Source organism: Cupressus sempervirens, chromosome 9 (genome assembly GCF_028749045.1).
Source record: "Cupressus sempervirens isolate cs-2001-9-10 chromosome 9, ASM2874904v1, whole genome shotgun sequence".
NCBI lineage: Eukaryota > Viridiplantae > Streptophyta > Pinopsida > Cupressales > Cupressaceae > Cupressus > Cupressus sempervirens.
Window position 1 is genome coordinate 58122702 of NC_143126.1, and position 72089 is coordinate 58194790.

Here is a 72089-nt window from a genome sequence, read left to right on the forward strand (position 1 = left end):
AATTATTACTTCTTTTCTAATGGATTTATGTATAAAGTGGTGATTGACACACTAATTGAAAAAACAACTATAACTTTCAAATAGTACAACATTTTTTAAATTCAAAAGATGTATTGCATTCTATGCTTCTTTTGCTATAAGGAAAAAAAATAAAAAATTGTAGAGTTCTGAATTACTTAAGGTGGTAGAAAATGAGATGTTTTTATTCCAAAAAATACTATACTATAAAATTCACAATTAATTATTTATTTAGAATAAAAATACCCAAAAATATGTGTGACATCTAGGCATAAGTGTACTTCCATAGGTAAAATTTTATTAGAATTTATTATCATTTGATTTTGATTAAGGTGGTCCGACATATGTCTACTTCTTATTTTTGTCCTCAATGTTTTGTACTATTGCATTAAAATTAAAAAATTTAACCAATTAATTTTTAATTTTTTATAGATAAGGTGTAAAAGTTTAGAACTAAGTTTAGTTTTGTAGAGATTCTTTTCACTCAACTTTTTGATAGAAATTTTGTAACAATTAGAAAATTGCATGTCAAGTTGACATAACCCTGGTTTTCTGATTTTTCATTACCACTTAAGGGTATAGTTTGGTTGACAATGATCCTACACATACTCCAATGCAGGGCACTAATCTTGCTTCTTATGTAACATTGGATAGGGGTATAACTCCTAGTTTAACTATAAGATATTTATTGGCATCCTTAGGTAAAGATTTCATGAATATATCAACTATCTATTCTTTTGTATTCATATATTCCATTCTCAATTCTTTGTCTTGAACCAACTTTCTCAAGTAATGATACTTGATTGCAATGTGATTTATCCTTTTTTACATCAACGTGTCCTTTAATATGTTTATAGAAATTTTATTTTCACAATCAAGTATGATAGGTTGAGTAATATTTTCCTTCATTCCTTTAAGTAGTTGTTTGATCCATACCACTTTTTTACAATTCACTATAGTAGCCACATATTCAACTTCAGCATTAGATTGATCTATACACAATTTTATTTCTTACTAGTCTAGGTGGCTGATCACTTTCCTAAGAAAAATGCTCCACCACTTGTACTCTTTCTATCATCAATATTTCCAACTCAATCAACATCTATATAGGCTCTTAATTCAAAGTTATCATTCTTCTTGTAGTATAGACCATAGTCTTCTATTCCTTTGAAGTATCTAATGAGTCTTTTAACAACCTTAAATGATTCTCCTTAGGATTTGTAGAAAACCTGACAAAAATCGCAACAACTAATGCAATTTCAGGTCTGCTATGTATTGCATATTGAAATTTTCCAATCATAGACTTGTACAATATTTGATCACTTCAACAGAATAATCAATTTTGGATAGTTTGTTCCCTACCACCATAGGAGTACTTACAGATTTTGAATTTTCGATACCATTTTTTTTTCAATATTTCCTTTACATACTTTGTAATGTCCCCAACTAGGACATTATATTTTTAATTCTTACTATGTTTATAATTCCCATTTTCCCCCCTGATATCCTTTTCAATGCTTTGATTACACACACACACACACGCACACACACACACAAGTGTATTCATAGAGTCATGTTCTTTCATAAATATTAATTATATTAATAAGGTAATTAAATATGTATTATATTAATTATAAATGATTATATATAATATTAATTATATGAATCATTTTAATTTGTTTATAACAGTATTATTAATATATAACAAGGATGTAATTGTAATATAGTATAGTACTTACAATAGTTGATATATATTAAATATTTATAGTATGGTATTTAAATATCTAATTATATAGATATATAATAATATATATGTGTAGTTATATAATATTATTATTATGATATAGTATAGTTATAATATTTTATAAACATTATCAATTATTTTAATATTAAACTTTATGTGTAATACTTATTTATTATTAAATATGTTAAAATGGGGATATCACATACTTAGAAAGAGCAATGTAAATACCATATTTCCTTGTGAACCATAAAAGAACTTTATCTCTCCAAACATAGACATCTCAAATTCTTTCTTCAATTCATTTGAAAATGACTTACACATTGCATTTTGTCCTTCAAATATGATATCATCAAAAAAAATTTATCTAGTAAAATCCCTTTACCTCCTTCTATCTTCAAGTACAGGTTGTTGTTATCATCAGTCTTCTGAAACCTATTATTCACAAGATAGTTTTGAAGTCTTTCATAGTGTGCTCTTGGGGCTTTCTTTAAACCATATCAAAAAATTCTTCTGGTTGTTTAATGTAAACTTTCTCTTCAAGTATACCATTCAGAAATGATGACTTTTCACATCCATTTGATAAACTTTGAAACCTTTGTAAGCAAAGTAAGAACACAGAGTTCTTACTCCTTCCAGTCTTGCAACTAGGGAAAATTTTTCTCCATAGTCAATTCCATCTTCTTGTGCATATCCCTTGAAACTAATCTTTCCTTATTCCTTGTGACTTCACCATTCTCATTGAGTTTGTTTTTGTGCACTGAGTTTCAATCACATTCTTGTTCTTTGGTCTAGGTACTATAGTCCATGTTTTGTTCTTTTTGATCCTATCAATCTCTTCTTTCATGGTATTACTCCAATCTTCATTGTCTAATGCATCCTTCATTGAATTAGACTCATGCATTCTTAGTTCAAAAATTTATCATTCCTCCACCTATTTCTTGTCATTAGTCTAGCTTCTTTATCTCCAATAATTTGTTCAATAGGCTGATGTCTCCGAACATATTTTGAAAATCTTGGTTCTTCTCTTCTTTCTTCAATGGGTCTATCAAATTCAGAGTCACTTTGTACTTCTCTATCTAGTAAATTGACATTCCTTTCATGTACACTGATCTTACTATTAGAATTTATGTCAGCTTTTGTTAGCAACTTGACTACTAAATGCAACTCAATATCCATTGTATGTGACTTGGCAGTCACTAATACTTGTTGCTATTGATTTACATCTTGGTTCATAGCTTCATCAACATTCATGTCTTTGTACTAGTATATGAAATTTTTGTACTCTTTGGGTTCATCTTTGTGTAGCTCTATATATTCATCAAACTTCACATTTTCAATTTTCACAACTTTGTTAGTGTTAGTATTTAAACACTTATAATATTTACTTCTTGTGGAATAGCCTAGAAATATACCTTCTTCACTTTTAGCATCATCTTAACTATTCCTATTGTCCTTAAGAATGTAACACTTGCTTCCAAATACCTTAAAATATTTTACATTGGGTGAGTATTCATACCATAGTTCAAAAGGTCCATAATTTGTACCTTTCTTTTCTTGTACTCAATTCAAGGTATAGACAATTGTACTTATAGGTTTTATCTAATATTTCAAAGAAACATTCTTCTCCATCACCAATTTTCTATCACAATCCATTATAGATTTGTTCTTCCTTTCAAAAATCCCATTTTGTGCAGGGGTCCTAGGTGTAAATTCTATCTCTTGATTCCTCTATCATTACAAAATATCTCAAACTCATTTGATGTAAATTCTCCACCTCTGTTAGATCTTAGATATTTGAATCTTTTTCTAGTCTCTTTTCCAACTCTTGCCAAATACCACTTAAACATTTGAAAAGCATCAAATTTTTGTTTTGAAACCATAATTATCATCATCCTAGAATAATCATCTACAAATAGCAAAATGTGCTAGTTACCTTTGTATCTTTGCACATCAATTGGTCCACAAAAATTAGTATTAACTAATTCTAGAATTCCTTTTGAGGAGTGAGTCTTACTTTTAAAACTAGATTTTGTCATCGTTCTTGAGTGACATCATTTACAAATCACATTAGTGGGTTTATTCAATTTTTGAAAAGCTCTGACTCTTTTCATGTTACTTATACTGACTAAGTTATCAAAGCTAACACGGCATAACCTCTTGTGCCATAGACACACATCATCAAATTCTAGAACAAGACAAGTAGCATCATTCATATCAAGATAAAATAGATTACCTCTAGTCTGATCTCCATTTCCAACATGTTTTGCATCAATGTCATAGATCTTTTCCTTCTTGTTAGCAAATTCAATTTTACAACCTAAGGAATACAATTGTGACACACTCAACAAGTTATAGTTAATTCCTTCTACATAGTAAGCATGTCACACATAACATTTTATGTCAGTTTGATTGATCCTTTACCTTTTATTAAACAATGTGCATAATTACCAAATCTAACATTATTTTTATTGTAATACTCAAGGGTAACATAATTACTTTTATCTCTAGTCATGTGATGTGAACATCAATGATCCATCTATAACTTTTTTTCATATAAGATATCAATGTAGTTGGCTCATCTTCATCAGAATCATCTTTCATAGCAACATACACAAATTCATCATCGTGGTCATCAGATCCATCTTTAGTTTCCTCTGAATCAATGTAGCAAGACTTCTTTCCTTTGTCTTTATAGTATTTTTTTCTCATCTATTTCACCTAGGAGCAATATGACTAGCCTCATTGCAATTGAGACACATGATATGTAGCTTACCTTTGTATTTCCCTTTGCCTCTGTGAAATCTCCTTGTCAGCTATGCTTCAAGCTCTTCTACATTATCTTCATCTATATCACTATCAATAGAAACATGCTTGACCTTTTTCTTCTTCTCTTTAAGTTCTTTCAATGTTAATTTAGCTTTCAAAGTAGATTCAACAATTTTAATTTTGAAATTATCAAAATTAGAAAGTTCAAAAGGAAGAATTCTACCCATTAGTCCTTTGAGGGTTAGATTACTACTAGAAACACATCTTAATTCTTGTATGAAAGAGACTATAATAGTATAAATAAGAAACAAGGTTCTCAATACTTTGTTCATCATAGTCTCATCTTCAATAACACTATATTCTCCTCTGAAAACATTCACAACATCTTTTATTCTTGTGAAATACTGGACTATAGTCTCACCTTCTTGCATTCTTATGTCATCAAACTTTCCTCTTAGATTTTTTAGGCTTGGCTCTTAGAAAATTCTTATCCCCTCCATATATCATCTCTATAGAATCTCACATCTTCTTATCAAAATTACATCCTTTGATGTCATAAAACTCTGAGTAGCTTAGGGCAGAGGCAAGCTCTGACATTACTTAATTGTGTTCTTTCTTCTTTTTTAGATCATTTGCAATAAGGGCTCCATTAGGATCAACATGCTTGGTGTTAATTCTCTATACATCTTGATTTTTAGCCTTTAATTCCCTCAAACTATTTACTTACAAGCACCAATTCTCTAATACCAATTGTTGGAATTCTTTAGAATAATGAAGAGGGGGGTGAATCAATTATCCAAGGTCCAAATGTACAAAGACAAATTTTCAGTGGTGAATAGATTCATATCCATAAAACCATATCATGCATGCATCCATTAGATCATCCAATACCTTAACTTAGTAGGTTACTATCCTAGGTCAAAATAACTTTGAAAAAGTGCAAACATGAAATACTAAAAACTTATTTACACAATTTGACACAATGATTTTACTTCAAAACCCAATTTGGAAAAAACAACCAGTAACATGCTATTCAATTTTACTCTTTTGAAGTTATGCCCTGTTAAAGGCCAACCCTATTAAAGGTTGCAATAAACACAATTAAATGTGACTTGGTTAATGGATTTCAATCACCCTATAAGGACTGAGCCTTGTTAGAGGAATTTAGAACATTTAAGTAGAATGTCACTTGGTTAAAGGATTTACAAATAATTGTTAGGTAAAGCTTAATCCAAAGGATTTAACCAGACTGGTACACTTGTTAGAAAGTAACACCAGGACTCAATCTAATAATACAATATGACTCACTTGTAGATTATAGATACCTAGTTTAGTTATCCATTCTTCTTGGTATTCATTCTCTTAATCTCTAGCAGCATTTACCCCTTCAAGCATTCAACCTCTTAAGCCTTCTTTCTTTATATGTCAATTGTAGTCTCTTGTATTCTACTACCATATGAAACAATACCTTGGACTTCTTGTCTTCCTTGGGTTCTTGCACATGAAAACCTTTTCTCCTAGCCTTCCATGTCTATATATAAATAATTTAGATATTTTACCATTTGACTAGAAGCTTCCATTTTAGGGTTATTTAAGATTCAATGAATCTACCCACTTTTCAAATTTAGTCCCTCTAGAAACTTCTACAATCTTCCTTGAATTCATCTCACAATAGTTTATCTTGAATTATACGCCACCAACTCATCATACTTATCTACAAAATTCTTCACATAATTCACAAAATCAAATTAGCCAACTCAGATTCATCAAATCTTTGATTTATTTGTCACTTCCCAATAATAGTTTTCTGATGCTTGTCCAACATTGGGTTTCTTGGCATCAACTAAATCTCCTCATCTTTTTTACAATTATTATTTCCTTGATGGTTGGCACTTACTAAATTTTACAGATGCTCAACAAAAACTAACTGTTCTACTTGACCTGAACTAGGTTTGCTTGGCTTATACTGTATGCTTGGCCAAGCATTGCAGACACTTTTATGAAAACACTTCTTCTTTGCTTACCTAAAGAAACCATTTACTTTATCCTTAAGTAGATCAACAGTACATAGTATCATCAATTTCTTAATTGGTCTTAGTGCTCCTGTTATAGACTAAATAAGTCAACCTTTCTCTAGGATCTCTTTTTATCTTCTCTTTTCAAATCCTCCTCATCAATCAAATGAATGATTGTTAATCTTAGATTGGTTTTGACATATGAGTTTGAAAAAACTTAAGTTATTTTCTTTGTTCATATTGAAAAATTAGTGTATGTCGAGTGTAAGTTGTCATATATACAATATGTGTCAAGTTACTCAAGTGCTAAGCATATAGTACATGCCAAATTATTTAGATTTTGAGTGGTCAATGGATGTTGAGTCATTTCGAGGCTGAGTTATAGCATTGAAGATACGGTGGATCTCGAGCATCGGACATTTCAAGTTTCAAGTAAGTAGTTTTGGACATAGTTATTTGTAATGGCACAAACTTCTATGTAAACTATTTCTAAGATGACTCAAGGATTGTTTTGTGATTCTAAGATGATAAGGATGAATCTATAATGGATATCCCTATGTACTACATGCAACAAATTAGTTGAAGGGATGTTTTGAGTGGAAAAATGGGTGAATCACAATCATTGATTTGTACCTAACCCTAAGTGACCTAGGTCTTCTTAAGAAGGACAAACCCTAAACATTGTGTAAGTGTGGAAGTAGAGGGAGAAGTTGCATGCACAAAAAGAGCATTCATGGTGCCTAAGGAGTTTTGAATTGTGATACATGGTAGAATATTAGTTAGAGGAGAACAAAGGAAAGGAGTTAGAGGACACAAGTGATACATCTAATTAGAGAGGATCAAGTACACATCAAGAAAGACATGATCTGTTATCTAGCAATAAAGTGCTAATTGAAGGATCATTGTTCATACATTCTAGCAAGTGAATTAGTTAAATCTCATAACAAAGTAGTCTTTATAGGCTATTGTGAATCCTTTAATAGGGTACTGACTATTGACAATTGGGTAATAGTGATATGTAACTATTGCCATTTATGGAAACACATGATGTGCAATCTTATAGGAGACCTCAAAAATAAGGCTACTTAGCTTTTGGTAATTAGAAAATTGTCTAAGTATAGAATTTGGTATACAATAGTGTATTGTTTTGTTTATAACTTGTTGCTGACATCATATTATAACTAGTGAAGTTAGATGGAAAGAGTATACATGTTGCTGATGATGTGTATAACCTTTAAGTTAGTACAAACTATACAGAATATAGATATTCATGTTTTAGTGAAACAAGACAATGAAATTGAAGGAAATAATTGTTTTGTTCACAAAGTAATTACTTGTCCAATTAGGGCTGACATCCTAGATGTTTACTCTAAGTTGGTAAAGTGGATTATGGTCTTAGCTGACCCAAAATAAATTTTTGTAAATGCTTGGTATTTATGCAAAGGAAATTTGGTAATATGAAGGGTGATTACAAGTGCTATGTTGTATTTGTGATTGTATATGAACTTTTGTGAAAGTGATATATGTGAAATTATATATGAGCTATTTGGTGATCTGAGATTGAGCTGAGGATCAATGATTAGTCAATGAAGAAGATACAATACTTATATTCCAAAAGTTTGATTGCTTGTTTGGGTAGTGAGGTTTTCTTGTAATTGAAAGTGCATGTTTGGGTAGTGAGCTCATCTTGCATTTACTTTACTACAACTCCTTACAGGGTTGGGATTTCCTAATAGGGATTCCAAGTCTCCTAACAAGGACTCCTTATACTGAATATTCTCATTTACTCCTAACAAGATCCATCCTCTAAAAAGAAATTTATATATATCAGTATATTATCTAGTAGCCCCCATTGGGGTTTTCCCTTGGCTAGGGTTTCCCTAGTTAACAAAATATGGTGTTATGAGTTATCTTTTCTTATTGTTACTGTTACTATTCATAATTACTTTATTACTTTGTTATGCATGGTTTAAAGTAATAAATAATATCTAGTTGGTGACTAAAGTTTGGAGATTACTGCTTTACCTCCGCCCCCCCACCACCCTCAGTAATCCATATTTCTAACAATTGGTATTAGAGTGTAGTTGCTTTGAAGAGGCTTAATATCTTGAGTAAGATCCCTATGAATATGGAATAGTTGATGAAGAAGCTCTTGAATAAATTGATCTCCTTACTAAAGAAAGAGATAAGCTAAAGGACATATATGAAGACTCCAAAGTATACATTGGTCAATTGAAAGAAAATATTGAACATTTTAAATCCAAGCCTGAATGTACTAAATCTAGAACTAGTGATCATGATTATTCAAAATTGAATATAGAGTACAAAATCTTGAAGCAAGAATTAAAGATTACAAATCTAAAATTGACTTTGAGAAATGATCCTACCAAAATTGAGTTTGATTTGAAAACCAAATATACAAATCTGAGAGAGAGTTTGGCAAGGGAAACATATGAGTTTGAGACATTGAGAGAGGATCATGAAGAACTTCATAAGTATAATACCATTGTGAAAGGTGAATTAACTCAGTGCAAGCAACATCTTGAGAAGCTTTATTCTAGCAAAGAAAAGCTTGATGTTTCAATGTCAATATAGAGAGCTATTTATGATAAGACAACTCTTGGTTATATAATCGACATGTTTGGAAAGAAACTTGAGATTAGATCAAATCTAAAAGAAAAGGATAAATATAATGATAAGATTGCATCTAGTGAATCTTCTAATAAATATAAAGAATTTGAGAAAAATAAGGAGGTTGAAATTTTGGATGAACCAAAGTGGAATGTCCTATGGAAACTAGATATGCATTTAGAGGTAAATGCATTTTATGTGATGAAATAGGACATATGAAAAGAGATTGTTTTAATAATCCATTTAATCTTTTTAAGGACATGTATGGTCATAATTGTCATTGTATGGGTCATAATGTAATTTTTTTGTAAGAAACCTAAGTATGATAATGATAGAAGGAATAGTAGAATATTTAGAAATACTAACCCAATAGATAAAAGAAGATCTAATGAAAGGACATTGAGAGAAGGAAGATCTTATGAAGATAGAAGATAGATCATGTGTTATAAGTATAAAAGCTTAGGGTACATTGCTCAGAATTCTCATGCACCTGATGATTAGTAGAATCCTAGAAGAAGAGCAATAGTATGTCAATTATGCAAGAATTTTGAGCAGACAACAAAGTACTATAGAATGGATAGAAACTTTGGAGATAAAATGAACCATGAAAGGAACTCCATAACTAATAGAAACAATAAGGAACATAGAAAAATTATTAGTGAACTTCAAGAAGAACTTAATGAGACATTTGTAAAAGAAGTAGATATCTCAAAGGAAAAGCTAGATAATGATGAGCCAGGAAAATCAAAGTCAGCTATTTAGTTTGATTACATCAAAATTTAAGATCTTCATTTTGAGATCAAATTAGAGGTAGAAAATTTGGGAAAAGGTGTATCAAGTTATGTTTAAACGGTACCTAAGCTTTCTTCTAATTCGGATATTATCTAAACAATTTATGAAGGAATTTAGAGTTACTAGTATTACAAAAAAGGGTTAATTCTGTAGCAAAAGATGAAAAGTGAGTTTTTGCAGAGAATTTCATGAAGTGAAGTCTTATAGAGTTTTTTCATGATGGAGAATAGCTATGGAAAACCTTAGGTGGCATCTAAAGATCAAACAAATGATCTTGAGTAGTTGTTTGATTATAGAATGTAATTGACAACTTTTTCATGTTTGCAAAGTACACAATTAATGCAAGTTCAAGTTGATGGAATAAATGGAGTACAAAATTGATTTTCACATCATTGAAAATATATCCAAAGTGAAGAACACCTAGAAGTGATTTTTTAAGGTGATTTTGAAGCAAACCCTATTTTTGAAAAGAGTCACAAACTAATGAGTAGTGATAGATGTACAATGGAGAAGATCACAAAAGTATGCAAAAGGCATCCTACAGATAAGATATTGAATAGTGGAAACCTAATAATGAGAAAATTTTAGAATGAAATGAAACTAAGATTCATAATTGCACCTACAATTGTTGATATATTTAAGGAAGACATTTGCATTATGGTTGATACAAATTTTACCTATATTCAAGCAGTGAAACCTCAGGAAAATTTTCTTGATCCCTTGGGTTAGGAATTGAATGATGATATAGAAATCCATTATATTGATTTATTATTTAAATCAAAGAAAGACAAAGAAGAATAAAAATTTGGAACTTATGATGAGATTACCCAATTAGCTCATCAGGCAACCTTGGAGAAGGCATCACACAAAAAGATAGAATCTATTATGAAGAAAGCACTATCAGAGGTTGGAATGACTGAGAGTGAGTCACAAGCTATAAGAAAAACTATGAAGAAAGGAATACTAAATGTAAAACCTTTGCCATTATTTGTTGTAGAGACATCATCAGAATAGAGCATTCTATATGCAGCAGTGTTAGATGTTTAGCCCAGTGAATCGAAAAGAAAATATGAAAGATTAGTAGAAGTAGTGACCACTAAGACAAATAGGGTAGAAAAAAAAGTCACTAGACCAGGCAAAAGATAGAAAACATTGTTGATAATTATTGATTCTAGTGATGAAGAGGAAGAACAAGAGATCAAGCAAGAAGAGAAAGTGACATTATCAAAGCAATCAATAGGAAAAGCTTAGCAACCTTGGAAGCTAAAGATAGAGAAGATCAACACAACTATTATAGATGAAGGTAACTTTGTTAAGATGAGATTTTTTTATGATGTGTATAATATTGTTGAGAAGGATTAGATTGATATCTTTACTATGAGATACATGGGTGAACCCACAATACTGGGTACCACATTTTGGGGACAAAGGAAACTACAAAATAATGAAAATTTTGCATGTAGAATTTTGCATATGTTCGCCCGAACATGCTAATTATGTTCACGCAAACATATTAACAAGGTATGTTCATGCAAACATGTTAAGTTTAAATAAGTTATGTTCACGTGAAAATACCTTATTAATATGTTTGCATGAACATATTAGTAATGGTGATTTTGCAATTGAAATTCCACTTTTCCATTGGGGATCTCAATAAATTTGCCCTTTTTGCATGTTCGTGCGAACATAAAATATTATAAATGTTTGCGCAAACATGTTAAATAAAAATTTTGGCTGTCAGATTATTTTTCTCATACGTTCGTACGAACATGAGTTCGCGCAAACATGCCCAATATGTTCGTGCGAACACCATGTTTGCGCGAATGCATAAAATTAGGAAAATTTTAACCCTTTTTCCTTTTTTTTTTTTGCTCTTTTGACTCCCATAATTGCAAAAGAATGATCTCCTAATATAAAATAAAATTTTTTAAAATGTGCTACTTGGAGCAAGCTTTCCAATGACTATAATTGTAATACATATTTTAGTCATTAAGACTTTCAAATATGAGTTTAACTCATTATAGGTTCGTTACCAGTTCATTACCGATTGAACATCAACCAACTTCAACACCTCAAAAAAATTAGTAAATTAGGTCACTTTTTTTTTGAAAAATATGTAGGAACTAGCTTATTGAGATACCTTTTTGTTCAAAAAAAGAAGATTAGGTTTATGATAAATTGACGTCAAATTATCTATGTCAAACAAAATGTATACCCAAATTACAATTCGTGTCACTTCAAAACTTCATAAATTATACAATATTCAACCAAAATAAATCAAACCAAATGCATCCTCAAGATATTTATGTTAAAAATCTAACACCAAAAGAATTACTTCATTATCATTTCTAAAAAAAAATTTATGTGTGTCAAACGGACCGTCACTCTTTAAAAATATTGAATTTTATTATGTACCACTTTTCGGAGGAGATAAAAATAATAATATAAACAATTTATTTATTTTTATTAAAAAATATGATTACAAAGTAGGAACAAAGTACTCGAAATCACTAGTTTATGTCATCTCGAAATTATTTATAGTTTTGAAGATATAGTCACTTTAATGTGACGTTTGTTGAAAAAATATTGATTTCAGTGTCAAAATTGGTCAAAAAGTGGAACCCATTATTGTGGCATCACCCACATCATAGAAAATAATCTAAAATTGAATGATCTTGAGATCGTACTTAAGTAGAAAGTCTATAAAGACTCATTTAAAAGAAGGCAACTGCAAGAGAATAAGATCTAGAACTTCAGAAGTCTATGCTTAGAACTATTTGCAAGAATGATGATGAAGAAGAGATTAAAGGATTAATAAATAATCTTGTACCCTATTTGAGAAATAAAGTGATACCATTTCTATTTATGGTTGGTGAAAAAGATAAATTGAGAAATGAGACTATAGAAGCAATCAGTCAAATGTTGATAGAGTCAAAGGCAACATCTCCTACGATGCGTAGAAGCATAGAAGGGTTAGTGAGCGGTGATACTATACAAATCGATCAGACCAATGTTACGATTAACATTGATGATACTAATCCATTGGAAGGTTCTAAAGTGAATGAACCTAACACCAAGGATATTGATAATAAACTGAGGCAAATTAAAGAGGAGAAGATGTTACTTGAAGAAGACAAAAGGAAAATAGAAGAGACCAAGTAGAAATAGCTTAACGATGAGAAGAAAAGAAAGGAAAAGTAGGAAAAGAAGAGAATAGTAGAAGAAGAAATGAGAAAGAAAATAGAGAAAGATGAGAAGAAGAGATTGGATGAGAAGAGATAAAAGGTAAGAGAAGAAAGAGAAAAGAAAGAAGAAGAAGAATAGAGAAGAATGAAGGGAGGATTATACTAAATCGTCTAGTTCATCCACCACACTCTCTCTTGCCAGCTTAGCAACTAATCATGATGATCAGACTAATTTTATATCATCCCTATCTAAGATTATACAAAAGAATATGACAGTGAAGAGCCTATATAAAACCTTGATGGAGGTTACTAATAGACTAAATAGTAGCTTTATAGTGTAGCACATAGAATCAAATCATGAATAGAGGGCACAATCAATGCTGAAATCATTTGATGAAGAATTTAATAACTTGTTGAATGTTGCAGAAGCAAAGGAATAGATCTCACATGATGTTAGCTTGTTTAGAACCATCTATTAGAACATTAAGAATAATTTGGTTAATCATGATACTTGTATCAAGGAACTTCAAAAATACTAATAGGATGGGAAAACATTGTATATTAAGTATACTTAATCATACAAACTGACCAAGGGCATCAATAGTTAGATAGAAGAAAAGATGAGTGAGCTAGATGCTTTATCTAGCCAGATCTAGCATCCATCTTGAAATGTTGATGATTTTGAAGGAGAAGTGGCTAGTATTCATAGTGATATTAAGAAATTGGAACTTTGAAAAGAACAAATTTTGAAGAGCATATTGGATTTTAGAAAGTCTATTGCTCTAAAATTGTCTTTTGTTGAGAAATAATTGGAAGAATGTGTCAAGGCCAAGGACACCTATTCTAACTTTTTGTATTTAGATCTTAATGTAGTTGAGATTGCATCATGTGCTTTATGTGCAATTCTCACCTGAGCTAAATCATCCAAGGAGACATGGAGTAAAGTTATGGATAATCTTAAGGCAATTTTTGACAATTGCATGAAGATTCTAGCAGCTTAAGGCAAAAGGATAATATTTTTAATAGTAGATGGATAGTTTTTGGATAGATTTTGACATTTTTACCTTTGTCATTGATGTCAAAGTGGGAGCGATACAATGCTAAAATTGTAAATCAGTGTTGGTAAATAGATTTTTCTTTTAATTTAACTCTTTAAATGCCCAAATTTGTGAACAACATCTGGTTACAATAGTTGGAAAGTTGTTTTGAAATGACTAACTTCCCTCTAAATTCCTAGGTACAACTCCCTATTTCAATATGATTTGCAATGAATTATGTTTATTTCTAAAATTGAAAGTGGGGTGCATTCTTAACATGAGAACATAAAAAGAAAACTAGGCTAGGCCTATATAGGAACTTAGGGAAGAATTGGTATTTTAAGATTGATTAAATCTATAAGTTCAAACATCTTATGAACCCACAAGGGTTAAAAATTTAGTAATGCATGCTAACTATAACTAAGCTAATATCATTAGGAAACTAACTACAGAGAAGAAAGACTATCTTGAAAGAAAACACAAAACAGATATCTCTTGAACCTATGATAATAATGCTATCATCTTTAGTTCGCTCACTTAAAAACTAGGGAGTAAAGATCTATTCATTCCTTGATTTAATTCAAATTAAAGAGAAAATAAATAAATTTAACACAAATAGAATGGAATAGACAATAATTGACATAAAATACCATTTAATTGTCACCGCAACATTAAGTATTTCACACCAAAAATTAGGTGACTTTTTATTAATCTTTCAATCTAGTACATATATGATTCCAAGATGATTGTTACAAAGGAATATAAATCGGTTTGTCTCTTCAGAAATGAAAAATGGAAAGGAGCCAATTTATCCATTACAATCATTATATCAAAATATGAAAGGAGTGGAATATGAATCAGTTCACCTTCTTTCCCTTTTCTAATTTTACCTTATAGGCCTTGGCAACAACAATGATTGGAATCAATTCCTCATGCCTATGTACATGTACACTAGTATATCTTAAGAACCATTTAAATACTCTTTGGCCAAATATTTGATAGCATTTAAATGATCTTGCATTTCTTCCATGGTCACATGTACACACCCATCAAGTTTTTGGAGCTTAAAAACTCTGTTCTGGTGACTAGAAGATATCACCATCAAACTATCTATGTAATTGGAGAAGTTTTTTTGCATGATGAATACTCCAAACCCTTAGCCACTAGTCTATGAGTCCTTATGTAGACCTCTTAGGTATTCATAGTCTCCATCCTAACCCTTTTTCACTTTAGCTTCTATTTCCTTAAGACCTTCCTCTGCTACCATGATCATCTCATACTTGAATTGCATGCTCTGTAGCCACTCAAATAAAGGCTCATCTCCTTTAGGAAAGATCTTTTCTTTGACATCTTCCTTAGTCTTCATATGAGTAATAATCTTCAGTAAAGAGACACAATCTTCAATCTTAGCTTTCTCTACTACCAAGGTGGCTCTGTTTTCTAAAATTTTATCCTTCTCTACTCTGAGCCTCAATATTGCATTGTTGATCTGATCTATGATGGCGAGCCCTTCTAACTTGAGTTTCTTGCTCCATTCTCTACCTATTTTACTAAAGGTTTTATCTTCTTGGAGCTGAGAGATGAGTGCCTTGACATTGGTATTGGTAGGATCACTAGTGACTGACATCCCAAAGATACTTGCCTATGGGGTAACCAATGGGTTGATGAAGATGTTGAATTCATGGATTTACACCTTCATTCTAACTTTTGATAATTTAAGTCTTTCAAGCTATCCTTCTATGACCTCATTTTTTGACTTCCATAATCTAACCTTGTTATCATGTTTGACCTCCCTGAGATCCACAAAGTGTAGGAAAAAATCATCTACAAACATGTCTTTGATTCTTTCTTCTTTAGTGGGCTTTGTAATCTCCATTGCTAGATGCCCTATTTTAGGATCTTGATTAAGAATAGACAAGGTCTTCTGCTTTATGACTTTACTTAGTGGTAATCTAAATTAGATAGCCAAAGATAAAGTCTCTTTGTTAGGATCTCCTTCATCTCTCATATTTCTTTTTCTGTCTAAGGTGTCCTCAAGCCATGAATCTATGCCGATCAACTTATAAGTAGTCCTAAGAGATTCTATGATAAACATCTTTCTCTTGACTAGGGTGATTTTGATAAGTAGGAGATTTATTTTTGTGGCTGAAGAGAAATGATTCTTAGGGGCTTTTGAAATGAGCTTTGAAGAATATGGGCCCTTTTCTACCTCTGATATCTTCTTTGTTGCCTCATTAGATTTAGTTGACTCACTCTAACTACTTCCATCATCTCTAAGGTCTACTACCTGCACTTGGGGAATACTTGAAAGGTTTAGTACAACACTTATAGATGAGATTAGACTACTATGATCGAAGAGGGAAAGAGTGAATGCACCATCTTTTAATTCCTATGCCTTCTTCTTCTTAGCTTTTGATGGAGTTCTAATCATTGGGAGGGAGTCATACTTACAAGTATTAGCTAAAGGAATAATTTTTTGGGAGTTTGATTACCTCCACCTAATGTTTGAGCTAGGCCTTGGGTGATGGCCAAGGTTGTAGCTGATGTACGACCTTGAGAGGAGGAAGCTTCTGCAACTATTAGAGAAGCTTGAGTGGATGTACTTTTTTCTTGAATCCTTTTTGTTGTGGTCCATTCAACCCATTTTTAGTTCTTTTGATAATTTGAGCTATCATTATGTCTAGCTCTTCCTGTGAATCCTCATAATGTTCCAAGCTTATCAGAGTACCTCTTAGCTTGGTTACGTAAGTGTTACTATAATTGTTCTAACTATCATCATTAATATTGACTTTATACATTTTCACCTAATTGACTATCAGTCTCATGAAACCATGATCATGGATCTCAAACTCATCCTTGTAATTGGCCCAATAGTCCTCAATGGTGGTAATGTGCTTGATTAACTTCCAATCTACAAAACCTCCCTTGCATACCCATTTGGATCAAACATGGGCCTCAAGACTTCATACATTTCCAATTTATACTTCATTTCAAACACCTTCTTGGCATCAGAACAGGTGTCATAGCTGAAGGATCCCACCTTCATGGGAAACTCGTACCCTTTCTTCTTCAAACCCCCACTCAACATGTTCACTTAAATAGGTTGTCACACAATCTTGATCAGCACGATCATATCACTAGGATATCTCAACAACTTCAAGGGGAAACCATCAAAATCTACAAGAAAAAAATTAGAATAGGATGAGAATTGGGTGAAATAACTCCCAAATTGATTGCTAGCTACCATGGCTTTAGGACTAAATCTCTTTTCTAGACATCCCTGTAGCTCCCTGTAAATTCTCATAGTGAATGCATCATTAACTTTCATATACTTTGCACAGTTGTTGTCTAAGTATAATCATGGATATAACTCATTAGATTTCACATCATTAGGAAAATTTTCCACTCTTGGTTGGCCTAGCCATAGTTGTAATGAGGCCAACATATAGATGGGTAAAGAAGAAATATAGAATGTTTTGTGAAAATTTGTGGCACAGAGAGCATTAGATAGAATTTTTCTTTCCTCATGAGCCCAATCAATATATTGGGTGTCAAAGAAAATGACTTGCAATAAAGAGAAATATTGCTCAACAAAATTCAAAGCTTCTGCATCACCTTTTAGTCTATGTAGAAGGACCAAGATATCAATGATCTTTGGTTTTAGATTAGGCCCAAACAAGGTCTTAGGAATCTTAGTCTTGGTGTGTCATGGTTTCTGCAACCGTGTCTGCATGATTTCCTTCCTTCAAATCATCTTCTTTGTGGAGAAATTAGAAACAACTCCTCAAAATGTCAAGTTTGAGAATTCCTCACATTATAGTACTCAAAGGAAATTCACCAAAAATTTTCCTGTCGATTGAAATCAGCACCATGTCATCTGGTAGCACAATTTTTCTTTTGTCAGGGTTGTAATGATTTCTACACTCATATATTAACTTTGGGGCCTGGACTACAATCAAAAAACTAGTTTCCTCAAGTAAGATACATCCATGTAGTTTCTTAGTGATGGGATGAATCCACTCTAACTTCACTCTCTATTGGAAATCCTCCATGTGATAAAAACAAAGGGAGGTATATGTGAAATTCTGCAATTTAGATTTGATTTTGTTCCAACTGTCAAACCCCACAAACTTGGTGGCCATGGTTTTGATAATGAGTTTTGAATTGAGAAAGTGAGAAGAATAGCTAAATTAATAGATACTAGCTTTTTGAAAAAGGTTATGCACATTAATAGAATAATAGTTCAAAGAAAGAGTTGTAGTTTGTTCAACTATTCTTGTTTCTATATATATGGGAGCCTCAATTCATCTGTTGATCTTCAAAATTTGTGCCACATGAATAAATTGAAGAAGAGATCTATTGAGATAGTAAATGTAAGAGCTTAATGGGTATCTAGGGGCCTTTTCACAATTCCATTGGTACAATGGTAACTTTCTATCTCCACATAACTTACCTTTCCATTTTCTGTTAAGTTCTATGAATTTACTAATAGAGTACTCTATGGGAGAATGTCCACTGAGATGAATTATAATCATTAAGTCTCTTTTTTAATACTTAGATTCCTTCTATTATCATTCTAAGACATTTTATTCATAAATTGTGGGTCCAATCTGATCACTAGCTTGATTTTCTATAAAATTAAGGAAATTGTCTTCATGGGTTGAAAACCCACCAAGGAGAACACAATTTGTGTTTTTCCACCAATTCTTCCTTTTTAATTGACCTTTAGATCATTATCCTTTTTGTATTTGAAAAATGTCTAAGTGAGGTGCAAAAATTCTATGTGGGCCCACTTATCATTTCTTTTCACTCTAAACTACCTTTTGCGGAAAACCAACTTCATGGGTTGAAGACCCATTGAGAAGTTTTTTCTGAGTTTTCTATTGGTAATTATTATGGGAGTTCTGACAATCACTAAACATTTTCTAAGGTAATAATCATAAAGGGAACATGGACTCGCCATAGGGTACCTTGCTATTTTCTTTCTTTTGATCCATATGTATCATTTGGTGCACTTTGTGGGAAATTGTCTTTATGGGTTAGAAACCCTCTGAGGAGAAGATGAATTGAACATTTTTACAAGCTTCTATTTCTATTGAGAAATTGATGGACCAAAAGTGGATATAACTTATAAATGATCATTGTATGAGCATCATGAATCTCTATCAGACCAAGCACTAACATACCTGTAAGACCACTTTGACAAAATGGAGAACCACCTAACAATGAAATGTGCAAAAGGGGAAAGGAGAAATCCAATGGACATTTGTTCCACTTAAGAGGGCTGAGACCTAGACTCAAACACAACTAGGAGCTAAATTTAACATAAGTATTCACCTTTTACTAATTGGTTAAAGGTTGAAAATTGGGGCAACAATCAGTAAAAAGGAGAAAAATATTGTAAAGGATATTGTAAGGGGGAGCATATGTAAAAACTTAACACTTAACCATAATAATAGATGTAGTTTTTGTTGTACTTAGCCAATTTTGATGCCAAAGGGGAAGATTTTTGACAATTGGCTAATAATGATATGTAATTATTTTCATTTATGGCAACACATGATGTACACACTTATAGGAAACCTTAAAAATAAAGATACTTAGCTTTTGGTAACCAAAAAATTGTCTAAATATAGAATTTGGTATACAACAGTGTATTGTTTTGTTTATAACTTGTTGCTGACATCATATTATGTCTAGTGAAGTTTGGTGGAGATATTATACTTGTTGGTGATGATGTGTATAACCTTGAAAGTCAGTATAGATTGTACAAAATAGAGATAATCATGTTTTACTGAAACAAGATAGCAAATTTCAAGGAAAGAATTGTTTTGTTTAAAAAGTAATTAGCTCTCCAATTAGAGCCAACATCCTAGACATTTAATTTAAGTTGGAAAATTAGATTGTGGTTATAGCTGACCCGAATGAAATTTTTGTAAAGGCATGGTATTTATGCAAAGGACTTTTTGTGATAAGAAGGGTGATTACAAGTGCTATGTTGTAATTATGGTTGTATGTGAACTTTTGTAAGAGTGATATATGTGAAGTTTTATATGAGCTATTTTTTGATTCGAGATTGAGTTGAAGATTAGAGATTAGTCAAGGAAGAAGATACATTACTTATGCTCTAGTAGTCTAATTACTTGATTGGGAAGTGAGCTCTTCTTGTAATTGAAACTGCATGTTTGGGTAGTGGGCTCATCTTGCATTTAATGTACTACAACTCCTAATAGGGTTGGAATCTACTAATATGGATTTGAAGTCTCCTAATAGCGACTCCTTATATTGAACTTTCTCATTGACTTCTAATAGGGTACATCCTCTAACAAGGAATTTATATATTAGTATATTATCTAGTGGGTATATCCCCACAGGGGTTTTCCCTTTGCCAGGGTTTCCCTAGTTAAAAAAAAATGGTGTTATGAGTTATCTTTATCTACTATTATTTTTACTATTCAACATTAATTTATTTCTTTGTTATGCATGGTTTAAAGTAAGAAATAATATACAGTTTGCAAGTAAAGTTTGTAGATTATTGATTCACCCCCCTTTTAGTAATCCCTATTTCTAATACTTCATTGTACGTTAAAGATGTTTAATCAGGCACACTCCTAATAGGGTGTTGAAATCCTTTAGGAGGGTAAGATTGTAGCCGTCGTTGGATATGTTGGTGTCTGAAACTAATGAACAACGAAATGCTCAATACCAGAATGGTGACACTCACATAATCTAAGGAATAGCTATTTCCTATTAACAACTACATAAGTAAACCATTTGGAACCAACTTCAATAAAACCAAGAATGGTTTTCTACTCTTTAGGCTCTACAAAACCAAGGTGGGTATGCCTAGGGATGATTTCAATGCAAACTGATGTATGTAAATTATCTTAGTTTCATTCTGATTCCCATCTTCTATCTTTAGGCACATGCAAAGTTTACCACTTTCTTTAATTCTTTCAAGTTTATATGCATCCCACATAAGTAGATCTAGTCATAATTCTCTTAGAGTTTACAAGGATTTTTGGAAATAATAGCTACCTAAGACTCATAAACCAAATATAAATGAGTGGTGACCAGCATTATAACCTTGAACAAAATGGAATGAAAATCATTTTAAAGTTATAATTGTTTCAACATGTAGAAGCATAATTTACTCTCAACCATTTTTGATTTACATGACTAGTGCCTTATCCATGGGAGCAAAGAGTCAACTATTGGTAGGAGATCTTGTTCAATTAACTTGTAATTGAATTTATCAACTATAATCACCTAATTCTATTCTTATGAAATATCGTTTTCATAAACTCATGAATCCTACTAATTTACTGATGCATTTGCATAATCCCTTGAATTATAAGTAATAATATAACCAATATACAACCCATCCAGATTGCATTAAATCAATTGAACCTTACTCAAATGATCTCAAAATTAACAAATTCATGAAATGGAGACTGAAAATGGTGACACGGATCTAGTGTAAATATCCTTTTGCATTATCCTTTTTGCTGAGTAGTATAATAACCAATAAAAACTCAATGAGAAACCCATAAATTCATATTGATTCTATCATTTCTATTTGTCATCAAAAAGTATATAATTGGAAGTAAACTCAAAAACAACTACACATGATTGGACCAACTATACATCCTTGGAAATTGGAAAACATACAAAATTTGTACCATCACAATGCCTTAAAAACTCATTTATATAGACATGAGTTGTAACAAGCAAAGGGAAACTATGATTAATAAGTGTCCTTTTATAACAATAAGTACAACAACCCTTTTCAAAATATCTTGGACACCTCAATTCAAAAAGAAACAACAAAAGGCAGTTGTAGATGATAGCTGGAGCATGAAATCTTTAACTTTATCTTTTTCTCTAGGTTTCACCTATTGGTGAAGAATTTATTTCTACAATTTCTTCCCATACAATGACTTCTCTTTTGGTGGGCCCCTCACATGCCTTGGTTGTTGCTGATTCACCAATAGATTTCTGCTACTTGGCATCAGTAATCACTTTCCCTTCTGTGGTAAACCTATTCATTTTAGTTTCAATCTTGAATAGTGTATCAATAAGCTCATTAGAAACACATTCATAAATATCATCTAGGAAAATAGATGCCACCTATGGAAAGTCTACAATATGGTCAAAAGAATTAGACCATTCATTTAAATTCTTTACTTTATTATCATAATCAAGGATAGAAAGAATTAAAGAATGAAAACCATTTGTCAATACTTTCATTTTATTCTAAATTGCTCCCAGTTTCCCTATGAAGAATTATAGCACATCTTTCACCTTGTCCATGCCCTCTTTTACAGCAATATCTTTGTCAAGGAGGTCTGGTTTTATGGCTAGCAATGGTATCAACCTATCAAAGAATTGCATTAATGCTCCCCATTGTTGGAAGATTGGATCAAGCCACCCTACAACTTGTAAATTGATGAATGTATTATAGATATCTTGAGAAATTATTTTCAAGATGCTTATTCTATGACTTAGTACATTCATCATGACATTCTTCTTTGTTGCACTATCAGATGGGGAAGCTTATGTTCCCACATTGACCAAAAGTACTGGCATTGTTACCTCTATAGGTATATATTTTGTTTGGGCTTCTACTTCTATAGTGTACCTTTCCTCTTCCACCTATCTGGGTGCATCTTTTTGATGCAGGAGCATCTAGAGGTATAACGACAATCCTGTGTCACCCAAAAAAATGTACTTAGACTTAGTTTCTATTTCATGTCTTTACATTTTTGGATACCCATTTGGCTCAAATAAAGGTTCCAACTCTCATAGTTCAACTATCAGTGCATTTGAAAATCCCGAAAAAATAGGAGCATGTATCTGCGCCATCATTTCGGTAAACTAGAAGGTGTAAATTGGCTAGATGAATGTAATCATGATTTAGAGTATTCCAAAAAAAGAATCAGGTCAATAGACCCCACGATTTGAAAGTTATTGTAGTTTTTTGGGTTTTGGAGACCTCCTAAGAATGCTTCAAAGTCAGGTTTGGGGCATTAAATGACCTCAAAAAGGGTCAAAAAATGGGGGACGAGAAAAGCTAGTCCATAGGGCTATAGAGCACTTCGAGAGCTTTTCGAAAATGTAAACGGTTCGTCAATCGGAGCTACGGTTCAAAAGTTATGTCTCCCGAAAGTTCGACTACCATTTCTAGATTCTTCTAGATTTGCACCGACTTCTAACGCAGCTTCTAGAACCTTCTATTTTGTCGGTGGATGCCTACTAGCACCTTCTAGAATGTACTCCTAGTCCTTAACCCTCTGAGGTCTATTTAAGGAGATTTATGGCATTGTAAAAGGTAGTTCGGAGTGGAGTTTGAGAAGAGGTGCTAAAAGGAGAAATATTCTCCAGATTTATGCTATTGTAAGCCCTTAGGGCATGTTTTGAAGTTTATTTTCTCTGCACTATTTGTACTAGCTTATTTTCTCAATTAATATAATTTTCCCTTTCTGTTAGTTCCATTTTGTTCTTGGGTTGAGTCCCCATCACTTTTTCCTCTATTGCAACCTTACGTTGTTCCTTTAGGGATGCCACCTCTTCTTCTAGGCTATAAATTCTCCCCTCCAATTCCTCTATCTTTTTTTTTTTGCACAAAGCTCATTTTAAGTTCTTCCTCATACAACTTCCTAATATCTAGACATTCATTGTATATATATGCTAGCCTATCCTCAATTTGATCTAATTTTACCTCACTCATGAGTGCAAAGTGTTTGACCAGGCTAGAGATCTCTTTCCCTATAGTATTGTCTAATGTCCAAACAATCATGTTGCCTTATGCAGATTCCTATATGTCCATCATTTTAGGCTTTTCGGTGTTTCGTGAACACTCCATACTGCTAGGGTCTTTGTGTCTATGTTAAACTTTAACCCTTATTTTAGTCCCTCAGTGCTACTGGCCTCATAGCTGATGGGTTTTTCTTATCTCCTCATTTGATCAAGAACAAAGGCCCTCTCAATATCCCAATTTGGTATCAAAATCATACCACTCTTGTGTACTACCTTCCTAGCTTCTGTAGGGGTCATTGTCTCACTATCCAGGTCATAGGCCAACAATTTTTCAACTAATTCTTTGTTCTTCTCAAGATCCTCTCCTCGCATGAGGCTCAATGTGAGCTCATTCTATTTAATTTTATAAAGAAAAATTTTAAATTCTAATGATTTAATAAAATCATTATCTTCCATAAAATTTTTAGATCGGATGCGCCTGCCATCCAATCTTGATGCTGCAATTTGAAGATCACTAGAGGCTTTTCCTACCTTGGTAGCCCTTTCATGCAAATAAGTTGACCTAATATCAGAAAAATATTCATCATTCCTTGGCATCACTTGTAAGGCCCTACTTACCACCCTTTTGTAGGATTTGCATTGTTTTCTACCTTTTATTTCCCTTTGGCACCCATGTTGAAGATGGTATTTGTTCCTTCTCCACATCAACCTCTAATTATACATCTGGCTCAGGGGATTCTCTGTTACAGTTGCTTCCTCTCCCTCTAGCTCATGTGGCATCTGAGACATGATGTATTAAAAAATTTCTACCATCTTCTTCAAATTACTAGGGTAGGCAATCTCTATATAAAAACCTTTAAAATTAGGGTTTTTTCTTTTTAAGGCCTACTCCAACTTCCTTATTTTAGCATATTTTCCTAATAGTGTATCAACCTCCCCTATTGCTACTATGTTAGCAATCAAATCCTCCATAGGGATTGGCTTGTTTAGAGGTAGGATGTACCCCCTAATGGCCTTAACGTCATTTGTAATGTAGTTGTCAGGGTCATACATCCTATAAGGCCGAGTACTAAATTTGTACTGGATTAGGTAGTCACTCAACTCCTCATAGGAATTTTTTCCTATTTCAAAATCTCCTACCTTAAAGGTTCTACTAACAAATGTGGGTTTGTGTAGAGAAGGAGGGATCATTTCTTTGTTCATTAGTAGGAATTGCCAAAAGAATTCAATAATGGCCAATCTAGGGGGTAAATACTTGGGCAGAATGTGAGGAGGTTGTGAGAATGCATATATTCTCATCAATGTTCACTCCTTAAACAAAACTATATCCCCCCATTTATGATCTAATTTTGTTTTATAATCCAAAAATAAGGTCTAAGGAAAGTTTTCAAAATATTTAGTGCCCTAAAGAAAGTATGGTCTAATTGTCTCATAATAATAGAACTGAACAAATTAAAGAACACAAGTGCATTTGAGTAGCGAAAATTCTTATCCCAAGTGTGAGTCCATAGATGCACAGGTAGCTCACCAAATTCATCAAAGGTTTGATTAGTGAATTCCTTTCTGATGTAACCAATTTTGTAATATAAGATCAGGTGCATCAGTAGTGAATAATGGAGGAAGTTGAAATCCTTTATTTCTCCATTTTTTTCATTGACAATTTGATTGTGCATAGTGTCCATGATGAATGACACATAGTCATATTTTTTATGGTGGAAGGGGTCTTGTATGTCACATGCCATCAAGAATAACGAACCATAGACAAAATCCTCTACACCATTACTTCCTAGAACTTTGTGTATCCCATATGTTGTATTCTTGAAATAATTCTTGAATCTACTCAAGGGAAAATGATCCCCCACCTTCTTTGGAATCAGCCCTACCTTTTTTACATTATAGGAATGTGGGGCAGCATCACATTATTCACAAAACAGGTCTTATTCCTCCCAAATTTCCTTTGCAAGTCTTCGATGTTAATAGGCGCATCCATTTTCCCTTCTAATCCAAAAGCTTCTATGAAAGAAGTTATATCTAGCGTGCATAAAAATCTCCCGTTATGCCTCTAGAATGTCCTAGTGACTGGAATGTAAGAATTTATCAATGCATTTAATAGGTCCAAATCAACAAACACCTCTGGGAATATCAACTCTTCCACGTTCCTATTCCATGGGTTGCAGACTAGTATATTTTCAATTCTATTTTGGTAGAAGTATAAAAAAAAATTAAAACCATCAATCCTAGGGCATTTTGCATCATGGACCGGGAATTAAGGGTCTTTGAAGATATGGTCATTTGCCAAAATGGCGTTTAATGAACTTGGAAAAATTTTAAGCCAATCTTCAGCATGCTTGCCTGGCTTCCTAACCCTTGAATTTTTCTCAGTTTTGATAGCACCCTTCTTCCTTTTTCCTTCATGTGTGACCTCTACAACATCATCACCCTCATCTTCAACCTCTATCTCTTCTGCAGGCACCTCCTCAACTTCCTTATCAGCCATTTTCTTTGAATATTATACTCTAAACTCTTGCAATAGTAATACAAAAATCATGAGGCTATGGATACTTGGAGAAATTTTTAGAACAGGAACATAAATTCTTCAAAATGACAATACTCTGAATGTTCAATCAAATATTTATGTTTTAATCATACAATCCACCAATTTTTTAATAAATTTTGCATGTGTGAGTTTTTAATGCCACATTCATAGGCTGACATCAAGGAATATCAACCATGAAAATTGATCCTGATGTACTTTTTACTATCTTATTTTACTTGGATATGGTGAATTTGTTATTTTTTTTTATTTGGCATGACACCTCAGCCACTCCCTTTTCAAATTTTGGTCTTTTGTTCATATTTTGAGTCAAAACCTTTCAATCTTTATAAACCCAAAAACACACTTAGTGAGCCTTTTTGTCTTTCTGATAACACTTTAGAATACTCAAATCATAGAAGTGTTAGGGTTTCTTTAGCACTGCATTAAAAATTCTTTTATGATCTTATAGGACCTCTTACACCATAGAATCTCAAGTCTCCTCAATAGGTAACTACATTCTTACACTTCAAACCTTTCTCGTATGAGTGTGAATCCTTTGCTACAATCTTCACTTTACCCTTTATGCTGATATGCACACAAATCACCAGAACCTTTTAAAAAAATTGTTTACACTGCTACACTCACTTCATTACTTGGGACATCATAACACTTTTCATATCCATCCTTCAATCATATGCTTAAGGTTTTACATGTGTCATCATAATGCTTTATATTGCTCTTCTATTCTCTTTTACGCCTCTCCTGGTTACCTCAACCTCTTAACATCATAAAACTATTACAAATGGCATCTTGCTCTTATGTTTCTCCTTTCTCATAATAGCATAAAGCCTTCTTTTCATTCCTTTATTTATTCTTTTATGCTTATATGCTCAAACTCAACTCGTAACCACAGAGACAAAGATAAAACAACTCTTTGCTTCTATGCTTACCATGCAATTGTAAAGGTGAAATGACGAAAAAAAAATTCAATTATCAACGACTTGGATTAAATCTTTGAAATTCAAAAAAGAACATCATTGTTGATTTTAGGCACATTCAAAATGAAGAACTTAAGTTGTCTGCCACACAAGTTGGGCCCATTTGACCTACAAGATGTGTCACCATTTGATTCATTCTCAGCAGGGCTCATTTGACAACTCAACAGGTCCCACTTAGCATGATCACTGCTATAATATAGCTTTACGGTTGTTTGCAAGTCCAATAAATGAAGGCACATAAACAAAATTGAAGATCACCTTTTTTCTTACAAGTTCCTCTTACACATAAAACCATAAGACATTTTATGCCTTCTTATAAACCATCCTTTATGCCATGCCAGGCTATTACTCCTTTACGCCATTCACTAGAATGTGGGTGCATAGATCAAATCACAATACCTTTCTACTGCTTTACTCAACACTTTACTCATATGCCCATAAAGCCATGTGACATAGTTCCTCTTAAACCTTTTATGCTCACCCACTCAATAGAATAATGTATGATCGAGGAACCTCAAAATGAATTGTTTCGCTACTACGAAAGCATAAGCATATCCCTATAAAACATGAACTCCTTTATGCTTTTACGCTAGTTGGTGGAACATGACTATGGAAACATGAACAAGAAGGTACTTTGTTCTTATGGTAAATCCTACACTCTAAGAAAGTGAAGGGAAGAATTTAAGTGCTTTACAAACCCCTTTGAAATTTTGATAAAGACCTAGTGTTTTTACACAATTAGGGTATTTTAGTGACTATCTTAGAGACAAACCTTGAGAATTTAGAAGAATTCAAAAAACACATGAACTAGGGCACAACTAGGGTAACCTAAAAATTTGAAAAATTTATAAGCAACAAAACCCTAATCTGCATGATACAATGACTTAAATAATTTTTAACCTAAAATTTAGAAATTCACTGCAGTGTGAAAAATTAGACCAACAGTGGCTCTATTTGGGGATGATAGACTACTTGAGTCTATGCAAGAATTCAGAATGTATGGTAGAGCAGACCACATACTTGGTATAGGATTGACAACTTTTTTAGAGAGCATAAAATAGAGCAAAAAAAACAAGAAACTAGACTATATAGAGATATTTACAAGGATCTACAAAATATATAAAATATACAAGAACACAAGGAAATCTAAAAACTAATGTTCATGGAAAACATACATTTTAAGAGAAGTACCTCTTCAAGAATTGTCCATGAACTGGCAATTCAAGAACATCTCCAATTAAATCCTTTGGAAAATATGAATCTTCTCCATTTGTATCACAAATTTTATATGGACCAAACCATATTGGGTCAAATTTACCATGCTTTCCTTTATCTTCCATTCTAGCATTCCACATCAATACCATGTCACCTATTTCAAATTTCCTCTCAATGGCCTTTTTGTCATATAAGTCCTTCATCTATGATTTTATCATGGCATTTTGAATAGAAGACTCTCTCCTTGCCTCTTCTAATTGAAAAATATTATCCATTCTAAGTTGCATGTCATCAATTATATCATCTTCATATAGTTGAACAAATTTATACATCTCATTTAAGTTATTCTGTGGGAGTCTAGCTTGTATACCATAGACCAAATCAAATGGAGCACATCCAATGGACTTTTTCATAGTAACCCTATCACCCCATAGAGCTAATGGAAATTTTGAATCCCAGGCCTTCTTGTTTTCTCCTAAAATCCTTTGGGTGGTTTTTAGTATACTCTTGTTGCTTGATTCTACCTGACCATTTCCTTGGGAATGATCAGGTGATGATGTGTACTCTATAATGCCATAGTCTTTACAATTTTTTTTTTATTCCTCAGATCTAAAACACATAGCATTATCAATTAGAATCTTCTGTGAGCATCCAAACCTAGTCACAATGTTATTTAGAATGAAATTAATTAATACTTTACTTGTTGCATTCTTATTAGGGATTGCTTCAACCCATTTAGTAAAGTAATCAGTAGCAACTATGATCCAAGAATGTCCACCACTGGATTTGTTTGAGATCTCACCTATGAAATCAGTTCCCCATTGTTCAAATGGTGCCTATACTTCAATAGATCTTAATGGTAAATTCCCAAAAAAAATTAACTTTTTGCTAAACCTTTAACAAGCATCACATATCTTCACAAATTCATGAGCATCTCTAAAAAGTGTTGGCCACCAAAAACTAGCCCTTAGAATTTTATTAGCAGTGGTCTTAGTCATATAATGACCACCACATACACCTTCATGCATATCTTTCAAAATTCTTTTAGATTCAACTTCATCTACACACTTCAAAAGTACCCCTTCCATATTTCTCCACCACAATTGACCTTGCACTATAACATACCTTATGGCCTATAACTTAAGGGATCTTTTTTGGTTGTCTATTAACTCTAATGGAGATTTCATTTTTTGAAAATAATAGATCACATCTTTGTACCAGTCAAAGGTATCCATATCACAAAGATTATCCCTGCAACTATCATCAAGTTGATTGATTTGGTTTTCCTCTAGATTTCTTCTCTCATCAATTTGGCCAAACCTTGACCCCTAACTAGTTTAGTAATTTGAATATCAATGTTAAACTCTTGTATTCTATTAATCCATCTACATCTCCTAACAGATATCTCTTGTTGTGAAAAAATATCCCTTATAGCAGTAGTAGGAACAGAAGAAATAAAAATAGCTCCCATTAAGTAACATATAAAAGCTTTTACCCCTTTCATTAGTGTATATGCCTATTTTTCATTTATATCATACTTAAGTTCTACTGCTTGCAAAGATTTTCTAAAAAATGCAATGGGCTACTCATAACCTTCCTCATTTTTTGGTAATGGTACTACAACAACAATGTGAAATGAGGTAAAAGAAAATATATGCATTGGTTTATCATAATTAGGTGCTTTGAGAATAGAGGCATCTTTAATAGCTTACTTGATCTTCTAGAATGTAATACTAGGTTCACCATCCCATCTTATCTTAGACCCTTTCTTTAGCATCCTTGATATAGACCTACTAATATCTGCAAAATTAGTCACAAATCTTCTAAGAAAGTTGATCTCTCTAAAGAATGATTGAATGCCTTTAACACTTTTGGGTTTTTGAATCTTGTCTATTGCTTCTACCCTTTCAAGGTCAATCCTCACTCCATGCTTACCAAGTAGATGTTCTAAAAACTTTCTTTCAATAACACCCAAATTACATATCCTTGGATTTAAAGAGATACCATACTTAAGGGCTCTGATAAATACCTTTTCTAGATGTATGCAATGATCATTCTCATCCTTGGAATAAGTAGTGAGGTCGTCCTAATACACAACAAAAAAATTATCAATAATATTAGCAAAAGCCACATCCCCAACATAAGCATAAGTACCCCATGGAGTAGTAAAAGCAGTCTTGAACTATTCTGATTCTTTAACCACTTGATTATAGCCTGAAAATCCATCCATCATAGACATAAGCTTAGAACTAGTGACCCTTTGCAACATAGCTTCCATACTTGGCAATCCATAATTATGCTTTAATGAGGATATATTAATATTTTTGAAGTCAACACATAACCTTATGTCTCGATCTTTCTTGCTAACATGAACTAAATTGCATACCTAAGAGGAATGTCTAATAGGCTTTATGGTTCCTACATCTCTTAATTTCATTAGTTCCTCTTGCATTTTTGGAGCCAAGGTTGGATTTATTGGCCTTTGTTTTTGCCTAAAAGGTTTAGCATTTGGTTTCAAAAGGATCTCATGCTAGAAAAGATCTTCCCTTTAGTCTTTTAGGTCATCATATGACCATGCAAACTCATGTCTATATTTCCTTAGCAAGCCTATCAAATCTTTCCTAATTTTAGGAGGTAACTTCTTACCAATATATACCTTTTTAGGTGTTTCCTTAGTTCCCAAATTTACCTTCTCTAGGTCTTTGGAATTATACTCACTAATATTTGTTTATGACCTATCTTGATTGTCAAAAATAGTTTCTAAAACAACCAAACCCTTTCAGATTTTTTTTTCTTCAATTACACAACTTCTTGCCCAAAAACAATAGATTTTCCATTTATATTCTCTATATAGGCTGAACAATCAATTTCTTGTCTTGATAACATATTCTCACAATTCAAAAATCTTAGAATATCCTTATCATCTTAAAATACTTGCCAATTCTGGACATTATCAAGGAGAGAGGGCCTAGTTTGAATATCAATTTTAGATACACCAAAAAATGTGATATCATTAGGCTTTATTGCTATATTAGCTTGTAAGATTGCCATCTTGTTATTAGTCCTATCTTTCCAAATTATCTTAAATGCATCAAAACATTCAATCATATCTCATACAACTTTTTTGTGTTGTTTTAGTCTTTTGTTCTTTGACACATAAGAATTTCTTACTTGGGATACAACCAATTCAAAATCTTTTTTAAAATGTAAACATTTTATCCCATGCTTATGAGCTAGTCTAAGGGCTAATATTAAAGCCTCATATTCTGCTATATTGTTAGTACAAGGGAAACTTAGTGTGAAAGAAATTTTTTATGTTACTCTAGCAGAAGAAATCAATAAAATACTTGCACCTACTCCTTCTTTGCAACAAGCACCATCAAAGAACATGGTACATACATCACCTTTGTCTATCTTTGTATTAGCTTCTACTTCCATATGAGACTTATCCTTGAATTTCTTCTAAGTCAAAAGGTTAGCTCAAAATGCATTAATATCTATATCCACAAAATTTGTCATATTGTCCTCTACATCTTCTTCTATCATGTATACACTTTTGGGCTCCCTATTTAGTTTTATCAAATTCCGCTCAATGTTAAAAGTAACAAATGATAAATCACATTGTAGACTCCCTCCCATGGTAGCACTCCATTTTCTAGATAACAACGTACCATACTAAGGTGGAATATCAACAACCAACACACTCATAGCAAGTTCTTTGTCAGGATAGGTTGTTAGTCTCTATGGTAAAGAGTTAATAGTACTTATGACTATCACTTATCTTTTATCCATAGCACAACATCTTCCTTGAGTAGTATCTACCTTCAAGCCCTATTCCTTCATTATTTCAAAATGCATCACAGTACTAGAAGCACCAGAGTCAATCATGCAATATTTTAATGTTTTACCATTTACTAAAATACTGAAGAAAAATGGCTTAACATTTCTCAAACATTGATTTATAGAATTATCTAAAAATATCCGAGGAATTTGAGACACAACTACTTTAGCTTCTTTATCTTTCACTTTTTCTTTATAGCTTTCCTTAGGACTATGACTTTCATTAAACTCATGTCTCACCTTTATATCAGTACCTCCCAACCATGCTAAAGCTTTATTTCTATGTTCAAGGATCCTTAATAATTTAAATAAAAGAACTTTGATAGAGATTTATGATAAAATTATAGTCATATCTATAGAAGAATTAGATGGGCTATCAATAACAATACTCCTTTTATCATGATATTTACCAAAAATGTTTACAACACCTTGGTAATTTGTGTCACTCATAATGATTGATTTTGGTATCTTCTCATCTAACTTCTTTGGAGCATTATTTGGGAACTCACAAGTCTTGGAATTATTCTCCTTCTTTGGTTCCCATTTTTTATTGATAATTTTAACCTTCTTCGCAGGGATTTCTTTAGGCTTCATAGCTTCTCCCTTTTTAGGATTAACTCCCTTTATAAACATACTAGCCACCTTATCACTACCCTCATTTTTAGCCCTGTTTCTAGTCTATACTTGAGCTATCATGTTTGTAGTAATTTTATCAATTTATTCCCTAGAGGGCTTCCTTAATGTGACCTCTTCTTTGGAATTTACCATGTTCTACACATTGTCGTCAACATCATTCTCATCAAAGAATACTTGTTGTTGCACTTTATTCTAAAACTGCCTTTGCTCATTTACATCTTTTTCATAATCCTCACAATCAAAATAATCATAGAGTGACTCAAACATGTTACATCCTACATCATCATTATTTTCTTCATGTTCTTGACATTTTTCTACTATAATCTGATTTCTAGTGAAGGACAAGGCTGCTGCACAAGATTCAGGGGCATGGGGCAATTGACACATAAAGCACCATGTAGGTTCAGTACTGAATTCAGGATCATCCACTAAATTCATAGAGTTTTTGGATAAGGATATTTTTATTGGTATTCTTGGGGGAAGGGACATTAGGCTGAGCATCTTTCCAAGTGGAATTATAAGGGAAATTTGGCAACCTATTCTATGTATTGAAATTTGACTAGTAAGGGAAATTATTTTTAGTGGGATTCCTATCATTTTTTACCTGAGGGATATTTAGATTCTTTATCTAGCATTTAGAACTTGAGTTATCTCACTAGGTTCTTGCCTTTTTCCACCTCCACCTCTGTTATCCTCCTTCTTGTTTCCTTTATTTCCAAATAACCTAAGATCATCTATTTTAAATTCCAATCTCCCTAAGATTCTCAATTTATTCTCTACATTTATAGCAATTCTGAAAGCATCTCTTAAAATTCTAGGTTCCTTATCCCTAAGCTGGTATACCATTTTACCATCAAAAGAATTCAAATAAGTAATCAAGCATACATTTTCATCTACTCACATGTCTTGCATTAGCTTGTACATTCTTTTCTAAAATCTAATATTAAATTTAGTGACAGATTCATTAGGTAAGCTCATAATATTATTGAATTCACTCAAAATATAGCTCTGATTTTGCTTATCAACATACGGCTCTTTGAAATACTACTCAATATCCTTCCAATCAATAATAGATAATTTAGGAAGTATCTTAAACCATTCTCTAGCATCTTTAGTTAAGGACTAAAAAAACAACTTCATAATAACATCTTCAGCTTCAACCTCATAATCACTCATCATATCCAAAAAAAACTCGTTAAATGGTCCTCACAAGAGATAGCATTATTACCAAAAAATTTAGGCAATGTTTTTCTCATTTCTTGTGGAATAGGATTAGGGTAACTAGGGATTCAATCAAAACATATTTTCTTATAACCCTCTAACTGGATAGGTCTTCTTTGTAAATCAATCTTAGGGTGATGGTCGATATCTTTCCTAGTGTTACCCATAGTATTACTAGTTCTAGCATCACCAACATATTTTTTAAGATATACTTTATGTGAAAATGAGGATAAGAAAGGAACATGTACCTTAGTAGTATTTTGATTTGTATCATTAGATCCACCATCATCTTTAGGCATAGTTGTAGACTGCCTCTTAGCATTTTCCAAGAATTTAATCTCGTTTATCTCGGCTATGGCTGCTTCACTTTCTACAATCTCCAATCTCTTAACCAAAGCATCATTTTATTTCCTCTTCTTCTCCAACTCAATATTAGAAAGTGACATGGAATCATGGATCTTCATTTCTTTCCCTTTATCTTTAGCCTCAACAACATGCCCTAAATCTTTTTCTTTGTTGTTATTAACTTCTAGAGCATTATAGTTCTTAATTTGTTGTATTACAGGTCCTTCTAGGTTCATCTTCTATGTTTCCAACAACTTTTGTTCTTTAATCTTAAGCTATTCAACTTGGCCTATAATATCTAGTTTCCATGCATTGGCTGCTATTTCATTTTAGTTTTTAGGGTAGAAATTCTCCTAAGTAATGTTTGTTTTTCTTCAAAGGATTTCATAATCTTTTTCTCCCTTTCCTTTTACAATTTCTTATTTATGGATTCTTTCTCAACAATTTGAATTCTTAGGACCTCAATCTCATCAGGATCTGGGATAGTAAACTTAGAAGTAACCATTTTTTCATCATTGAAACTCTCAGGATCTAAATGTTTCGGTCCCACTTCTCCTTGAGAATAGTCAGAAAAGAAAGGATTCATACTTCATTGAAAAATATTATTGCTATTCCTTTTCTCTAGACATGTCACTTTATAGTTTCTTGGCATATCACTTTGGGTGTGCAAAAAAGGTCATTACCAGATAGTCCAAGATGGGATCTAGAAATTTGGAAATATGATTCCCTATCTATAGAAAAAAAAAAAAGATTGTCTCCCCTTATTACTTGCTCTTAGGGATAGTCTTCTCTATGCATCAAAGATCTTTTCATAGCCCAATTCTATCTTCCCCTAGGAGGGAGATTAGTTTGTATTTTGATCCTAGCCCAATTCTATCTTCACATTTTCCCGTGTGTTCCTTTGGTTTTCCATGATTTTGAAACAACAAACTTCTAAATAATGACACTAGTTAAAACCTTGTGAGTTGCCACCCACCCTATCAAAATGGGAATTTTTTTTGAATAGACACAATTATTTCACTAATGATCATAGACAAACTACAAATATCCCTCAAAACTATACAAAAACTCATGTGAAAATGCCTAGTCTAGACTCTACCCAAGGGAAACAGAGATCTTAATTGATACACTAGTTTATAAAACATAAAGTGTTATTTCCCCAGTGGCATTTTGTTGGTATTTGAAACTACTAAAAAAAAAAATGCTCAATACCAAAATGGTGACACTCACATAATCTAAGGAGCAACTATTTCCTAGTAACAACTACATAAGTAAACCATTTGAAATAAACTTTAACAAAACCAAGGACAATTTTCTACTCTTTAGGCTCTACAAAACCAAGGTGGGTATACCTAGGGATGATTCTAGTGCAAACTAATGTATCAAAATTATCTTAGTTTCATTATGATTCTTATCTTCTATCTTTAGGTACATACAAAGTTTACCACTTTCTTTAATGCTTTCAAGTTTATATGCATCCCTCATAAGTAGATCTAGTCATAATTCTCCTAGGGTTTACAAGGATTTATGGAAATAGTAGCTACCTATGAATTAGAAACCAAATATAAATGAATGGTGACTAGCATTATAACCTTGAACAAAATGGAATGAAAATGATTTTGAAATTATAATTGTTCCAACATGTAGAAGCAGAATTTACTCTCAACCATTTTTTATTTATATGACCAGTACCTTATCCATGGGAGCAAAGAGTCAACTATTGGAAGGACATCTTGTTGAATTAACTTGTAATTGAATTTATCAACTATAATCATGTATTTCTATTCTTATGAAATATCATTCTCATAAACTCATGAATCCTACTAATTTACTGATGCATTTACATAATCCCTTGAATTAAAAGAAACAATATAACCAATCTACAACCCATCTAGACTTCATTAAATCTATTGAACCTTATTCAAATGATCTCAAATTTAACAAATTCATGAAATGGAGATAGAAAATGGTGACACGGATCTAGTGTAAATATCCTTTCACATTATCCTTTTTTCTAACTAGTACAATAACTAATAGAAACTCAATGAGAAACTTTGAAATTCATACAGATTCTATTATTTCTATCTATCATCTGAAAGTACATAATTGGAAGTAAACTCAAAAACAACTACACATGTCTAGACCGACTATACTTTCTTGGAAATTGGAAAATGTATAAAATTTAGACCATCACAATGCCTTGAAAGCTCATTTATATAGACATGAGTTGCAACAAGCAAAGAGCAATTGTGATTAACATGTGTCCTTTTACAACAATAAGTACAAAAAGCCTTTTCAAAATATCTTGGACACCTTAATTCAAAAAGGAGCAACAAAAGGCAATTGTAGATAACAACTGGAGCATCAAATCTTTAACTTTATCCTTTTCTCTAGCTATCACCTATTGGTAAAGCCTTTATTTCTGCAATTTCTTCCCATACAATGACTTCTCTTTTGGTGGGCCACTCGCATGTCTTGGTTATTGCTGATTCACCAACAGATTTTTGCTACCTGGCATCAGTGATCACTTTCCCTTCTGTGGCAAACCTATTCATTTTAGTTTCAATCTTAAATAAGGTATCAATAATTTCATTAAAAAAACATTCATCAATATCACCTTGGAAAATAGATGCCACCATTTGTCAATATTTTCATTTTATTCTAAATTGCTACTAGTTTCCTTGTAAAGAATTGCAACAGATCTTTCACCTTGTCCATGCCCTTTTTTAGAGCAATAAATTTGTCAAGGAAGTCTAGCTTTTTGGCTAGTAATGGTATGAACCTATCAAAGAATTGTGTGTATGCTCCCCATTGCTGGAAGATTGGATCAAGCCACCCTATTGATTCTTTGCATACTTTTTCTGTAGCTTGCAAATTGATGAATGCATTATAGGCATCTTGAGATATTCTCTTCAAGATTCTTATTCTATGACTTAGTACATTCATCATGACATTCATCTTTGTTGCATTGTTAGATGGGGAACCTTTTGTTCCCACACTGACCATAGGTACTGGCACTATTACCCCTATAGGTATCTTTTATATTTGGGCTTCTGCTTCTATAGTGTACCTTTCCTCTTCCACCTATTTGGGTGATTGTTATGCCTCTATTGCACCCTTAAGTTGTTCCTTCAGTGATGTCACCTCTACTTCTAGGCTCTAAATTTTCCCCTCCAATTTCTCCATCTTCTATTTTTTCACAAAGCTCATTTTGAGCTCTTCCTCATACAACTTCTTGACATCTAGACATTCATTGTATATAGTAGCTAGCCTATCGTCAATTTGATCTACTTTTTCCTTATTCATGAGCACAAAGTGTTTAATGAGGCTAGAAATGTCTTTCCTACTAGTATTTTCTAATGTCCAAAAAATCATGTTGCCTTGTGTAGTTTCCTATATGTCCATCATTTTAGGCTTTTTGGTGTCTGGGGAAATACTGCATACTACTAGGATCTTTGTGTCTATGTTAAATTTTGACCCTCTTTTGAATCCCTCACTGCTACTAGCCTCATAGCTGAGGGCTTTGTCTTGTATCCTCATTTGATCAAGAACAAAGTCCCTCTCAATATCCCAATTCGGTATCAAAATCATACCACTCCTGTGTACTAACTCCCTGGCTCCTACAAGGGTCATTGTCTTACTATCTAGGTCATAGGCCAATAAATTTTCACCTAATTGTTTGTTCTTCTCAGGATCCTCTCCTAGCATGAGGCTCAATATGAGATCATTCTATTTAATTTAATAAAGAAAACTTTTAAATTCTAATGATTTAATGAAATCGTCATCTTCCATAATATTTTTAGATTGGATGAGCCTATTATCCAATCTTGATGCTGCAATTTGAAGAGCACTAGAGGCTTTTCCTACCTCTATAGCCCTTTGATGCAAATAATTTTTCTTAATATCAAAAAAATATTCATCATTCCCTGGCATCACTTGCAAGGCCCTACTTACCACCCTCTCTTGAATGTGCATTGTTTTCTACCTTTTATTTCCCTTTGGCACACATGTTGAAGATTATAGTTGCTCCTCCTCCGCATCAAACTCTAATTGTACATCTAGCTTAGGGGATTCACTATTTACAGTTGCTTCCTCTCCCTCTAGCTCGTTGCATCTAAGACATGATGTATTCAAAATTTTCTACCATCTTCCTCAAATTACTAGGTTAGGGAATCTCTATATAGAAACCTTTAAAATTGAGATTTTTTCTTTTCAAGGGCTCCTCCACCTTCCTTATTTCAACATATTTTTCTAACAGCATATCAGCCTCCCATGTTGCTACTATGTTCGCAATCAAATCCTCCATAGGGATTGGCTTACTTGGAGGTAGGATGTATCCACTCATGGCCTTAACCTCATTTGTAATGTAGTTCTCAGGGTCATACATCCTATGAGGCCTAGTAGTACTGGCCTAGGTACTCACTCAACTCCTCATAGGCATTTTTTCCTATTTCAAAATCTTGTACCTTAAAGGTTTCACAAAAAAATTTGAGTTTGTGTAGAGAAGGAGAGATCATTTCTTTGGTCATCAGTAGGAATTTCTAAAAGAATTCAATAATGGCCAATCTAGGGTGTAAATACTTGGGCCGAATGTGAGGAGGTTGTGGGAATGCATATATTCTCATCAATGTGCACTCCTTAAACATAAATATATCCCCCCAGTTATGATCTAATTTTGTTTTATCATCCAAGAATGAAGGTCTAAGAAAAGTTTTCAAAACATTTGGTGCCCTAAAGAAAGTATGGTCTAATTTCCTCATAATAACATAACTAAACAAATTAAAGAACACAAGTGCATTTGAATAATAGAAATTCTTATCCCAAATGTGAGTCCATAGTTGCATAGGTAACTCACCAAATTCATTAGAGGTTTGATCAATGAAGTCCTTACTAATGTAACCAATGTTGTAATATAAGATCAGGTGGATCAACAATGAATAATGGTGGAAGTTGAAATCCTTCATTTCTCCCTTCTTTGCATTGACAATTTGATTGTGCATGCTATCCATGATGAATGTCACATAGTCATATTCTTTGTGGTGGAAGGGGTCTTGTATGTCACATGCCAATAGGAATAAGGAACCATAGACACAATCCTATGCACCATCTGAAATGTCCCTTTTCTAAGTTTTGTATGATATTTCCAACCTTTAATCAGATCTTTAAGATCAAACAACAAATATCACAAAGATCCTCCAAATTTCTCAAGAAACCCCAAATCGGGTATGCCAGAAATGGTGCCAAAAGCTTCACAGCTTCACCTATTATTATTAAGAAATCTGAAAATGGCCATTTTTACAGATTTTTCAGCAGCATAACAGCCTAAAAAATGACATTTCTAGATCTATATAGCCTTTACACAATAGCTCACAAATGCAGGACAAAAACTATGCTCATCGGGCTCTCGAAATTAACACAAAAATGCCCGGAAACACCACAAAAACACTAATAAACTATCTCAGAATTTTAATCACATACCAATACATATATTCAGCTCTATTTTAACAGCTTAAAGTCTGAAATAAAGCAGCAACCAAAACTGATATGAAATGCTCAACTGAAAACACCAAACTCATGCAAAAGACACACCCAAAACCCACAAATCTACACTGTTCAACACAAAGGCAAACTCTGTATGAGCATGCACATGGAATGGCTTCAAACTCCCATCCTTAGCCTTCCTTGAAACCTGAAAACTCCCGTTCTTGGGTCTCCCTGGAAACCTGCAAACTCTCGTTCTTGGGTCTCCTTCTCCACAGGTTTGGCAGCCTCTGAAGAATAACAAAGAATGAGCAAAAATCAAGTTCTCCTCCCCCCAAAATGCCTCCAACCCCTTAAAAGAGGCCATAACCATAACTCACGTCCAAGAGAGGTTAATGAAACATATTTTAATAATAATTTCATTTATTAGTCCAACAGTTTCCAAAGATTAACCCCCCCTTTTTCCGAAACTTCACTTTCTTGGGCCTGTCTGTCTTAGCAAAGATTATTATTTTTTTATTATTTGCAAAGGGGACATGACAAGTCCTCCCCTCCCCAAACATTTCTTGTCCTCAAGCAATGGCTGAACAATAAGCCAATCAATCCACCTGGATCCCAAATGTAGTCATGAACTATACTACTACCAATTAACACAGGCTCCCGCAATATCCTCTGCAATATGACCAAGAGGAGTCCATAATCAAACTGACAATTATAGCTCAACCAAACTCCAAAATCACCACCACCATAGTCAAAAACCCATGAGACACAAACTCTTAGAACATCAGAACCCAAGTAAAGTGGACAAATCAAACTGCCAACACAATAAATACCATCAACGCATCCCACTGGCCTATACGAAATGTACAATCCAACTCTGCAACAATGGTGAATGCTCTCATATGAAACTATACCAAGTATGGAGAATCCACACACTGTACAACTCTTGCAATCAACACAACTCTGTAGATCATCGGCCACTGTCTCATAACCATAACTCCCATGCACCCCTGATGGTGAAAAGCCATCACAAGATGAACAACAAGAAATGGAACCCAAACCAAATTTTCCTACCATCAACTCCTCAACACAAGGATCAATTGCTAACTGATGTACATACCCTGCTGAAGCATCACTCCAAAACTCCTGCTCTAAGTCATGTATTATCAAGCTATCAACTGCAAGACCTATCACCATGTCGTGCCCATCACAACTCTCATCCCGACGCATCAAACTATTCCATAACTGATGATAAGCACTAGGAACCAAAGTACATCTCTGTATCATAATCTCATTAACATGGTCATCAAAGGTAAATTGATGAGCGTACCTCATAGTGTAATGTCGATAGAATGCGCCAATCTCAGTCAATGGCTCACACTATAATCCAAATGAAACTAACTGCAATTGATCATTAACCATGTTGGAATTGACTACTATCTCTGAAGATATCACCAAGGGAGTAGTATTACTAGTAGGAACCATGCCAACTATCGACTCACCAACATCACACATGCTCTTTGATACATCTCTAGTCTATGTGCCATCAGTACTAGAGGCCACCACCATGTCAGGCATACAACAATCTGCTACAAAACTCAACTCAACTGAACCTGACTCTACAGAGAATGAACCTGATATGCCAATTTTAGTATCAAGGATGGATGCATCCCCATCTCCACTGTCTCTGAAAATCTCGGCCATGGACGTCCTCGGATCACCAAACACCATAGCTTGTGACTGTATAGAATCAGGTAAAGACTATAGCCACTCTAACTCCATGGTTGCCTTAGCCAAATGAAACTGTGACTCCTTGAAAGCCAACTGTGTACTCTCAAGAATCTCAGAAATCACCTCAAGTTGCTCAGTAAGCTCACTCGCCTCATCTTCCTTGGCCAACAATACATCATATGCTGTACTACCCCACTCCATAAGATAATCTCTATCAGCTACCAACTGCATATAATTCTATCTCAAAATCTGAATAGCCTCCCATAAAGAGTGGATCTCTATCAAGGAAAGATAATTGCCTTCCTGCTCATCACTAGTAGGAGAACCCCATCCATAAAATGCTAACAACTGACGAGTAGCATCAAAATGCTGGCAATCGATAGCAATGTCTCGGTCACTAACTCTTAACTGATTAGGCACATGATGGAACTGGCTTGACTGTCTCCTACAAACCTCCTCTGATGCACTATCTAAAGGAGTATCCTCAAAGTCACTAGTCTCTAGAGTATTACAATCCATACCGTGTGAATTAAATCTAAAGCTCATATCAACATTCGGAGTATCAAAAACATTAGCACTGCTGTCCAACTCCTCTGTACCCAAGGAAACTAAGTCTTAAAAACTGCCCACTACATCCTCCTGGATGTCATCAATGCCAATATGATCCAGGGACTCATCTGTACACACTGCCAAATATGAAATATCATCAACACATTCCAGAAAGTATGGTTGACTAGATATATGAACAAATCCCAACACCGGTGTATAAAAACTAATACAAACATCGGATAAGCTCCTGGCACAAGAAAAGACAACACCGTGCAATCTGCTAATCAAATCCATGGTAGCACCCAAACAATCACTGCTACCAAAAACTGTTAATGATTTACAGTCAACTGAACCCCAAATGCCAATATAAGAATCTCGAGTCCATATCTGTAAACTAGAATTCGCTGGTAACTCAAGCAAAATCATGACTTGAGTAATATGACCAATACCAACTAACTCCACATACCTGTTATGATGAGATAATGTAGTGACAACACTATCTTCACACACCTTCAGCTGGCGGGATAAATCATGTGAAGTACTACTAGCCTCAACCTCATGTGATGAAGCATCTAACTGTGCCTGTACTCTCTCTCAAAAAATTAATGAATGCTCAATTTTTGCTCATCTACACTAGGTATCTCACCATCATGCACAACAACATCCTCATAATCATCATCCTTGAGGTCAAATCTATCTATCACTCTTTGACTAAAATTATCAAATGTAGTTACCTGATCATGACCTTGGGTAGTCATTCCATGATACCACCAATCATAGGCTGCATCTTCCAAGTGTAGACTTGCAATTTGAACAACATCACTCTCCTTCATGGGGTTAAGTGTGAAGAAGGTCTGTAATTTTTGTAGCCATGCTCTAGCTGAAATTTTATTTGTTCCATCAAAAGTAGGTGCTATAAACTTTCTTATTTTATTTTTGAGCTCTCTTCCACTTATGTCATTCTCCCTTCTGTACTCTTTCTTGGGCATCAAAGTGTTCATCATATCCACATATTCTCTAAAAGGAACTGAACTACGAAAGTCATCATCTAAGCCATTATAAGTAGCTCTTAATGTAATCAAGTTACCTGTAACCTCTTCCATAGGATTAATGGCTAGATTTGGTACTGGTGGCTCATCTGCAGGCAAGAAAATAGTTTTGGTTGATTTAGATGGTGTGGATTTCAGATTTCTTGGCTCCTCTGAAGTGCTCCCTTTCTCATTAATAGATGCAACTCCTTGTAGTTTTTCTATCAATATTCGCAAAGCCTCTCTAGTTTCTGCCAAACTATCCACTGTTTGCTTCTGAGTATTTTGGATGTCTTGGAAGAATTTCTTTGCCATCTCATCTGGATCAGCCATACTTTTCCCTTCCTTGGATTTTGTACTTTTACTTTCAACTGGAGGTTTGATCAAAATTTCTTTATTCTTTTCTCGCTGCAAATATCTTTTTTCTCTTTCACTTAGTTGCATGCAACCATAAATTTTGACATGCAGCTGATTAGAAGCAACATGCAACCACCAAATTCACCAAGAACTAACATGCATATGATTAGAAGTAGAATGCAACCATAAATTTTGACATGCAAGATTTGGGTAGTTATCAAAACTGACATGCAAGATCTGGGTAGTTGTCAAAACTAACATGCAAGATCTGGGTAGTTGTCAAAACTGACATGCAAGATCTGGGTAGTTGTCAAAACTGACATGCAAACTTCTACAACCACCAAATTCACCAAGAACTAACATGAAAATGATTAGAAGTAGAATGTAACCAAAAATTTTAACATGCAGCTGATTAGAAGAAATATGAAACCATAAATTATGACATGCAAAATCTGGGAAGTTGTCAAAATTGACATGCAAGATCTGGGTAGTTGTCAAAACTGACCTCCAACTTCTACAAACCCTCAGGCTGAAAAGATCATGGCTCTAATACCACTGAAATGTCCCTTTTCTGATTTTTGTATGATATTTCCAACCTTTAATCATATGTTTAAGATCAAACAACAAATATCACAAAGATCCTCCAAATTTCTCAAGAAACCCCAAATCGGGTATGCCAGAAATGGTGCCAAAAGCTTCACAGCTTCACCTATTATTAATAAATCTGAAAATGGATATTTTTAAAGATTTTTCAGAAGCATAAAAGCCTACAAAATGACATTTCCAGATCTATATAGCCTTTACACAACAGCTCACAAATGTAGGACAAAAACTATGCTCATCAGGCTCCCGAAATTAACACAAAAATGCCCGAAAACACCACAAAAACACTAATAAACTATCTTAGAAGTTTAATCACGTCCTAATACATATATTCAGCTCTATTTTAACAGCTTAAATTATTAAATACAGCAGCAACCAAAACTGATATGAAATGCTCAACTGAAAACACCAAACTCATGCAAAAAACACACCCAAAACCCACAAATCTACACTGTTCAGCACAAAGGCAAACTCTGTATGAGCACACACATGGAATGGCTTCAAACTCCCATCCTTAGCCTTCTTGGAAACCTACAAAATCCCATTCTTGGGTCTCCCTGGAAACTTACAAACTCCCGTTCTTGGGTCTCCTTCTCCACAGGTTTGGCAGCCTCTGAAGAATAACAATGAATGAGCAAAAATCAAGTTCTCCTCCCCCCAAAATGCCTCCAACCCCTTGAAAGAGGCCATAACCATAACTCACGTCCAAGAGAGGTTAATGAAGCATATTTTAATAATAATTTCATTTATTAGTCCAACAGTTTCCAAAGATTAACCCCCCCTTTTTCTGAAACTTCACTTTCTTGGGCATGCCTGTCTTAGCAAAGATTATTATTTTTTTATTATTTGAAAAGGGGACATGACACCATCACTTCCCAGAACTTTGTGTAGCCTATGTATTATATTCTTGAAATAACTCTTGAATCTGCTCAAGGGCAAATGATCCCCCACCTTCTTTAGAATCAGCCTTTCCTTTTTTACATTATAAGAAATGTGGGGCAACATCACATTGTTCTCAAAATAAGTTGTATTGCTCCCAAATTTCCTTTGCAAGTATTCAATGTCAATAGGTACATCCATTTGCCCTTCTAATCTAAAAGCTTCTATGAATGAAGTTCTATCTAGTGTGCATAAAAAGCTCCCATTATTCCTTTGGAATGTCCTAGTGTCTAGATTGTAAGAATTTATCAATGTCTTTAATAGGTCCACATCAACAAACACCTCTAGGAATATCAACTTTGCAATGTTCCTGTTCCATGGGTTGCAGACTGGTATATTTTCAGTTCTGTTTGGTAGAAGTATAAAAACAAATTAAAACCATCAATCCTAGGGCATTTTGCATACCTAACTAGGAAGTAAGGGTCTTTGAAGATATTTTTATTTTCTAAAATGGTATTCAATGACCCTGTCAAAATTTTAAGCCAATCTTTAGCATGCTTGTTTGGCTTCCTAACCCTTGACTTTTTCTCTATTTTGACAACACCCTTCTTCCTTTTTCCTTTAGGTGTGACCTCTACAACATAATCACCCTCATCTTTGACCTCTACCTCTTCTATAGGCACCTCCTCAACTTCCTTGTCATCCATTTTCTCTACAAATTATACTCTAATCTCTTGTGATAGTAATATAAAAATCAAGAGGCTATGGATACTTGGAGAAATTTTTAGAATAGGAACACAAATTCTTCAAAATGGCTACACTCTAAAGATTCAATCAAATATTTATGTTTTAATTATACAATCCACCAGATTTTTAATAAATTCTACATGCACAAGCTTTTAATACCACCTTTGTAGGCTAACAAAAAGGAATATCAACCGTGAAAATTGATCCTAATGTACTTTTTAGTGTTTTATTTTGCTTGGCTATGGTGAATTTTTCCTTTTCACTGATCTATCATGACACCTTACTCGCTCCCTTTGCAAATTTTGGTCTTCTATTTATATGTTGAGTCAAACCTTTCAATCTTCATAACCATAGAAACACACTTAGCAAGCCTTTACGTCTATCTGGTAATACTTCAAAATACTCCAAGTGTAGAAGCGTTAGGGTTTTTTCAACACTAGATTGAAAATTCTTTTATGCTCTTACACAACCCCTTACACCGTAGGTTCTCAAGTCTCCTCAACAAGTACCTACATTCTTATGCTTCAAACATTTCCCATATGATCCTAAAGCCTTTGGTACAATCTTCACTTTACCCTTTATGTTGATACACAGACATATCACCGAAACCTTTTTAAAAACTTCTTTATGCATCTACACTCAATTCATTACTTGGGACATCATAACACTTTGCATATCCATCCTCTGATCATATGCTTAAGGCTTTACCTGTGGCACTGTAATGCTTTATACTACTCTTCTATTCTCTTTTACGCCTCTCTAGGTTACCTCAACCTCGTAACATCAGAAAACCTTTACAAATGGCATCTTGCTCTTACATTTCTCCTTTCTTGTAATAGCATCAAGCCTTCTTTTTGGTCCATTATTTATTCCTTTACACTTATACACTCAAACTCAACTTGTAACCATGGAGACAAAGATAAAATAGGTCTTTTCTCTTACGCTTACCATGTAATTGTAAAGGCAAAATGAGGAATTTCTTTTTTCACTTATCAATGACCTAGATTGAATTTGAAAAAAATTAGAACAGAACATCGCTGTTGATTTTAGGCACATGCAAAATGAAGAACTTATGTCATTTTCCACATGGGTTGGGCCCATCTAGCATGCAAGACATGTCACCATTTGATTCATTCTCATTAGGGCCCATTGGACAACTCAACAAGTCTTACTTAGCATGATCACCACTATAATATAGCTTTATAGTTGTCCACAAGTCCAAGAAATGAAGGCACGTAAACAAAATTGAACCTCACTTTCATTCTTATGATTTCTTTTTACATGTAAAACTACAAGACACTTTATGCCTTCTTATAAACCATCCTTTATGCCATGCCGAGATATTACACCTTTACGCTATTCAGTATAATGCAGGTGCAAAGATCAAACCACAATACCTTTTTGCAACTTTTCTCAAGACTCTACTTGTATGCTTGTAAAGCCATCTAACATAGCTCCTCTTAAACCTTTTATGCTCACTTGCTCAATGGAATAACATAAGATCACGAAACCTCAAAATGAACTATTTCTCTACTAGGGAAAGCATAAGCGTATCCCCATAAAACATGAACTCCTTTATGCTTTTATGCTACTCAGTGAAATATGACCATGGGAACATGAACAAGAAGGTACTTTTTTCTTCTTAGAAACCCTACACTATAAAACCATAAAGGGAAGAATTTAAGCTCTTAAAAAACCCTTTAGAAAATTTGAAAAAGACCTAGGGTTTTTACACACTTAGGGCATTTCAATAACTGTCTTAGAGACAAACATTGAGAATTTAAAAGAATTCAAACAAAACATGAACTAGGGCACAACAAGGGTAATCTAAAAATTTCAAAAGTTTATAAGGAAAGGAACCCTAATCTACACGATACAACAACTTAAATAATTTTTCACCAAAAATTTAGAAATTCACTGTAGTGTGAAAAATTAGACCAATAGGATACACTTCAAACATTGTAGCCATCATTGGATACACTTTATTATTGTAGTACTATAGATTTGTGGGTGTCATCCCCACCATAGTTTTACCTTCTTATTGGAGGGTTTTAGGGTAACAAAATATCTTGTGTCATACATATGTTAAATGTTCTTTGTTTTCATGCTATGGATGAATATGTTTAGCTAGCTATTTCAGTTTATATGACAATTGTGAGATGGACACATGGTGAATGGATTTATGATTAAAGTTTTAAAGGAATAATTCAGCCCCACCTCTTAGAGTTTACTTTCCCTATTATATTTCCAACAATTGGAATCAGATTTCTTTTTCTCTAGAAACAAAATCTTTCTAGCTTTGAGGAAAGATCTTGAAGATGGAAGTCTACAAGTTGGGAAAGAGTATTGAGAATTAGAAGATTGAAATCAAACTTTCCCTACATTATATGAATGAAGCAAAAAATGAGTTGAATCACTCATTAAAGAGAGGGGAAGAGACATCTATTGAAGAGAATGAGACACAATACCAAGAGATTGACAATACTAAATTATTTGAAGATAGAAACACATGAGAATTTGATGCAGTAGTTGTAGATCTGATAGAAAAGAATGGAGCCTTAATTGAAGAGGTCAAAAATCTTAAGATAGCACAAGAAGTCCAATAAATATTACTATATTATGTGACCAAGTATAAAAAGAAAGATGAAGAGGACAAATTCATGTTTGGAGATGACAAAAGGATATTGACTAACAGACTAGAAGAGAAGATATCAGAAGTGAATAGGATTGCTCACATGCAACTGGAAACATTGAATCAAATGATGATTTTCAATCATTAATTGAATGGAAAATATATTTAAATCACAACACTAAAGTTATAGAATGAACAACTGAGAAATGTTTGAAAAAGAGAAAATAATCTGCTAAAAGTTTCAATAGACCTAGTGAAGCCATTAGGTATTTTGAGCAATTGATGAGATCTCCTAGATCTAAAAATGATATTGCTAGATTGGGTTACACTAGTACTGAAGAAGGAAAATCATCCAAGAGTGGTTAACAAAGGAACAAAAAATGTAAGAACTATAAACCCACTTGTCATAATTGTGGTAAGATAGGTCATACAATAAATGTTTGCAAGAGCAACAATGCAAATCAGAACCCTAATAAAAAATTTATGGGTAACCATCACAAGTGCAACAAACAAGGACATTAGACACATGAATGAAAGAGAAATACTTTAAGAACAAAAATATTTGAAGGTTACTACTATAAGTATGAGAAATGTGGACATAGGGCATATGAGTGGAGATCAAAACCTAACTAGTCATTAAACAAGCAAGCCAAGGTAAATTATACTAGCATATCCTATGATTGGGATTGCAATACATGGTATATTTTTCACTATTGTAAAGAGTATAGAAATTTTGCTGAAAATTACATTAGAACACATTCAAAAGTGATTATAGTAGATGGTTGAGTTAAACTACAAATTTTACTTGTTTGAAGACTAGTCACATAAGAAGAAATTGTCTAACAAGGTCAAGAGCACCTAGTAGTGAATTCAACAAAGGCAAAAGAAAGGTTGATGTTGAAGAAGTTAGAGTGTAGATGAAAAAGACATTGAAGAAGAAGTAAGCTTACATCAAATCAAGGTCAGATGGGATCACTTCATTGAATGGATCTGGTGATTACATCACCCCCAACTAGGTAATTAAGAGGTGTCAGTGGGACTAATATTCCAAAGTTAAATTATAAATTAGTTCCAAGGATTTAGTTATAAAAAGATCATATATGCATGAAGTAAGATGCAAAGTATTGGTTAGAACATAGAAGGAATCTATGAGCTTTCATGTTACTATTGAGAATGAAAAGTTTCACTATGGTTATCGAGTGAACTTTAGTTTTTGCTGAGATATTGAAGGTAATTGTGTTGGACAAGCTTACTATGGATATTGAGCATGGTAGGAATTACATTGAAGCCAAGTGAGTCAAAATTTCTATTAGAGTTGAACTTATAGCGGTGTAAGTATTGAACATTAATTGTGAAGTTTTAAGGGCTATATAGTTGATTTTTTACTCATTTTCTATTATTCAAGATTGAAGAGAACATGAAGAGCTGAGGTCAAATTGGATAAAAGGATTCAATCATTTAAAAACTCAATTGAACTACTAATTGACACCATTCATTAGATTTGACAAGGTATTTATCATGTGCTGAGCTACACTATTTGAATTTTTGCAAACCCTAGTTAGTTGTAATGTCATCTAGCTATTCTACTACTATGATTAAGAAAGGAAAAGAAGTTTGAATGTCCAATTGATAATTAATGAGATCAAAAAACCAAATTTCTAGGAGATTAATAACATTTCATACAAAGGGGACTAGTCTAGTGTGTTATCTTTCATACCACCACAAGTTTTGATGATACAAGATATAAGGTGCTGCTATACTTGTAAGGTTGGAAGCATTGGAGACAATGACATAAGAGAGTTATATCAAAAATTGTGTGAGAATGGAGTATTCAAAGAAGAATACAAGGTTGTAGAGAGGAAAGGGTTAACTCATGCCCTAGATTTTCCAAATGTGTTCAAGCTAAAATGGATTAAGATTGTTCCTAGTAGAATTCATGACAATTTTGTTTGGTTGGAGAATGGCCCTATCAAAATCACAAAGACAATTATTCATATAGTGATAGGGTATCCAAACGTAGATAGACCTAAGAAAATAAGGAGAGATGCAAAAGATCCTATTGAAAAGAATACAAGGGTACTATGGAACAAGAGAGGGATGACCATAGATACAATTACCGATCCCCTAATTGAATTTGTAGTAAGAATAATTACACATAAGTTCTTTCAATATAATAGGTTAAACAATGTACCATGTATGACTATGGATTTTGGTTACAAGATAGTGAAGAAAGACCATTCTTGTGACCTTGTTGAGTTATAACTACAAAAGCTATCTAAAAACTTGGGAGCCATAAGGAAAACAAAAGTGCACAATGAAAATTTGGTTCAATACTTGTTTGCATATTTTTCTATGTGCAAAAATATTTTCACACACTTGGGAAAATAGATTGGAAGACCAATAGGTTAGCTGCAATGTAGATTGGTGAATTTATAAAGAAACTTGGAGATAATTTTGAGTCTATGATGACTAGCTACTTTGAAGACTTTAAGAAGTCAATGAAACAAAGATAAAGGTTTCCAGTACAACTAGTAGAGAAATATTTTAATGATTTTTTTTTTCTAGTTGATGCTGATTTTAAATATGTTCAAGATATTTTTTCAAGGGTGAGATGGGTTAGGCCATTGCCTTATGAGATTAATGTTGATGAGGAATATGCTACCATCACTACTCTACTAGAAGAAGAAATAGATAAGGAGGTTACTACTTTTGAAAACTATGATGTAGCAAAGTTAAAGATAATAATGGATTTGAAGATAGCTTCTATGATGAGGATGAAGAATAATCTTGTGAAGAAACTTAAGGAACAATTTGGTGGAGGGGTAGAAGGATATGAAGAGTAAAAAGCTAATGAAGATGCATCTACCCAAGAACCACTTACTCTTACATAGGGTCAAGGTAAGGACCAAGGAGAAGAAGAAGAAGAAATTGATGAAAGCATCAAGGGAGAAGAAGCCAATGAAGCACCTATCTCCATAGAAGAGAAAAACAGGAAAGAAAAGATGTCTATAGAAAGAAAACATAAAAAGGTTGTGAAACCTTTACAACAAAAGCCTATATTTCCTATTGCAAGGGCTAGTACAAGAGCTATTGCCAAAATGACTTAGGAATTTCATAAGCCTAAAGGGAGGAGAGCTAGTATAGCTACAAAAAATGATGAAACTGATAAGAAACAAAGAAGGAAGGGTAATGCCCCAACTAAATCAAATGAGGAGAGGATAGAGTCAGATGAAAAAACCCAATTCAAAGTGGTAAGTCATAGTCCCTCTTCTAATTTGGACAACTTGTGTGAAAATATCAATAATAATGTTGATTTAAGTGGATTTACACTTGTTGAGTTTAACACACTTGGGAAGTTAGACATGGATAAAGTAGAAGAGTCTATATATGCCATGATGACAACCTTCAAGATGACTCCAATTGAGATTGCCAACTCTTAACCCAAGAAACTATATGATAGAGTTGAGCAAAGGTGGAAATATAGTCTCACAACAAAGAGAAACATTAGAGAGACTACACTTGCAAGAATGATGCCAGATTTGGAAAATGTTGAAATGAAAAAAGCTATTAAAAAGTATAAGGGGAGATTTTTACCAAAGTAAGAGCTTTTAACATTTTATAGAACAAGATTGAAGTGGTTGTTCAACAAAGCACACAAATATGGAAGGTAATCTATGGGTTGGCAACCAAAAGGCTATTTAGCAAGAACCTTAGGAAATAGGGGAATTTAGAGGAAAGGACGAGGTAGTTGAAGTAACTAATGATGAATCTATAATGAAAGTACATGGGTAAGGCACTACAAATGTAACATTTGAGGAACAAAAACAACCACACTAGAATCTACTAGAAGTATAGATCCTAAGTGCTATTCCATGAGTAAATATAATAAAGGCTAAGGATGTGTTTTATACAATTATTCAAATAAGAAATCCACTAATAGGAAAGGATATGTAGAAGATATTAATTGATTCCACCACCAAAGCACAACTATGTAGTCATTCTATGTTGGTGAGTGTGGATGAGATTGAGAAGGTAGAATTGGCATCTACAAGGGGGAAAACACAAGAATCATCCATTACCCCCTCTCAATATATAGAGGTTAAACATGCCATGTATATTGTAGTATATCAAAGGAAGGACACAATGCCTTTACATGTTAGCACCTAGGTACAAAAGGTCCCAATTCAGCCATTACAATAATTGAGGAAGAAAGGGCACTAGTCCAAACATGCCAAGAAGCCAGTCCTATACCTATACCACAAACACAAGTGGACAAAAAATCAAGGAAAAGGAGAAGGATAGGATTGAAGATTCAGTCTTGACTATGAACATAGAGGAAGTAATAGCAATATAGACACTGGTTACCTTACCAGATAGTGCTACTCCTACTCCTATTCAAGTACTTCATAGGACGAGTATAGAAGCTACCCTATCGAAAGAATCAAGGCCAAGTCCTAGCACATCTAAGTTTGATGAGGTGACATCCTATGGTGACATCAACTTAGATAAGGTGATTGAGTTGCCAAAGTATGATCTTACAAAAAAAAAAAAAAGAGTAACTATGCATATTATAGAGAAACCAAGATAATCATTGAGTAGTTGGCAAATATTATAGAGAAAATCAATAATGAAGACCTAGATTCCAATGTTAAATTATTGGAATGGTCTGGGAAAAAATTTTAAACTAATTTGGATCAATAAATATCTAGTGCCATTGCACTATACCAAGTTCAATTTGTTGACAACTAGTTTAGTGCTCCCCTTAGGATTCGTGAAAAGGGCTTAATTACCTCTTATGTATTGTAAGAGTGCTTGTGTTAGGCATTAATAGGTCATCCTTTTGGTGCAATGACAACTCCAATATAACAAGTGGTATCAAATCTTGGTCATAGGTTTGAATCCTCAAACCCCTGGGTAACACTAAGGGTGAGATTGTTGAAAATTAGTTCAACGCTCCCCTTAGAATTTGTGACAAGGGTTTAATTCCCTCTTGTGTACTATATGTTGAGTCATTGTATTGGGCATTGATAGATCAGTCTTTTGGTGCAATGACAACCCCACTATAATGGAGTTAGCAACCAAGATTGAGGGTATGAAGAAGGTGTTGGAGAACATTTTCTCTCTTTACACCAAGCTATGTGAGTTTCCCATATTTACACAATAAGTGTAGAGATACATTGACCATCTAAAGGGAGATATGAAGAAAATAGATAACATTGTACAATAATCTCCTACCTAAGGTCAATCTCACTTCAGGAATTTATTATTAGCACAAGGCCAGTTCGAAACATTGTAAGCTCAAGATAAAAATATTAGGGCTACAATTATTAGCATCCAATCCATGTGAACCCCTCACATGGAGGTGTTACATAAGTAACTAACCTATGAAGAGACATTGTTGAAAAAAGATCCCCATCTTTCTACACATGAAGGATTTATCACCTTTTCTATCGAGTTAGACAAAAAGATCAAATCTATGGAGGTAGCATGTGACAATTGGGATTCATCAATGAAAATAATTATGGAGATCCATAAATCATTCTTGATCAAATACACTATTTGTGTACAACCCATGACATAAATGTCAAAAGCATGAGAAATAATATAGGGGGGAGAATGCATGAAAGGATACATAAGTTTTGGGGGAGACAAAATAGAGACCACAAAGACAAATAGAAATAGAGTGATCTACTCAACAAGAGACAATAGGAGTATTTAGTTTCAAAATCAAAATGGAACAATAAACTCATGGGGAGTTATAGAATTTTTGAGGTATGACTGATGAGTCATAAGTTTTGCAAAATTTTGAAGTTTTGTAAAATATTAGTTATGCTAAAGAGCTAAGGATATTCATGCATGCCGAAGTGTTTTTGCCACTCATGTCAAAGGGGGAGATTGTTAATATTAGATTGGTTTTGACATATGAGTGACAACACACTTAGGTCATTTTCTTAGTTCATGTTGAACAAGTAGTGTATTCAAAGTGTAAGTTGTAAGATATACAATATGTGTTGAGTAACTACTAAGTGTCAAATCACTCAAGTGCCAAGCTGATAAAAGATGTCAAGTTATTCAAAAGTTGAGTGATCAATGGATGTTGAGTAATTCAGAGGCTAATTTATAGCATTGAAGATATAGTGGATGTTGAGCATCAGACACTTCAAGTGCCAAGTAAATAGTTTTGGACATAGTTGTTTGTAATGGTACAAACTTCTATGTAAACCATTTTTGAGCTCACTTAAGGATTTTTTTGTGATTCTAAGATGATATGGATGAATCTATAATAAAGATCCCTATGAAATCACTAGTACATTTGCAATCAAATTTCAACCAAGATTTTCAACCAAGCCCTAAATGGGCTTCTTCAATACTTTAAAAAAAAATTGTCCGAGTTGGTCAAAATTTTGACCAACTTAGGGTTTCCCAATTTGGTAAAAATTTTGACCAATTTGAGCACATAATAATTTTTCAAAAAATATGATTTGAACATTGTGTGCTTTTGGCATTGGTCTACAGTAGCACGAGAGACATTGAAAGGTTAGTGCAAGATAATCTATCCACGTTTCTTGTTCAAATTTCTTTCTTAAATTTGTAACTTTGGAAGTTCAAATAAATTTCAACATTTGAATTTATTAAAACATTGTAGGAAATTCTTCTTCTTTTTTCAATTGAATAGATTGGTTGTATTACTTCTTTTGAATTGACTTGTGCTTATAGAGCTCACCACACATGAAACAATACCTAGAATCTACTTGCCTCTCTCAAGTTTATAAAAAATGTTACTTTGATAAGTAGATCCACCTTTACATCTTCCTTCCCAACAATAAATTACTAAAGATACTTGACTGCATGAGTTTCTAGCCAAGTATATTTAACAACAACTAGCATATTTTGATGGCATAAAGAAGCTTTATAAGCCTATGTCCATGTACTAGAAAATATGAGATATCCTATCCACAAGATGAAATTATAACTTGAATTAAGTTTAAACCAAAAATTGAAGTGATAATTAAGTCAAGATGATCACTCCACCATGTATATTATAATGAAGAACAATGATGTTCTATCTCTTGAAAGTTGTACTTTTAGATTGTTTATCTATTTATATGAGGGTGTATCATCAACTATTAATGAGTAGATTGAAATTGTTCAGTTTAAGGCACTTAGATATCATCATCATAAAAGAGGTAAACTAATGATTATTGTGACAAGTAGGATCCTCATTTATATTTTTCCTCTCAATAAGAATTTATAAATAATGAACATTACATAGGAACATTGAGAGTCCAATGTCCATGAGATCATACAACACTAGGATCCCACAGTCCACTAGATGGTCTTATAGTTTGACTAAACACAACATGATACAATATCATGTTAAACAACTATTAATTCTAGGTAGACATTATTACCAAAAGCTATGCAAGCTATACTTTTAGTTTGTGAATTTATTCAACACATAATATAAGAGAAACAATTGATAAATTTAAGGAAATTGTATAAAATAGAGATAAGCTATGTTTGATTTGTATTCCTTATGTTACTATGTAGGAATATCATACCTCCAAATAAATTTTAAAACTCTAGATGCATTTTTTCAAAACAAAAAATTATGTTTAGGTCATAACCAGATGAATAAGCCTCAGTCTAGCTACTATCTGTGTTGCTTTTGAATAGAGGATTGGCTTGTTGCCATATCCATCTCTATTACATATCACTTCTCCTTGTCCACAAACTCATTTATCATATTAAATACTTTAAAAATAAAACACTGGAACTCAACAAAGATGACATTTGCACTAGATGGGTAAATAATAAATATAAATTTGTTATTTTAAAAATTTCTAAAACTTTATCTAATGCTTTTGATTACTATCAATTGTAATATTTTGCAATGCAGGGATAGAGATTGCTATACAATATTGGATATAATATATAGCCTCCTCCATAACAGCTAGAGATGCCTTCAGAATTGAGCAACATTAGGTTATGCCTTGTGATTCTATGAATCTCTAACTCACTTTTTTTGGCAATTGTAACTAAGAACACCATTAGAGTTCAAGGCATATCATAGTGTGTTAGATATCTATTCTGATTTCCTCAAAACTAAACTATGGGTGTATCTTATAAGCATTTGAAGAAGCCTTACCTCATTGTATCCTTCTTTATTTTATCAATAGTAATAAAAGTGAGGACTAAAATTCAACATAGACTACATTATTGCATGATGATATAGAGAAGTTGTTTCACCCACAACTTATAGCAATTTGAAACATGTTTTTTGTGTGTTATAAAATGCAAACACCAGCAACCTTTCTACAATCTAGTCAACTCTAATAACTATTAATAGTTGTTCTAATTTGCATTCTTTGGTTAAATTCCACCATATAGTTAAGTATAATATTCGAGAGAACTAAAATATATATTTTAATTTAAAATTTATATCAAATTAAAAGAATTGTGTACAAATAAATATAAGAACAATAAGTCTATTGTGGTTTGAATCACAAAAAATAAGACAAAATGCTAAGCAATTAGTACTTTGGCAACAACTCAAAAACCTGCACCAATTCATATGCAATTTATTTTATCTACAACTGAAGATCTATCACTTAACATTGGTTTTATGGGAAGGTAAAATCATAGACACATCTTTCTTCTAAAATTCTCTCTACTCTATATTTTCTTCCATGGTTTAATGTGAAATATATATTTTTTGCATTTGATTTATCCAACTGGACCCTTGACATCAAACTTAATATATATCCACCATCAATATTAAGTTCTATCACCCAAAATTGTTGCTATCCATGGGTTGGAGTTCCATAGAATTTGGATTAAGTTGGAATAGAACCATACTAAGGTTCCAAATTTAGTGATGGAACTAACAATTTCTTGAAAGAGTTTCCGAGGATAACCGATTAATTTGGATTAATTGGAATATTTTGTAGAACCATGCTAAGGTTGCAAATTTAGTGATGAAACTAACAATTTATTATTTGAGCTTGTGAGAATTGTTGTATTTAATGATGTTATAGATTCAAATATGGGTAATCGATTCCTTCTAATTTTTCTTTAACTTGATTATGTCTCTTTTACTTCTAGCCATGTTTTCTTATTTTTCTTCCAATTAATTCATTGCCTCACCTAGAACCTACCTGCTTACGTTTAGCCTTTGTGATCTACTATGACCTTGAAATGATTTGTTATCAAAATTCCCACTCTTAATATATCTCCTTGGTGCCCAAATCAAATCTAGGCACATTCTTCTAGAGACATGTCAACATTGTTCATTGTACCAAGAGAATGAGACCCAAATTTGACTCAAAGGTCCATGCCAAGATTTGGGAAGGATATTGGGTCTCTTGGTCAACCTAGTCAAATTGAATTCCATAAAATGATTTGAGATGTATATAAACACCACATCTCTCATCATTTTGGATGGATTCATCATGCATTCTTGCATTCATCTTTCATTGTGATACTAGTACATTTCCCCCAATTTTGTGCAAAGGCCATATGGGCTGATGAATTCTTGTTTTTTTTTTTTTTTTTTGAATTTGGTTGAAATTTGGACCCAATAAAGTTCAATAGAAAGAAATAAAAAAAGGTGGCAATCACATTTTTTGTGGAAGCCATCAAGATTGTGTGGCCAAGCTTGCAACATACTTTTGAAGTCTCAGATCACATCTCAAAGCTCATTGCCACTAATCCTATAATGAATTCTCTTTTGTTTTATCTCTTATATATTTGGATTGCAATTCTTTTTAATAGGGGTCCTTTAAGTAGATTTTAACTTCTAGGGCCTAATGGAGAATCAGTTTGGATATTGTTTTACATAGCTTTGATACAATAATTCAAAAAAAATATTGACATACTCATGCAATATAGGATATAGGTTATATAGAATAGGAACATTGGAAGGCTATGAACAGGGTTAGTAGAATAGTGGAGAATTCTCCTCCATCAATTAATCTTTCCTATACTTTAGCTACCTCCTCAATCTATGATAGTAAGGAGTTGGGAGTTATGGAATGATCCTATACTTAGGGAGGACTAGGGGAAGCTGATTCAATATGGAAGTGTCAACTGATGATTTTGGTCCATCTTGTGGCCCATATTCTATTTTTAGGGGATGGATATAAATGAAACTTTTAGTTAATGCACTGATCACTTCCCCTAATTTCCTAAATTGTTATGGCCTGGGCATTCATCAATATATACTCATGATTTAGATGGTTGAAGGAAACATTAATTTATTAATCACTACCCACCCAAGGCTATAGTCTTTTATGCTTCCTCTCTAGTTGTCCCATCCTTATTTTTCTCCAATTTAGAGGTATAAGAAGTTGTTCTTAATCTTTCACTACTGCTATCATTTCATTTTTTATGTAATGCCCTACCATCCTTTCTAGTTTAGTTAGTTAAGGATGGACCACTCCATTTCAAAACACCTAAAAAAATGATGAGGAATCATTTATGAAACATACTAAATGTTTTTACTACAAGATATTTCCATTAGTGTTGCTAGAAATGGAAAATTGTGACTTCTGCAATGATACCTCATTTTGAAAACTACAGCCTCTATAACTTTTCCCATTGTATTTTACATATATTTTTGCAATTGTTTTATTAGGGAGGGGAGAAAATATTAAGATGGAAGAAATGGACTCCATAAATTTTTTTTGATTTTTGAATGCTTCCCATTTATTTTGAATATTCAAAATCTACTTTTAACAAAGAGGAGAGTGAATGCAAATAAGTGTCATAAAATAGAGCTCAGTTGAACCTTAAGTTGTCCTAGCTAAGTTGGAATCTTTAATAGGATTTTGGACAAAAAGGAAAAAGAATGATAGCTTGTATGATAATGGACATATGAAAAAAACTTAGAGTGTTCTATTTAAGTTAAAATCTCTAGTAGACTATTAGAAGGGGCAATCTAGACAAGTCATAAACTGGTGTACTTTTTGAGCCAAAATTTTTAATAGATCTTCCAAAGACCAAATCCTAAACATAGTATTGCCTCTACCATTATGGCCATACATTTCTTCTATACTCTAAAATTGGTACTTGAGTTGACACAAAAACTTCTAGTTGGTAAAGATTTTGTAGAACAGCAAGATGCCCAAGTATTCACTTGAGCCATTCCTATTGACAAAAATACAAAGAAATGTTTCTAGTGGATTTTGTCCAATTGGTTTTTTATCTATACATCTCTTTTAAATCTACAATAGTGTAAAGTTAACTATATTCATGTTTTCATGGTAAGGGATATTAACTAAAATTAATAATATTATTTGTTTAAACAAAAATATTTAATGTACACTTTAGATAAAGTTTGTATCCCACTTGAAGATGCTACTTGTTGTTTTCATATAGTTTTTCTTCAATTAAGTGTAACACAAAAATCCTCTACTAGGAGCATAAAAATGGTGCAAGTTATACTTAAAAGCACTTTGCTAAGATCTAATGTAATTTTAATATATGACAATACTAAACAAATTGATATATTTATGTAGTGCATGTTCTGACTGATAATTTTTTAATAATAACCATTGTACATTTAACTAGTAATTAGAAAATAAATAGAAATTGTGGCATTACTATTCATAGTAGGAAGAGTGGGTGATAAAGTTACAAATTCTTCTCGGATCAATTCTATTTTATCAAAAAAAAGATGTAAGAGATCAATATATGTTTTTGAATGCTTTGCCTTATATGAATAGAACTTTTTAAGAAACCATTACCTGGATGGCACCTTACTTTCCATAACTCTAATGTTAGAAAAAAAATCATTCAAATTTAATCCTTTATACATAATATATGGTTGTCATTCATGAGAAGAGAGCATTTGTTTCAAGCATTTCTCACTAGAGGATACTAAAAATATGAATTATGGTGTAGGTTTGAGTTAAATTTCTAGCTTGAGTTTGTATCTCGATGGTGGTGGGTTTTCATTTCTCCTTTCATATATGTAGAGCATGTGTGGTTTAGTCTAGTGATTCAACCTATTGTATATTCACCTTACATATTGGTAATTTGGGGTTTAGAAAGGTGTAGCTCATAAGCAGTCCCTCTAGAAGAGGATCAAATATAGAATCTATGGAAAGAAAAACTTGTTAGCCCAAAGTTGACCTCCCATGAAAAAATAAAATTCAAATAAAGATCTATTTTAAAGTTTACCTAGGGTTCTCATGAAACAATTTAATGTTGACCATATTCTTCACTTCATGTTATGGCTTGTAATATTTTAATTCACGATTGTGTGATTCACATGGTCGTAGGTGGTTGAGTGATGATTGAGGTTAAAATGGTGAAGGTGCACTTTAATTTGATTTTACTTGATTGCACATTTATATTGACATGTCATGGTTTAGGTTGTGAGGGTGTGGAAATGTGGATCTTTAGTGTTCAAGACATATCCTACACCATTGGATCTTCTAGATCTATGGCCAATGCATGATCATCATGGATTAAGGGGTGGTTAAGCTTTGAGTTGTGTTCAAGTAGTTCCACTTGTTTTGCTTGGTCACAAGGGTTCGATAGTATTACCAAGTCAAGGAGGTGATGATAGGAGTATGATCTAACTTTAGTTTTTTCCAAGTCATGATGGTTAGTAAAGAATACCAAGTGTGGGTTGTAGGGTAGTGATGATCAATAGGTTATAGTTTCACAAGCAGTAATGGTTATTGAGGGAAGGTGGTGGTGAGGTCATGATTGTAGGTGATTAAATGCAAGGCATAGGAATTGGACTATTGATTGGGCGGAAGAACAATGAGAAATTCCTGGTCCACATGGTAGGAATCATGGTTAATCACCAGTTAACTAAAATCATAGTCTATTTGGTGGATTTGCAGCAATAGAAGTAGTTTCTTGAATGAAGAAACTAATCTTTCAATCTCCTACAACCACTTTCATTGATTGCTAGGCTTGATAAGTAAAAAGAAATACTTCACTTCAATTTTCTAGTCTACTCATTCAATCAAAGATTAAATAACTATCACTCCTAACCTCTCAAAGATTTTTTTGGGGTGGAAGTTATCTTTTCATGGGTGGATTTACTCAATGGCTAGATCTTTCTAGCTTCATAGTAACTTTCTTTAGAGATTTGATTGTAGTAGTTGAATTTTCTCTTGTAAAAGAAGTTATCTATGTTATGCCTACACTATAAAGAAAAGTATTGTAATATTTCTTTGGGTCATATATTCTCTATTTCTTTAGTACTACCTTGGCATTCTACTATAAGTTCCCTATTTCATCTAAGTTATATGACTTCCTACCTTATCTCTTTCAATTGTCATCATACTATGTAAACTTAATTTCCTTTATTTGATTTACTATGAATATCTACAACTTAATCTACATTCTCTATATCTCTTTGCCCTATGAAAGATAAGAAGTGAAGTATTCTCCTTGTGTCACTCATATGGTTGTCTGATATTTGTGTATTTACAGATTAAAGAAAAATTTAAATCTGTATATCTTTAGACTATCATAATAATAGCACTATGCATGTATGTGTTCGAATTATATTATATTTTTCATTAGTGGAAACACTAATTAAATTCTCTATGGTTACCAAGCTCATCACTCAGTTCACAGTTCATATGGAGCATTTAGTGGTTGCCAAGTAAGTTTAGCAGTTCACTAGTTCATAACAAGCTTTCTAGAAGCTACTGAGTGAATACAGACAGTGTGTAGTCTAGCAATTATCATTGACCAGATAGTGGTTACTGAGCTTCATAGTATTTATTGAGTCATCAGTTACTGTGATGTGAAGCCAGTGTAAACTGAGTGATGGATGTGTAGTGTTTACCAAGTTCAAGCAAGGTAAACATAGTATCTGTATCTACCGAGTGACATTATATCTACAAAGTCTCCAATGGTTACCAAGTTTGAAGCTACATTGTGTGATTAGTATGGACTGAGCCTCTAGTTCTATTGAGTGCATGACAATGCCAAGTAATGTAGTGGATGTTGAGTATCAAAAGGTCACCAAGTTAGCTATTCAGAACTCAAATAATATTTTGTGTACTTGTGTTTTAGCCGACCTTGTAATTCTAAATATTGGAATGCTATATATATGTGATGTATTGTATCATACCAATGTATACTCATGAGAAGAGGTGATATAATGGGAAGATTAGCATACAAATGTGAATCAGTAGTAAAGTAAGGAATTCAAAAAGGTCTATATGGAGCAGTAAAGTTATATCTATCACAAGAGATGATCTATACTTCAAGGATCTAATTAGTAGTCAAGTTGTAAGTTAGATCTATTGTTTCATCCTAGCAGGTGAATTAATTTCTAAATGATTTAATAGGGTAGACTTAATAGTCTTTCTTTAAATCTCTTAATAGAGTGCATACTTCATTGTATGTTTGTAAAACCTCTAACAAGGTGGATCTAGTAGCTAATTAAAAGTGATCAATGCAAGCCTGAACAAGCCAACTTTATACTATAGTAGTGAATTTTTGTGGGTATCATCCCCACCTTGGTTTTACTTTCTATTTGGAAGGTTTCTGGGTCACCAAATTCTATGTTCATGTGTCATCAATGTTTATCTTTAAGTTTCTCATGCATTAGTAGATTAGATGAATTAATGGTGAATGGATTATGCTAATTAAGTGTTGAATTAGTTTAAAGTTTTGAGGTTACTGTTTCACCCCTTCCCTCTTAGTCACCTATCTAGTCTTGATTATTTCCAACAATTGGTATCAGAGCATTGTGTTTCTCATGATAAAATCTCGACAACTTGAGAAAAGATCAAGAACAATGGAGATATTCAGAGTTGACAAAGCTATTGACAATGAAAAGCTAGATCTGGAGATGGCCATAGCTCAACTCAAAGAAGCAAAAGAGCATCTTTCCCAATCCCTAAAAAGAAGGAACTTGCAAAACAAGTGAATGAAAACCAGTATGTTGAAGAAAAGAGTGAAATTTTTTCCTCTCAAGTAGTTCAGATGAAGCAAATGAGGCAATCAAAGAACTCCTAGAAAAGAATGGCTCTCTACAAGAAGAGGTAAGAAAATTGAAAAGAGAACAAGAAATTCAGTCAATAAGAATGTGTGAAATATTGGAACAAAGGAATAAGGAAAATAAAGACTTGGAGGCAAGGAACAATGAAACTCAAAATAAATCTCTTCAATAAGAAGGTTTTATCAATCATCTCTCCAATGGAAATGAGGAAATCATAAATTTGAGATCTAAAAATAAAAGGCTAAGGAATGATCTAAGCACAAAAAGATAAATAAATGAAAGATTGAAGGCTGATCTAAATTCCAAAAAGCAACTCAATGAAAGAATAATGAAATCCAAAGTAGAAATGGATCAAATGAATTAGCAAAGTGGGCAAAATCTTTATATGCAGAAAGGTAAACCAGGACTTGGGTACAAAGAAGAAGGTGAATCCTCCAAACAAGTTACTCAAAGGAATCAAAGACCTACTTGCAATCACTATGGTAAGATAGGTCATACATCAAACAAAGGTTGGAGAAATGGAAAGGAAAAATTCAATGGAAAGTGTTGCAATTGTAGTCAACATGGTCATAAAGCTAATGAATGCAAGGAGAAACCAAAGTTTGAAGGTAAATGTCACAAATGCAAGAAACAAGGTCACAAGGCATCTAAATACAGATCTAAACCATTCAATCTAGCTACAAAATTTGTAAAATAAATATTTGGTTGGGACTACAATACTTTGTGTAGATGTCATTATTGTGGAGAATATGGACACATTGGCATAAATTGTGCAGGACATCACTTGAGAAAGAAGGATACCACCATAAGATGTTATACATGCACTGAACTTGGTCATATAGCTAAGAATTGCATGAGTATAGGAAATGTTGGAAATGAAAAGAAAGTTAAAACTAATAACATCAAGAAGTAGATGAGATAGTAGTGGATTCTCAAATCTGCTGAGCAAGCTAGTTTAAATGATGGCCATGTCACTCAAGAAGTGGGTGACTCCACCATTTCCAATCAAGTTCTTAAGGAAGAACTGGAATTATTTCTTCAAGCCATATTCTAAGTAGTTCCAATAAAAGGAATAAAAGATCAAAATTAGAATTTTAGATATAGAGGGATCACAAGAAATTAGTATTGACCAGGTAAGGTTGGTCATAGACTCTACCGAGTTAGGTCAGGAGTAATAAATTTTTGTTTGATCATCGAGTTACAAGCTTCTACTAAGCATAGTCAATGGATGATAGTCTATCACACACTATGCCATTTTGGCACCAAACACTAATGGAAAATTTTCATTTAAAAGGGTAGAATTCGACTTCATTTTTCACCATGACTTTAGTATACCTAGATAGAGTGATTTTACAATGCATCCAAGAAATTTTGAGAAAATTTGCAACAAAGATTTTTTGAAGAATTTTCTCATTTACTAAGAAACCATGGCATCCAAAATCAGTAGTAGCAGCAAGGGAAAAGAAGATTTCAAAATGTTGGTAAAATGCATGGAATGGAAAGCTTTGAATTTCAAGTTGGTACTAGCAGTTGCAGAGTCACTCAATCCAAATGGAGCTCAATCACAAATTCCTCCAAGGGTACTCCTTATTAACAATATTTGCACTCATTTTAAGTGTTATGTACAATAAATTGGAACCCTAGAGATTGAAAGTGCCCTAGGAGAAATGTGTGTTGATGGTTCTTTGAAACCTGAGCATAAGCATCTAGAGGTCAAAAGATTAACCCATATCCTACATATGCCAAGAAATTTCCAAGTGAAGTCGATTAGGCATATTCTGAGTTGTGTGCATAATGGTTAGTTATGGTTAGAGTAGCCTATGTTGCTCATGAAGAAAATGATTCATAAGATTATGGGTCTCCCTATGCTCAACAAGGCTAAAACAACCAAAACCCTAGGTTGGGAAGAGCTTTAGAAGAAAACCCTAGCTGAGTGGGATGATAGAGGTCTAAAAATTAGTAATGTATCTGATGTGGAGCTTAGGTTTTGAATTCACATCATTGCACATAAGATATATAGCTCTAGTCATTTGAATAGTGTGTTTTGTGAGGCTATTGATTTGGCACACAAGGTTGTGAAGAACCTAAAATTTGATCTGTCAGCTTTATTGTTGAAACAATTAAACAAGAACATGGATAGCATCAGGACATCAAAAAACAACCCCTATAAATTTGGTTCTTTTCTAACTTGTCTTTTCTTTTATGTTCAAAATTTTTTTCCATCCAAAGGTTCAGTTGTATGGAGAAAAGATACTCCCATTTTGTATTAGATTAATGAATTTATTGCAGAAATGGGAAATTTGTTTGAAAGTATTATGGATAATTATTTTGAATTTTTCAAGGAAAAGATGAGCAATAGTTTCCAGATTCTTCCTAAACTAGTTGAAGATTATAAAGATGATGTATGCTTCATGGTTGATTATGATAAAGTTTATATCTAGGCAATTAGGCCTAGAGTTGTATGGGTGAAACCTCTTCCATATGAGGCTAACATTGATGAGACAAAAGACATTATTGAAGCCCTAGTTAATGAGCCAATAGATCCAAAGCTACCTATCTTTGGAACCTATGAAGAAGCTGAAACCAGAACAAAGCTTGAGATCAAGCTACCTTAGGTGATAAACAAGGGTAAGAGGAAGATAGAAAAGCTAAAAACTACAAGTACCCCTCTTATGCTTACCAAGGGAAAAGGAGAGGCTAAAGAAGAGCCTGAAGAAGAAGAGCAAGAATCAGGGAAGGAGGAAGAGCATGTCAGAAAGAAAGGCAAGGTGATTATAACCAAGCCACCCAAAACCTCCACAATTGTGTTTGCTAGGAGATCTAAGAAGAAAGGAGTTAGTGAAGTTGTGCTTTTCAAGCCCCCTCTCACCTTCCAAGAGAGATTGAAATAATTAGAAGAAGATGTTAGTATTACAAACTTGTAGGCATTAAAATTTGAAACTAGGAAAGATGTAGAGAAGATGCAGATTGAGGAGCTTGTGCTATCAAAGATGGAAAAATGGAAATATTCCCTAGATCAAATTTCCCCACAGATATCCAATGAATTATTAGAAAGGTTGAGACCAAGGTGGGAATTTTCTACTCAAACTGTCAAAGACATATTTGAGCAATCTTTGAGACATTTGTTGCCAAATCTTACTAATGCAAAGTTAAGGAAGCAATGAAGAGGAATGAAGAGAAAATGATGATGAGATTTCATAATTGTCTAATTTTAGTCAAAGATATTGAGCATGTAGTAACAGATGCTATAGATATATGGAAAAAAAAATTATCGTTTGCATAAGCCAAGTGAAGACCCAGTTGAGATCAAGGATGATGATGATAGTGACAATGATGAAGAAGATAACAAACCTTGTGTCACTTTTGATGTTAAGGACCATCAAGCACTGAAGGCTGATGAAGAAGAGAAGGAAGAAGATGATGAGAAAGATAAGGAAGGAGATGAAGAAAATGATCCAATAAAGATACCTGCATAGATTATAGCCTCCCTTCCTTACTCTCCACCAAACATTACTACATCATCTGGCATGGAGATAGCTTTAGCAAGTGTGATTGTAACATCAACTAATACATCACCAATTCAATCACTATTTTCTCTCTCTTAGCTCCATGCATGACTAATGGAAGTGTCTACCACTTCATCTATTGAGCTATAGGCCTCCTCTTCTTTAGCTACCAAGTTAGGAACTTCATTAGCAACATGTATAGTAAGGTCAACATCATATTCTATAGTTTTGACTACTACAGCTTTTCTTGCACCAATTTTTGTTTCAGTAAGTTCTTCTATTATCAGTACTTCAGTGAGCACTTCACCTATTATTAATTCAATTTTGGATAGTACACCAATTTTGGATTCTTTTAGCACTCCTACAAGTATTTCTTTAGTTGGTCCTATTCAAGTCTTTATAGCCAGTCCAACCATCTCTACAATTGTTTCTATTCCTAAGTCCAAGTCAGTAATGATAGAAGTAGAATGAAGGACACCCCTAAAAATTCTACTTATTGGAAAGGAAATTGATGATGATATTGGCTTGGAAAAAGAAATTTTAATTCCTAAGTTGGATCTTGGTACTGTTATAGTTGAAGAAATGAGATTGGTTAGCCAGCTTTTGGAATAAAAGGCTAGGAAAAAGTAGTTAAGAGATGGAAGGGACAGGGAATTTAGAATAATTGAAAGTGCAAAGAATACACTAATAGAGGCAATAAGTGTTGATGTGGATTCATCTCAACACATTTTTTTTCAGTTAGAGGAGGTAGTGCAAAATTTTAATGAGGATTCTACTGGATAGAAAAAGTTAATTGAAATGCAGAGAAAAAGTTTGATAATAAAGTGCTTGAGCACATTGCTCAACATATTGCCATAAATCAGGTAGAACTATCCTCCATTTTGGCTCACATTGAAAATTCTTTTACAAATGTGACATCAATTTTTGCTAAGCTATGTGATGTTATCAGGTTCACTAAGGAGTTAAAAGAGAGATTGTATAAGATTGATGAAGATATGAAGGCCAGTGTTCAAAGGTTGCAGCTTGACCCCAAGTCAAGCTCATCACATCACAATAAGGTGATATTTCTATTAGAAATGCAAGCTAAAATACTAAGAGAGGAAGAAAGTATCAAATCCACATTGATAGACATCCAAAACATGATCCTTCCAATCATGGACACAATGCAAAAACATATTGCATATTCAAAGTCATTGGTCCGAGATAATAATTTTTCAATTGCAGACCATATGATACAGCTCTTAGCAGAAGTTCAAGTAGCTCTACATACCTACAAATTTTTTAAGAGAATTGGGATAAGACATTAGCTCTTATTCTCAAGGTACATTATGAGTTTCTCTCACATTTTGGTGTCTCTATATCAACATATTGTATAACTCTTATGCATTATTATCAAAAAGGGTGAGTAAGAGATATTTTGTTGAGAGACAAAGGGGGAGAGAATAGATTGACATATGTACAAAATAAAAGGGAGAGAGACTATGTCAATAATTATGTAAAGTGACTATGTATATATTATGTCTTATGTATGGGGGAGATATGTGTAAATGTATATATAGCAGCTTTACAAAGATAAATTTTGAAAAATAAAATATCAGTATGTTAGTGTACATAAGTGTTGGCTTATAGGTGTTTTTGTCACTAATGCCAAAGGGGGAGATTGTTGGTATTAAATTATATTTGTCAATAGTGACAACACTTATTCAATTTTGTATGGTTACCAAGCTCATCACTTAGTTCATAGTTCATACCAAGCACTCAGTGGTTGCTAAGTAAGTTCAGTAGTTCACTAGTTCATACCAAGCATTCTAGAAGTTATTGAGTGAATACAGAGAGTGTGAAATCTAGTAGTTATCATCAAGAAGATAGTGGTTATCGACCTTCACAGTATTTACTAAGTCATTAGTTACTATAATGTGAAGCTAGTGTCAACCGAGTGATGGATGTGTAGTGTTTACTGATTTCAAGCAAGGTAAACATAGTATTCAATATCTATCAAGTGACATTATATCTACTGAGTCTCCAATGGTTACTGAGTTCAAAGCTATGTTATGTTATTAGTATGGACCAAGCCTCTACTTCTATCAAGTGCATGATGATGATGAGTAATGTAGTGGATGCCAAGGATTAGAAGGTCACCAAGTCAGCTATTTAGAACCCAAGTTTCTACTATTTGGCCGACTTAGTAATATTTTGTTTACTTGTGTTTTAGCTAACCTTGTAATTATAAATATTGGAATGGTATATATATGTGATGTATTGTATCATTCCAATGTATCATCATGAGAAGAAGTGATATAATGAGAAGATCAACATACGAATGCGAATGAGCAATAGAGTAAGGAATTCAACAAGGTCTATAAGAGTAGTAAAGTTATATCATCACAAGAGGTGGTTTTTACTTCAAGGATCTAATTAGCAATCAAGTTGTTAGTTAAATCTACTATTTCATCCTAGCAAGTGAATCAATTTCTAAATCCTTTAATAGGGTATACTTAACAATCTCTCTTTAAATCTCTTAACATAGTGAAGTTTTGTGGGTATCATCCCCACCCCAATTTTACTTTCTATTTGGAAGGTTTCTGGGTCGCCAAATTCTGTGTTCACATGTCATGAATGTTTATCTTTTAGGTTCTCATGCATGTAGTAGATTAGATGAATAAATGGTAAATAGATTATTCTGATTAAGTGGTCAATTAGTTTAAATTTTTTAGGTTACTAATTCACCCCTCCCCTCTCACTAACCTAGCTAGTCTTGATTATTTCTAATAGTATGGGCAAAGACTGGTTTGGACACCTTATTTTTGTACATCACATCTATAGAATAGACTAGATAGTTGCTTTCATGCATTCATTCTCCCTTTCCTCTTCAAGAATAGTTTAAGTGCATCCTAATAATAAAGGAATTTTTCATTCTCTGGAGACTAAATCTCATAGTTCAAGTCCCATAACTTGGAGGTTGTTTCTATGTTTCATGAGGTTGTCCTTAGCTAAGGCTTTGGACAAGGGGGCAAGCCTCTGTGACAATAGTTTTTGGCAGGCCCGATGGGACTTACATTAAAGATAATCAAAGTTTGATAGTGTTGATAAAATATTTTTATTCATACTAAGGAGATAGTACTACCTTCAGTATAAAGTCTTCAAGAGACCCATTGTTCAAAAGTACTTGGCAACTCTGAGCTTCAAATGCATCAGATTCCAAAACCAAAGTTGTTCAAATTCATCGCTAAAAGACACACAAGGGCATTTTCCAGAGGTAAGTTCCAATATCATGACATTTCTTTTTCTAATTCAAGAAGAAAGGCTAGGGTATCCTTATCACCATTTAGGAGTGGGGCGATCTCACAATAATGGGTTCTACTTTTTGATCAATTTTGATACTGAAATCAATATTTTTGAAACAAACCTCATGTTCGAGTAAAACTATGAATAATTTAAGGATAACATAAACTAGTGATTTCTAGTACTTTGTTCCTACTTCGTAAACATATTTTTTAATTTGAAAAAAAAATATTTATGTCAATTTAAAAAAGTGGTACATATTAAAATTCAACATTTTTAAAGAGTGACAGTCTGTTTGACACACATAATTTTTTTTATAGAAAAGATAATGAGGTAATTCTTTTAGCATTGGATTTGTAACATCAATATCTAGAGGATGCATTTGGTTTGGTTTAATTTGGTTAAATTTTGTATAATTTATGAAGTTTTGAAGTGACACCAACCATAATTTAGACATACGTTCATTTTGACATAGATAACTTGAACTAAATTTATCATAAATCTATTTTATTTTTTGAATAGAAAGCTATCTCAATAACCTATTTCATAGATATTTTTCAATGAATTTTGACCTAATTTACTAATTCTCTCGAAGTGTCGAAGTTAGTTGATGTTCAATTAGTAATGAACCTATAATGAGTTAAACTCATATTTGAAAGTCTTAATGAATATAATATGTATTACAATTATAGTCATTGGAAAGCTTTCTCTGAGTAGCACAAATTGGAATTTTTTATTTTACAGTAGGAGATCAATTATTTTAAAAATTGGCTATCAAAAGAGCCAATTTTATTTATTCTTTTTTAGAAAAGAGGGTCAAAAATTTGGAATTTGACATGTCATGTGTTCACGTGAACACACATCCTTAAGTTTTGCAAACATATTAATGAGGTATGTTTGCAAAAAACATGCCTAATATATGTGAAATATGTTTTCTATGAACATTATTATAATATATCTTCACTACAAACATGGTTAATATGTTCGAGTGAACAATTGATAAATGTGATTTGCAGATTTTGCAATTTTTTTGGATTTTCTTCATCCCAAAAAAGTGGAACCCATTATTGTGGGTTCACCCAGTGTAATAGTAACACATACCCCTACAAGATCTATTTCCACTCCTTTTGTTAGGTCTCAACCTAGAATAGCATCTATTCATATTAATATAACACTTACTTATGGCAGAGCTCACAGTTTCACCACCTTTAATGGTGGGAGGCCCCTCCTATTATCCCAAAGGCATGAAATACCAGTATCAGCTCTCAAAAGTGTACCTAATTTTACTAGTGAAACTTATGCATACCCCATTGAGCATATTCAAGAATTGTCTAATATTTTTAACAGTAATGGAATCTTAAAGGATGATGTGGCAGTCAAGCTTTTGGCCTCATCCTTGAAAGAAAAGGCATTATAAAGATACAGAGGTTTACCTCACAACACTATTATTGATTGGAATGGGTTAGGTGTAGCCTTATGCAAGCATTTCAAGGACAAAAGTTACCACTTATCACTTTTAGAGAAACTAACAACTATCAAGGGCCCCCCATGAATGTGTGACTAATTTCAATTATAG